We start from the raw sequence: 60,948 nt of genomic DNA on the forward strand, positions 1-60,948 counted from the left end.
GTGATGGACAGGGGGCGGACCGACGTCTACCGGGCCGTCAGCGGAGTGCTCCGGGAGAGGCGTAACATCTCGCCAGGAACTTGTTGTCGGTGGCTCCGATCGTCTAAGGTGCCATCCGGGAGGAGACCAGCGGGGCGTGTGGCCAATGGAAGGGCCTTTGCCGGGGCTGGGAACGACCGGAGCGGCGCACCGAAGAGCGGATCGGAGGGGTCGCCGTCGTGGAGCAGCAGCAGCCCGTGCATCCATCCGACGCGACGCAAGGATGTGTGTCTGGCGGATCAGCGTGGGGCATGCGCGGCGGCAGACTGCTGAGTGGATTGCCGTCACATCGTCAATCCCTCAGAGGAGTGGGATGGTGTGACGGTGTGGCACTGTCAGACGATGAGGGGGGGCCACACCGTGTTTTATTGTTTGTGCATTTGTGTATTTTATGTTTTAAAATTACTACCTGTGGTGCCACCTGGACAATAATTGAGAGGAATGCCCAACAGGCGTGGCTTAGCGTTCAAAAGGGAGCACCACAGGTAGTGAAATGAGGAGTGACGGAGGTGCCATGCGCTGGTGCGGCCCTGCGTAGAGCAATTGTGGTGCTTAACTGCTCTGAATAAACACAGAACCTCCTCACCTTGGCTCCTCTGCATCCTTTCTCGACGGGACCCCGCCACAAAGAGACATATCTCCTGCCCAGAGGCAAAGGAAACAGCCCTATCATCCACCAGGGTGAACTCCAACACTTGGCAGCTCAGCTGGGGGCTCAGGAGTAAGCCCTCGCCTGCCTGCCGCCTCTCACCATGAGTTATTCCAGAATGGTAGAGAGTCCAACTCCTCTCAAGAGGGGTTGAGAGGGGATGTTTCAAGTCCCAGAGTGGGGCTCCGGTGAAACCAATCTGTGTGACGTTATGGAATCTTGTCGGTCAATACTCGTAAAGAGGATTCTGAACCCCACTTTGTCCGGGTAGTCGCCAAGGACCTGTCTGTCGCAGGAGGCCCTACCTAAACCCTTCCATCATGTTAAGGTAACAGTTCAAGCAGAAGTGATAATGATGTTATCTTATAATTTTCAGGTTTTTTTTGCCTCTTTTAAAAAAAATCTTTATTTTCACTTTTATTACAGACTCAAAAGTTGTACACCAAAAGCCGAATGCAAAATATAAGACTACCGTAATTTCTGGACTATAAGCCGCTACTTTTTTCCTGCGCTTACAGCCCCGCAGCTTATTCAGTGACGCGGCTAATTTATGGATTTAATTGGCGGCCACCATTTACATATTTTCGGACTCAATGAATGGTTTGCATTCTCTATCTAACACCAAGCACAAGGCATTTATTTTTCAACACACCTCTAAGCAGCCAAACAGCATGGAATTAACTTCAGGTCTTAGACACTTCAGTCATGGTTCAACAAAACGAAACACGCATGCCCGGCCGCATCCCAGAATCCTTTGGTGCCATTAGACCCAACGTGCACGTGATCGCCACTACAATATGATGAAGCTTTCAAGTTAAAAGCAATCGTTAAAAGCAGTGTGAAAAAATCCACCATCACCAACGGGTTTGGAAAACCCGGTCAGCTGCTTGACGGAGAGAACAGCGCATGCTCCGGAGTGAATTTACCTCTGAGTCATAGTGACTCGGCTGGCTGCACGTAAATATGTGGGAATAACATCAGCCTTTATTTTGTCGGGACACAACTGGAAACACAAATCGACGTGATCGTTTTTTCGGTTTCTAAGGACTGAGCGGAATTTTGCTTTGAAAAGCTCACAGCCTCCGTGTGAGCTGGAGGCATCTTCTCCTGGTTGTTACGTGTAACACACGTGCACGTAACAACGCATCCTCCCCTCATACACAAAACGTACAGTATTAAGTCCGATTGCTCTGCACAGACACGATTTGCTCCGTCCACCGGCCCAATCGGGACGAAGTGCTCCTCCTTGAAGCCGCCCTGGCCAGAGGTGTCGGAGAAGATAGGAAGGGGAGACAAAGAGCCCGCTTGGCCTGCGCGGAGCAAAGAGGCGTCTGCGGAGCAACAGTGTTTGTTGTGGAAGGAAACTTCTGACGCACGCGCCGCACTGAGGCGCGCGTATCCCGCTGAGGCGCGCGTATCCCGCTGAGGCGCGCGCTTTTCAGTCGCCGCTGCTTTATTTTACCGGTGTGTTTTTTAACCAGTCCTGTTACTCCCATAACGCTGCCGCGACACAAGCGAAAGGAGAGCTGTTCCCGTTCACTCCTCCATGCACTGCTGATGCTTGCTCATTCTTAAACACCTACAATAGTATGGCGAGCCGGGCGTTGGCCCCGCCTTTAGCCCCTAAGACTCATGGGAAATGGGGAATCGCGGATGTAAATTTCCTCATCATAACAGGGATGTAATGTTGATTATATGTTTACTGTTTGTAATTTTATGTATGATACCTAGATTGTCAATAAGTAAAAAAAAACTAAAAAAATAAAAATAAAAAAAAACATAACTGAGGAACTTGTGAACAGAATAGAGGTCCATGGTGTTTGGCAAATGTAGATGTACTCTAATACATGAGCCTGAGGTAAAGCTGACTCCCATGGTGTGCAAATGAATCACGCTTACTCTGGGAGTCAGAACGTGATCTGTTAGGATGACAATGTCTCCTAATACATGCGGCTTTTACTCTGGCGCGGCTTGTGTTTGAACAAAAGTAGTTAAACACGTGAAAATGGCTGGGTGCGGCTTGTAATCGGGTGCGCTTTGTAGTCTGGAATTTATGGTAAATAACTAAGACTAAAAACAACAAAAATATAAAGAATATGTGCCACTGCAGATACAAACTCAAAGCTTATAGAAATCTGTTAGATTTGCTTTTGTTTAAAAGTTCAAGGCTTGGGTGGAAAAAAGTAAAGAGGATGTTTTCAAGCTGATACAATAAAAAAATGGCGGCTAAAAAAAATGAGAGGAGACATCAGGAAAGAAATAAAATTAATTTCAACAGGAAATAAAACCACACAATGAAAAACACAGAAACTGTGTAAGTATGTAGTATATGCTGAGTACTTTTAGGTACCTTGGCTCACAGTTGGAGGAAGACTCTCCACTCGGACGCTCTTGGCCGTCTCCAGTGGTCGAGCGGTCAGGCCGTGTTTGTGGAGCTTGGGGTGCTTCTCGCAGACAGACATGAACTTCTCTGCAGCTGTAAAAAACTCCAGATTACTCCTTTATCGTGAAACAGGCTGGAGATCCTCGTTACAGGAAATGACAGCAGTCATGCCTCCTAAAAGCTGCATCTAAGAGCTTTCAGGGAAGACTTCCTCCTAAAATGAGACAGAATATGCTAAAAGTCGACTCTGATCATCTTTGGATCTATTGCCAAAGCGTTCCCAGTGGACTTTTGATTGTGATTATGACGTTTTTAGACAAAATAAAAGAAATCTGGGTCGTTTTCTAGGACATAGTTTCTGTAGAAGGTCATTAGAATTGCACCTCAGTGTGTGAGGCTGTTGGCGAGGCGTAATTTCCCATCATCCATCTGTTTACACGCCCTCCCGCTAGCTTACAGCCCCTCACAACCCCAACCTAACATTACTGGTTCAACAAAAATGGCGAGCAATATAAGAGTTATCCAGCCAGATAGCAAGTTAGTGGCCCGCCCAGCGTATTTTCTACGTCACAAATATGAATTTTTTCAAACAGTATTTTTTCATCCTCTCCTGATTAGCAATTATTTTAATACTCAAATACTCAGAAATGCAATTTTAAGCTTAATTTTCCTCATAAATGTCCTCCATCATCAGAAAAATGCTACAAGTGTTAGAAAACACCAAAAACAGAATTTTCATGGAAGTGTGTCTTTAAGTTGGAACAAAAACCTTCATGGAAAGAGGCTAACTGCAGGATCTGAACACGCTTTTTGGATATTTCCTAGTCTTTGTGACTCTCTCTTCAGCTCTTTATAACTTCAGCTAACTTTCTCCTTTTTATTTTTTTTCTGGTCAGTTGACAGCAGCAAATACCAAATAAGAAAGACTGATTTTTCTAATCATCCTTGCAGCTTCTGCACCTAAAGGACTGGATGCAGAAATCCAGAGTTTGATTCAGAGCAGACATCGTCAGTTCCCACCGGCAGGGCTGCTGAAAGTGACCACAGCCACGTGGGACTCCCAGAGGATCTCCAGACTGAAGTCGTTCTCGTTCTCGCCAGAGATGTTCTCCACCAGCATCATCAGCAGATCTCTGGACAAGTCGTCTGAGATGTTCTCTAGAACCACAGCGGGGGGCGGACCGGCCTGAGAGTCTGAGGAGAAAAAATGAACATCCTAAAATTTAAAAAAAAAACAGGATCAAAACATTCTGAATGAAGGAAAAAGATTTTCTAAAGAACAATCTTTTGTGTTTTTGTTACTGAAGCAACCATTTACCTAAAGGCCGTGTCAAACAGCCACTTACTACATTTTCCATACTCTCCACGTATAAAATGTTGGTCTTTTGTAATTCATGCATGATTTAAGTCAAAAGTTTTTCCTTTCATTCGTCGATGTGCACAGAGGTCGTCTAGGGTTTCAGCTAACGCATCTTTACGTGAATTTGGTTTTGAGCTGGTTTGAGTTGTTGTTTGGTTGAGAATTGCACAGTTTATGCGTATTTTATATAGTTTATTTGGAATTATTACATAAATTGTGTACAGTTGTGTGTGATTCTTGTGAGATGCATACAGTATTAGACCTCGTTCTTTGGGTCATGATTCAGAGCTCATGACCATCTGTGAGTTTTGGAACAAAGATCGACCGGTAAATTCAGAGCTTTGCTTTCCGGCTCAGCTCTCTCTCCGCCAAGACAGATAACAGATAACGGCGGACGCCGCACCAATCCGCCTGTCAATCTCACGCCCCAATCTTCCCTCACTCGTGATCAATTTTTTCTTGTTTTTCCAATTTATTAAAAAAGTTTTTTTAGCAATACAAAGAGTTATGAAAATAACAGATACTAATCCTCCTTCTACATCGATGGCACTCATGTCACCAAGCACACAAAGTGACGGTGAGGCCGTGATTGAAACTTTAAGCCAGACTGATAGGTCGGCACATACCTGCTGCCAGAGAGCCTGGACAGGCGTGCAGAACCATAGTGCATGCATGTAACTGTCGGGTAGATTACTGTCACAGTGCTCACAAACGTCTGAGTTACTGAAACCCATCTTGAACATCCTCTGTCCAGTGTAGTAAATTCTGTGAAGAGTTTTGAAATGGATTAGCTGCAGATTTGGACTTTTTGTCAGTTTAAAGGTGTTTAGAAGGAGTTCTGACCAGAAGCTTTCATCTGTGCTGATGCTCAAATCTGCATCCCATTTTGTTGTTGGAAGTTAGATATTATTATCTAAATTACATAAAAGTTTGTATATTTTGGAGAGAGTTTTATTCATTGAAAAATTAATCAAAGAAGTAACTGCTTCTGGTAGCTTTAAATCGTTGTCTCTGTATTTAAACTTTTTAGTAATAATTGATTTAAGTTGCTGATATTCCAAGAACTTATTTATTCCATGTTTGTCTTGAAGTTCCTGGGGAGTTATGAATCTTCTATCAATAATTATGTGCTCTAGTTGTTTTACGCCCCTTGCTTGCCAAGCTGGGAAGTGGATCATTTTTTTAATTATAAGGATGTCCGGATTGTTCCAGATGGGTGTCATTTTGCAGGGTTGAATTGATGATTTTGATATTTTGAGAAATTCCCACCAGGCTCTTAAAGTGGCATTTATATTAATACTTTGTAAACAATCATGTTTTTTAACATATCTTTAGGTAATTAAGGACTCTGCAGTAGTTGATACGGGTTTCTGTCCTTCAACTTTCACCACTTTAGAACGAATATTTGATCCTGAACTTAAGAAAGAGACTCATCACTCTGCATCTCCTCTGATGGAAAAGAGGACCAACCTTCAATGTCTGGCTTTGCTGATCCATCTTCAGGTTCATCTTCAGACTCTGGACTCTTTAAATCTGATGATCCTCCTGACAAACAGGAAATCAGATTCACACATCTGTGTCTTGAACCCACAAACAAACATGTTTGGACAGTCTGAGGCTTTTGACATTTGTCAGGAACATGCAGCACAGAACTGAACTCTTTAAACAATGTTGTGTTTTATCATTTAACAAGACTTTAGATTATACAAAGCAGTTTGACCTTTTCTCTGTTTACTGCATAGAATTAGTTTCCTGCAGCTCAGCGGAGCAAATGTACGTCACAGATTCATTAAACTAAAGAAAATGTCTTTGTGGGCATTAAAATCAATAAAGTGTCTGAAAACACAAAGAAACGCAAACACTTTATAATAAGATTCCTTTGTTAACACAATAACAAGCATTATTCATGTCTTTATAAGATGCTGTTGTGATATTTACTGGCATTATAGATGTCTAACAAATGTTTTTAAAGTCTTAATAAGCTTTTATAACAGAATAACTAACATTATTCATGTGTAAGATGCTAGTAACACTCATTTGCATTATGGATGTCTTGCAAACACCTGAGAGAGTTCATGAAATGAGACTATTGTGTTCAAATGTCACATTAATCACCGCTTACAATCTTAAACAAATGTCTCAGACCTGAAGAAAAAAACTCACCTGGATTTGTCTGCTTGTTTGCTGAGTTCTGAGGAGAAGAAAAAAGAAAAGAATCGTTTTTGTAACTGAAGCTCTGAAAATAAAATATTATTTTTTCTGAACTGGAATCCTGCATCTGAACTGCAGGGATTCCAGTTCTTCCAGTCAAAGGAAAAATAAATGCAAAAAATGAAGACGACCGTCTCCGACCACCAACCTGAGGCTGATTTAAATGTGGTCACTGATGTTGAACAGAAACGGCTTACATCCCTGTTCTTAGAGAGAAACTCAGCCATCAGGACTGGTGAACAAATGAATCATCGTCTGGTTTCTGCTTTAGGAAAAACCTCATTAAAGCTGAATTCCATCATTTCAATGACAAATCAAAGTTACGCTACTCAACGGGCACATATTACAATATGGTGATTGATGTGGTGCCTCTCTGAATCGATATTCTGATTCAGAGAGAAGAAAATGTGGATTCTGAGTGAAAGAAAATGTTCAGCTGCAGGATGAGGAGAGGCATTTCTAAAGTTTAAGCTCTTAGTTTGATCAACAAACGCTGAAACCTTTTGCTTTGTTCTGTTCATTGCAATAAAAACGATCTGCAGATGAATGATTGACCGACGCTCTTTTTCATATCTCAGTGAGATTAAAGGAACGACTTCAGAGCTGCTTTATAAACCTGACTGGAAAAACCTTGACCCTACTCGATTCCCTGAGGAGGAGCAAGAACATTCTCAGAAGACACATTTACAGGTTGGAAAAGTGCAAAGAAGTGATTAACAGTAGAGCAGAGGGTAAGAAAAGGCATTAAAAGAAACTCTATTGGACAGTTTGACTCAAGTCCGCTGTCTTTAGAGACGAGGTTTCAAAAAAAGACATCGATTTGACGTGACAGTCTGGCTGCTGTGGTCCTTCCACTGCTAGTCGTCAGCACAAGGAAGTGGAGGCGTTAACCTCGTCTGACTGGTTAGACCGATGACGCTAACGAGTCTCCATGACTGAGTGTAGGAGGATCGAGACCTGGGGAGACGGAGCTCAACGCCACTTTGGCAATGGAACCGACAAAATGGGGCGCCGGCATCCGCCGCTCCTCGAGTTATTCCCGGTCATTTCTATGGGGAGCAAATAATCCCTGAACCCAAAATAAATGAATGCAAAAAAAAAAAACACGCCCGTCACACGCCCCACAGAGGTGATTAAAGAGGTGATTTAAGATTAAAATGTGGAAATACTTATGGGAACACGTCCTAAAAACTAAATGTAGGAACACTGGAAAAAATAAGAAATACAAAGTTGGAAATGCTAAATAATTATTGAAATAATGACCTGCACATGTGTTTATTTAAGGCAGTATTTTAAAGAAATAATTAAATGCAAATGTGTGTTCCTTTTAAAAGTTCTTGTTGATTTGATTTCTCCACCAAAGTTCGAAACATGTGAGTCAAAATTAAAAAAAGAACAACACCTCCAATATCTGAAAAATCGTCATTTTGCAACTGAAAAACCAAACTCTGTGAGTCGGCATGAATGTGAGGATGATGGTGGGTTTGGATCGCCTGCTTCTCACCTTTTCCAGGTGACTCGCTTCTGACGTCAGCTTTAACTTGACCATCTTCTCCCCCAGGAGGATTTGGTGGTCCTGCCTCAGCAGGACCTGCTCTCTCACTGCAAACAGAACCGCACAAAAGCCCCAAGTCTTAAAGTCACTCCAAACGTCTGTCTGATCTATTTCCAAAGTGTTCCCAGTAGTTTTTTTTAATTATTATTATAATTATTATTTTATATATTATTATTATTATAATGATGCTGTTTTTCGCCAAAATCTAAAAACCTGTGTTGTTTTCTAGGACATAGTTTCTGCAGAGCAGCAGGAGTTCGTTAGAAGTTCACCTCTGAGTTGGGGGCGGGACGGGACGGTTGGTGCAGAGTAAGCCTTCACTCATTTCCCATCATCCCTTTGTGTACACACTTTCCCACTAGCTTACAGCCCCTCCCACCTCCAACATAACATTAGCGGTGCAACAAAAATGGCGGGAATATCAGATCTATCCAATCGTCCGGTTTAGATTCAGATTCCAGGTCAGACCTGGAAAACAAAGACGTTCATGGATCTGTTTGTCTGCAGGTGGATGATCAGAAAGGGGAGGAGCAGGGAGGCTGCGGCCCGCTCATCGACCCACAACGTCACAACTACAATCTTTTGCATTTTTCATCTGCTCCTGATTCACATTGATTTGAATAGTCAGAAATCCCATAATAATATTTTCTTAATAAATGTCCTCCATCATTAAAAATGCTCCAAGAACACGTTTAAACACCCTAAACTCTGTTTTCATTGGAGTGGGTGTTTACTGTCTGACCCCTAAAGCTTCAGAGTCTTTGTGTCGCCATGGAACGGCCTCTCAGATCCCGTCAGACCAGGTTCAGGAATGAAACTCCAGAAACAGGACATGCTCCTCATTTAGGACGTTCATGGGAAAGAGACATATTCTGAGGGAACCGCTGGGATTGGAAGCAATTTTACTGACAGCTGTCATTCAAACAGACCTAAAGACCAGAATCAGAGGTTCTGGTTTCACCAGACTGGACCTCCGGCTCTCTGTGGTTCATTGTGTGAAGCGACTGGAACGACGAGCAGAACCTCCTAGTCTGAGACCAGGATTTCACAGATTCAGGTGAGGAAGGCGCCCAATCTAGCCACAGGGGTTGCAAGCCAGTTGCCTCTGTGCCGGTCCCAAGCCCGGATAAATAGAGAGGGTTGCGTCAGGAAGGGCATCCGGCGTAAAAATTGCCAAAATAACCATGCGAATCATCCACAACACTTTAGACATACCGGATCGGTCGAGGCCCGGGTTAACAACGACCGCCACAGATGCTGTTGACCTACAGGGTGTCGGTGGAAATTTGACTACTGTTGGTCGAAGAAAGAGGGGAGGCAGAAGGGTCCGTGGCCAGAGAGAGAAGGGAAAAGGCAGGAACATAGGTTTGAGAATAGGGACTCTTAACGTTGGCACAATGACAGGGAAAGGCAGAGAGCTGGCAGACATGATGGAGAGAAGGAAGGTAGATGTACTGTGTGTGCAGGAGACAAGGTGGAAGGGCAGCAAGGCACGTAGTATTGGAGGAGGATACAAACTTTTCTATCATGGTGTTGATAGGAAGAGAAACGGGGTAGGAGTGATTCTGAAGGGGGAGTTTGTAAACAGTGTTCTAGAGGTGAAAAGAGTCTCAGACAGGATGATGAGCCTAAAGTTAGAAATCGAAGGGGTGATGGTGAATGTAGTCAGTGGGTATGCGCCACAGGTTGGCTGTGAGTTAGAAGTGAAGGAGAGATTCTGGAGTGAGTTGGATGAGGTCATAGAGAGTTTTCCTAGAGGAGAGAGAGTTGTTATTGGAGCAGACTTTAATGGGCATGTTGGTGAGGGCAACAGAGGTGATGAGGAGGTGATGGGCAGGTTTGGTGTGAAGGAAAGGAATCTGGAGGGACAGATGGTGGTAGACTTTGCGAAGAGGATGGAAATGGCTGTAGTCAACACTTACTTCCAGAAGAGAGAGGAACATAGAGTGACATACAGAAGTGGAGGTAGGAGTACTCAGGTGGACTACATCCTGTGTAGACGAAGTCATTTGAGAGAGGTTATTGACTGCAAAGTGGTGGTAGGAGAGAGTGTAGCCAGACAGCACCGCATGGTGGTGTGTAAGATGACTCTGGAGGTCAGGAAGAAGAAGAGAGGGAAAACAGAAAAGAAGACCAAGTGGTGGAAGCTACAGAATGAAGAAACTTGTGAGGAATTTAGGCAGAAGTTGAGACAGGTCCTGGGTGGTCAGGATGAGCTTCCAGATGACTGGAAAACTACAGCAGAGATTATCAGGGAAACAGGTAGGAAGATGCTTGGTGTGTCATCTGGAAAGAGGAAAGACGGTAAAGACACTTGGTGGTGGAATGAGGAAATACAGGAATGCGTCCAGAGGAAGAGGTTGGCTAAAAGGAAGTGGGATGTAGAAAGGACTGAGGAAGGTAGACAGGAGTACAAGGAAGCGCAGCGTAAAGTGAAGAGAGAGGTGGCAAAGGCCAAACAGAAAGCTTACGATGAGCTATATGACAGGTTAGACACAAAGGAAGGAGAAAAGGACTTGTACAGGCTAGCCAGACAGAGAGACAGAGATGGGAAGGACGTGCAACAGATAAGGGTGATTAAGGACAGAGATGGAAAGGTGCTAACAACCCAGGAGAGTGTACAGAAAAGATGGAAGGAGTATTTTGAGGAGCTGATGAACGAGGAAAATGACAGGGAAAGAAGGGAGGAAGATGTGGTTGTTGTGGAGCAGGAAGTAGCAGAGATTGGAAAGGATGAGGTTAGGAAGGCTCTGAAAAGGATGAAGAGCGGAAAGGCCGTTGGTCCTGATGACCTACCTGTGGAGGTATGGAAGTGCTTAGGAGAGACAGCAGTGGAATTTCTAACAAGGTTGTTCAATAGGATTCTAGAGAGTGAGAAGATGCCTGAGGAATGGAGGAGAAGCGTTCTGGTCCCGATCTTTAAGAACAAGGGTGACACGCAGAACTGCAGCAACTATAGAGGAATAAAGTTGATGAGCCACACAATGAAGCTGTGGGAAAGAGTAGTGGAAGCCAGGCTTAGGAAGAAGGTGGAGATCTGTGAGCAGCAGTATGGTTTCATGCCCCGTAAGAGCACCACTGATGCCATTTTTGCTTTGAGAATGTTGATGGAAAAGTACAGAGAAGGTCAGAAGGAGCTGCATTGTGTGTTCGTAGATTTAGAGAAGGCGTATGACAGGGTGCCGAGGGAGGAGCTGTGGTACTGTATGAGGTCGTCTGGAGTGGCAGAGAAGTATGTCAGAGTAGTTCAGGACATGTATGAGAGAAGTATGACGGTGGTGAGATGTGCTGTAGGTCAGACAGAGGAGTTCAAGGTGGAGGTGGGACTACACCAAGGATCAGCTTTGAGTCCTTTTTTGTTTGCTATGCTGATGGACAGGCTGACAGACGAGGTAAGACAGGAATCTCCCTGGACAATGATGTTTGCGGATGACATTGTAATTTGCAGTGAGAGTAGAGAGCAGGTGGAGGAACAGCTAGAGAGGTGGAGGTTTGCTCTGGAAAGAAGAGGCATGAAGGTCAGTCGTAGTAAGACAGAATACATGTGTCTGAACGAGAGGGACCAAGGTAGAAGCGTTAGGTTACAGGGGGCTGAGGTGAAGAAGGTGCAGGAGTTTAAGTACTTGGGGTCAACAGTTCAGTGTCATGGGGAGTGTGGAAAAGAGGTGAAGAGGCGAGTGCAGGCAGGTTGGAGCGGGTGGAGGAAAGTGTCAGGAGTGTTGTGTGACAGAAGAGTGTCAGCAAGACTCAAAGGAAAGGTGTACAAGACAGTGGTGAGACCAGCTCTGCTCTATGGGTTAGAGACGGTAGCAGTGAGACAGAGACAAGAGACTGAGATGGAGGTAGCGGAGATGAAGATGTTGAGGTTCTCCTTAGGAGTGACCAGGTTAGACAGGATAAGGAACGAGTACATCAGAGGGACGGCTCATGTTGCCTGTGTTAGCGACAAAGTCAGAGAAGCCAGACTGAGATGGTTTGGACATGTTCAGAGGAGGGATAGTGGATATATTGGTAGAAGGATGTTGGAGATGGAGCTGCCTGGCAGGAGGGCAAGAGGACGGCCAAAGAGGAGATATATGGATGTCTTGACAGAGGACATGAAGTTGGCTAATGTTAGGGTAGAAGATGTTCATGATAGAGTGAGGTGGAAGAGGATGATTCGCTGTGGCGACCCCTGATGGGAAAAGCCGAAAGAGAAAGAAGAGGTGAGGAAGGCGCCCCTCCCACAGGTGGAGGAGCTGAAGGTAGGGATGAAGTCCAAAGTCTGAACTAGTCTGTTATGATGAACAGCGCTGAGTCACGGGACACACCCCCTCAATAAACAGATGGGACAGCTTCCTTTGGGTGGGGGCTGGAGATGGATGGATGTCAGCTGATCATTCTGCGCACCCCCTCCCCCGAAAAAGACTGTCCGAAATGTGTAAATATTTTGTGACAGCGTGACAAAAAAACTCCCCAAGTGTGTGCGTGACACAGTTTAAGCTCGCAAATGCGCAACCAGTTAAAAGAGGAGGAGCAGTGCCTGCTGGGAGGTCAGCTTACAGGTGTACGTTGGTTTTTATTGAGGGGGGGGGGGGGGTAGCAGAGTCACTGAAAAGTTTTCCTTGAAACAGAAAATCAGAACCGCATGAGTTCGGCTGAGGTTGCGGGTTCGAGCACTCACCCTCCCCGGAGCTGAAGTAGACTCTGGCGGCGTCGTCCTCCAGCTCCACCCGGCAGTCTCCTCCGCCAGACTTCTTCTTGCTCTGGAAGTAAACCTGCAGCTTCAGCTTGACGCTTTTCTGCTGGGACGGATCCCAGTCCCCCTCTACGACCACCGGCGGACCGTCAGCCATCCCGCCGAACCGAACCGGACAGACTGAGGCACAGCGGCGGGGCGGAGGTTTAAAGGCTGATCTGACTTTCACTTTCCTTTCACCCTAAAAGACTCGACAACGAAACTGATATAAGTTATTTCCACCATGACTAAAGGCAATGCTGGGAAAACATTGCTTCAAAACGGTTAAGAAATATATATATATATAAAACATTATATAAAAACACATAAACTCACAAACCGAGAGAAGCTCAAAAACGTAGATAAAACAAAATAAACGCAACCATCGCTTCCTGCAGATGTCGTTTTTGTCTCCATCTAGTGGCCACTAAGCGTAACTGCGCAGTCAATTCATTTAACTTAGAAACTAAACCAGAGCCACTGGAATCACGTTTTGACCAGATTCTCCTCTTTAAACCAATGAACACTGAATCAAAAGTGTTTCTTGCTCAAAAATATGGAATGACACAATTAACATAATATTAACACAATTAATATATTGAATCATACATTGAACCCCCAAATGGTGCCACAGCGCGGCTGTGTCTGCAGCTCACTGCTCCCCCAGGGGAGGGGTCAAATGCGGAGACCAAATTTCCCCATTGTGGGTTAAATAGTCAACCATTTTTTTTTTTAAATAAACATGACTTTGCTCTAAACCAATACAAATAATGTAAACTGAGATGAAATGAGAAGGAATAATATTAAAATTAACACTTGTAATCAGTTTTAGCTAAATTAAAAATGAAACTTTGGAAATAGAAAAGCCATAAATCTTTAAAAACACTAAGCCAAACACAAATGTTTACTGTGTTGTTTTCAGACTAAAATAGAAAACTATTTCCGTATTCAATTATTTATGTTTTTGGCGCCACCCTGTGGTATAAAGGTGGAACTGGATGTGAATATCTTCTGAAAAGGTAAAAAGTGAGTCCATCGTTTTTTTTTTTTTTTTTATTTAAGTGTAACATTGGGTTAAAAGGGACAGTGGTAACATCAAGTTTTGCATAAATCAAAGTTTAGATCGAAGATCGGACACATTTCAGTGTCAGATAAAAGTTCAGAATCTTGTTTCTTGTTTGGTGTGAGATGAGGCTGTTAGCAACAACACAACCTCCAGCAAACACACAATCAGATATGATCACAATTTGCTGTTAGAGTACAAAAGAAGTATATAAATAATTAGAAAAATCAATCTCCAAAAACCGAAATTCTGAAGATCTCTGTTTCCTGCCCTTTATTCTATATTATAATAAATAAATAAATACAAAGGTTTTCTTCTTGGTTTAAATGAAAACTTTCAAACTTCAGCTGAAAATCAGGATTCTGCAGACTGAACATTATCGTCTCATGGAGAAAAGTTTGTTAGTCAAACAATTAAGGAGAAAAGTTGTATAATAATTGGCCTTTTTATCTGATAAATAACAATTATTTAGGAAATGTGGTATTGATTATATCAGCACAGGTTTTAGTGTGAGTTTGAAGATAATCGCACACGTCTGTTGTGTTTACATGTTTATTGTTTTCATTGTTTAGAGTACAAAAGCAGACGATGACATCACTGTAACAATGACAGATGCAGAACAGGGAAAACCTTCAGGACCCTTGGGATGAAAGGCCCCGCCTCCTGTGAGGAAGCGTGTGCCTCTTCACAGACATGAAGCGTGTTGCTCTGCAGCACAGAAACGCAGCGAGCTGCAGACTCAGAGACACATGTGGTCTTCCTGCGGAGCATCAGACCTCACTGGGTTCTTTCTCCTTACCTGCAGACAAACACAAAGTCTTTCCAAACACGCTTCCTGGAGGTCTGGAGAACATTTCTGAACCAGATCCTGAGTTCACCTCATCTCTTTAAGCTTCCAACAGACATTTAGTTTGATTGTGATTTAATTGTGTACCGCAAAATGTTACGTACAGTCGGGTTTGGTTGGAGGAGGAGGAGGAGGAGGAGGAGTTGGTTGGAGGCAGGTGTAGGACACCTCCAGGTACCTGGTCTCCTCTTTACAGGGGTATTCCCCGAACACCAGCTCTGTGACGGGGACCCGGCAGGACCTCTTCCTGCTACAGCTGCAGGGAGGACAGGTCAAGACAAAACGCCTCACACGTCTGCTCTGCAAATACCCACAATCCTTCTGTCCAGGAACAAAACCTGCAACTTCAACGTGGTTTCCTCGTTCCAGACTTCTTCTGTCCGGCTTCACAATCTACAATCTCAGTTACTTAGACTCGTTTTTAACGTCTTTTCAGAATCAGAAGTACTTTCTTGATCCGACACGTGGGAAATGTGTGTGTGTTACCGCTCACCTAAATACAGGAAAGGTAAAAATACAAGAACTATTTCCAATGTTCATCACAATACCACAACCTCTAGAATTTACTGATCTTTTTTCCCTTTTGGTTTTGTTTTAATTGATCCTGATGTTTTAAGGGTAAGGGGGGGGGGGGGGCATGTGAGCTTACGTTTGTTTTTGTGTGGTTGCTAATAAAGTTTAATAAGGGTTTATTTGATGTTTCGCTCTGGCTGACTGTGAAAATGATGGATGTAATGTCATTAAAACTGCCTCAAAATGAGACTTTTAATCATAAAAAGGAAGTGATAAACACTGAAGGATTAATTATCACTAATAATTATTCACTGATGAACCTTTTTGGGCGTTTTTTTGTGGGGACTGGCGTTCTTTTCTACGTCCACCAATAGACGAGGAGAAGAAGACCAGATTGAAGTTCTGAGTTTATCCCTGAAGAGGCAGTTCAGTGTTTGCTGGGAGGTTGTGGGTTTGAATCCTTTAAAGGTGGGGTCTGGTGCCTCCCTCCCTATCAAGGCTTGTGCAGCCTCTTAGCAAAGAGTAGTACACTAAAAGTTTACTTTATGAAGTATAAGTATAGCAAGTATACTACATACCATGTATGTGTGGTGAAGGACATATACCAACTGAATACTTCTTATATACTATATTGATAGTACATAAAAAGTAAACTTCAAGCATGCTGCCTCACTTCTACTACGGACTAAGTATCCTTGTAGTACACTCAAAGCGAGTACTTTCTGCTGCAGTACTACAGTCCTTACAGGTCCTCCACCACCATCTCGGCCCACGGGAAGGAGCAGAAGGCGTCGGGTCCGTCGTCCGGGTGTTTTTTCCCCTCGCCGCATCTCGTCCCCACCCCCACCTTGTACAGGATGTGGTTCAGGTGTATCTGGCTGCCGCCATCTGCGGGAGAGTCAGAAGGCGGGGATGTCATGTGACGACCTGATGCCTCAGGATGACTCCACCCCTCCACCCAAGTCAGCTGCAACCTCTGAGCCAAGCAGCAGCTGAAATGAGAATCCACTGCAGCATCATGACCATTATGGTTTGGATCACCACCTCGCTCTGGACAAACACACACTAAAAGGCGGGGCCAACAAGCCAGAGGGTCGTTGGGACACGCCCACTAGTGTGGTTGTAGAGTTTGTAGTTTAGCAATGCGGCTGTGTTGAAAAACACACATTAAAATCGTTCCCTCTGTTTCAGAGTCTGTTTGTGTAGAAACGCCCCTGGTGGTTCTGGGAGGTACTGCACCCGACTCCAGATTCTTTTTCTTTTTTCAACCAAAGGTGTGACGTCACAAAAAGTATTTCTGCTGCAGGTAACATCACCTGAAAGGCTCCACCCTCTGTCCACCTGTAAGCCTGACCCCCAAACGCCCCGCCCCAGCTTCATTTGTCACTCATTTATGATGGGGAGGGGGGGGGGGTCTGTTTCTTACCACAGGACATGTGAGCAGTTTCATTGAGACACGCGTACACAACCTCGGCCTCTGTTTGGAGACACAAACACACAACATGATGCTGATGATGAAAGAACAACACAATGAAACCACAGAAAAACATCAAAAATAGTTTAAAAGGTTTAAAATCTTTTTATTTAATTATAGATCTGACATTTTCCAGTGTTGGACTGAAGATAAACTCACGTCTGTCACTGACAGCTGAACAGCTTCCTCTGCTTTTTTTCTGGTTTCTACTTTATTCTAGAGTCCGTTAGACAGCAGGGAGGCAGATCCTCCCAAAACAATGTTACTACACTTAAAACATCACATTCTAATGTTTTTACAACCTATTTCTTTGACTTTCCATCAGTTATAACATCCATTCTTTTTCCAAACACCCTGAGTCCATTTTTGGATCATAGGGCTGCTGGAGCCTATCCCAGCTGTACTGTTGGGCACACGCACACACACACACACACACCCACACACACACACCCACACACACACACACACACACACACAAACACACACACACCACACACACAGCTAGGGACATTTTGGAATCAACCTACGACGCCTGTTTTCTTTTTGGATTGTAGGAGGAAGCCTGAGAAAAATCCACGCGTGCACGAAAAGAAGATGCAAAATACACACAGAAAGGTCCCAGCCGGGATTCAAACCTGACTTTGCAGAAAGAGTGCTGACCACTACGCCACCTGCTCAGTTCTAATATGTTAAAAAATGAAATGATGTTTAGTTTAAAATGCATACTGTTTGTGTTGTTTTGAATCTCACATTTCTCTGCATTTATAAAACCAATTATTTCACTTTTAGTAATATTTGAAATCCTCTAAGGAAAGTTTGAAATCCTTCGACTCTGCTATAATTTGATCCTCGCCACATGAGCGTCAGGACGCCGGCTGACGGCAGGTTTCTGACCTGATGGCGTGTTTCACAGCAGGAAAAGAGACGTTTGTCTCCAAACAAAATATAAACATGAAGAAACAAAATTCTGAACACTTGTACTGTTTAAAAAAGTGTAATCTAGTGTAAATCATTATTATTACTGTTTATGGTATTTTTAAGAAATAAAATAAAAACACAGGCGGTAACACGACCAGGATCAAATTAAAAGATAGTATTTTATGGAATCTAACACTTCTCACAGACGAACATTTAACATTATTTGTTCAGAAACTCTGTTGAGACTTTTTCTGATGTTATTCTGCGATACTTTTCTATGAAGAACAAGGAGAAGAAGCGTTCAGCAGCCCAGAGACGTGCAGCGTCTGCTGCTGCAGCGTCTGCTGCTGCCGCGTCTGCTCCAAACTCACCTGCAACTCCAGCGAGACATCCGGCTGCAGCCAGCACTGAAACACAAGAGAGCAGCCGTCACAGGAGGGAGCAGCTCTGCAGAGGAGCAGGGGTCAAAGAACCGGGCATGCAGCTCAGAACCGGACATGCAGCTCAGAACCGGACATGCAGCTCAGAACCGGACGCTCCTTTCTGACGTGACGCTGCTGAATGATGCCACCATGACGATACTCACAGCCGAAGGCGACCAGCCTCAGAGGGACCATGCTGCCGTCTGTCAGCCTCCACCTCTGTCCTCCACCTGCAGAATCGGACACTGAGCGCGGCGGCTGCACGTCCACCTACTTATGAGGGCGTGCAGACATGCAGACGCCTGTCCCGCCGTTGCAGGCATGCAGGGCCTCCCCTCCCAGATGTGAGGAGGGTTTACGGGCCTGCAGAGGCGTCCATAAATCCACAGGTTCCAGGACCTTCATGGCTTCCAGCTCCAGCTGCTCCTCGTTCCCCTCCTCATTAAGGAGGCCGGAGCCTGATGGAAAAACATGTGGAGGAGCGGCGGGGGGGCAGAACAGGGTTTACAGAGTCAGGACTCCTGAGGACTTCATTACAGACGTGTGCATGTGGCTGCAGGGGGCTGCAGAATGCACATCATGTGAGACTGAGAGGCAGGGATTCATAGCAGGAACTGAACCAGCAACCACATCTTTACCACTCTGTGGTGTGAGCAGCAGAGTCTGTACTGAGGTTTGTTCTGGAAGCTGAAACCCGGAAAAGCGGCAGAACTTTGATCCACTGCGGCAGTTTTTCACCGTCTCTGCCTCTGACGTCTGTTGTTGTTGAAAGTGGATTCTGATGAAGGGAAAGCTTTTCCACCAGAGTTTGGACCCGGTTCTGTCTCATCATGCACTGAATATGGACCCGACCTCCAGACGGACCACCTGAAAGTTGGTGCGACCTTTGGGCCGACTGTGACTTGAGTGTGTGTGAGATAATGAAGTGAGGTGGGAAGTACATTTACCTGAATACTCCTGGTAAACGTTGTACTTCCAAGAGTTGGTTGACTGTAGATCTCTGCCTGCCTACAGCAGTGGTTTTTGGTTTGGAGTTTAGTTTGTTTTTTGATAAAGATCCTGACCATAGATCACATTTCTAATATTCTTCTGCTACACTGATGTAACAGAAGAACATCAGTGGGTTACGGAGGATTCCAGGGGGATTAAATACGGAATCAATTAAACAATTTCTAGCTTTATTCAAACCAAATAAAAACTTATTAAAGTTATTAAACTCAATTATTTCAATTTGGTTTTAAGCTGCTTCAAGGCTGATATGAAACTGATTCAAGGTTAATTCAGTGTAGATTAATAACCATTTAGGGCAGATTTAAAACTGATTCCATTGTGAATCAAAACAGATTCAAGGTCATTTAAAGTCTGATTCTGACCTGACTGGAAACTGATTTAAAGCTCATTCAAGGCACTCTACAAAAACAGGAATCATCACACAGAATGACTCTAATGCTTCTATTTAGTCCAGATTATTCCAACAAAAACATATTTTCTTCTTTTATTTCTTATTAGTCAACAGTAACTGGAAATGTTCAAACGTCTGTGAGAACTTTGTTGTGTTTTATAAACTGAAGTTTTTCTCTGCAGTAGTCAGAAAGTCAGGATGTCGGCTCATGTTTGCTCTGTTATTTTTAACCTCAGTTACATTTGTACTGGTTCTTAATTCATTGAATGACTTGCATTCATGTCCAATTGGGTGATCTTCTATTGATGTCGTACCCACACAGGAGGAAAGTTTGGATTTTCCTCCCTGAGAAAAGAGGCAAACACAAAATCAGACTTCTATTTAGTCCCGTTCAGTCCCGTTAGTTCAGAACGACAAAGCTGAGTTCAGACCTGAACTTCTGTGATCATGAATTCATAAACAGAGGAAGTTTCTCATTAAAAACTCTGTCACTTCGTCCTCGTTATGTTTTGGCCTCAGAGGAACCTCGTCATGACAGAAAATGACTGCAGCTCCTCTTGTTGCTGTGATGTAAAGGTCACAGGTGTCACTCAAACATGGGCCACTTCTGTGAAGCTCCACGGTTTTATCAGCTTGTTTACAGACGGTCCAATATAACACAGTTCCCCCAGAACCAGGAAACCTGCACTATGGTTCCACTTCCATAACGGTTTGGCAGCAGCATGGGAACTGTGCTTTTCTGCCAGGAAGGAGAAGAAACTACGGCAATCACAGATAATTATGAACCAGCAGCTCCTGTACAGTGCGAGGAGCTGATGTCCCAGCATGCATCAGCTGCCCGCTGCAGAACCCCCCTCAGGGTCCAAAATACCAGAGTCCATCTCTGCAGGCCCGAACACGGCAGAGCGGAACCCTTTCATCTCAGACTCTGGCTTCAGTCTGTCTGTTGGAGGAGAACCTCCTGCTGAACGTTGGCTGTTTACTTTGGAGCACAATTTCCTTCACCATCCCATAATTTACTTTTACACCCGGTAAGCGGGGGGGTTGTTTAATGATTGAACTGATTTCACCTTCTTCTAAGGTGTTGGCCTCAACTTCAGGATGTTGTTTTTAAGCAGCTCCTGGAACGTCTGCTGTGCCGAGGAGCCGCAGCCCGTAAAAGGGTTGAAAACGGTTCAGGAGGAGGTTCAACAGGTGGTTCTACAGGAGATCCTACAGGAGGTGCAACAGGAGGTTCTAAAGGAGGTCCTACAGGAGGTCCAACAGGAGGGTCCTACAGGAGGTCCTACAGGAGGTGCAACAGGAGGTTCTAAAGGAGGTCCTACAGGAGGTCCTACAGGAGATCCCACAGGATGTCCTACAGGAGGTCCAACAGGAGGTCCCACAGGAGGCCCAACAGGAGGCCCAACAGGAGGTCCAACAGGAGGCCCTACAGGAGGTCCTACAGGAGATCCAACAGGAGGTCCAACAGGAGGTCCCACAGGAGGTCCCACAGGAGGTCCTACAGGAGGTCCAACAGGAGGTCCAACAGGAGGTCCCACAGGAGGTCCCACAGGAGGTCCCACAGGGGGTCCCACAGGAGGTCCCACAGGAGGCCCAACAGGAGGCCCAACAGGAGGTCCAACAGGAGGCCCTACAGGAGGTCCTACAGGAGGTCCCACAGGAGGTCCCACAGGAGGTCCAACAGGAGGTCCAACAGGAGGTCCCACAGGAGGTCCTACAGGAGGCCCTACAGGAGGTGCAACAGGAGGTTCTAAAGGAGGTCCTACAGGAGGTCCTACAGGAGATCCAACAGGAGGTCCAACAGGAGGTTCTAAAGGAGGTCCTACAGGAGGTCCTACAGGAGGCCCTACAGGAGGTGCAACAGGAGGTTCTAAAGGAGGTCCTACAGGAGGTCCCACAGGAGGTCCAACAGGAGGTCCAACAGGAGGTCCCACAGGAGGTCCCACAGGAGGTCCCACAGGGGGTCCCACAGGAGGTCCCACAGGAGGCCCAACAGGAGGCCCAACAAGAGGTGCAACAGGAGGTTCTAAAGGAGGTCCTACAGGAGGTCCTACAGGAGATCCAACAGGAGGTCCAACAGGAGGTTCTAAAGGAGGTCCAACAGGAGGTCCTACAGGAGGTCCTACAGGAGGCCCTACAGGAGGTGCAACAGGAGGTTCTAAAGGAGGTCCTACAGGAGGTCCTACAGGAGATCCAACAGGAGGTCCAACAGGAGGTTCTAAAGGAGGTCCAACAGGAGGTCCTACAGGAGGTCCTACAGGAGGCCCTACAGGAGGTGCAACAGGAGGTTCTAAAGGAGGTCCTACAGGAGGTCCTACAGGAGGTCCAACAGGAGGCCCTACAGGAGGTGCAACAGGAGGTTCTAAAGGAGGTCCTACAGGAGGTCCTACAGGAGATCCAACAGGAGGTCCAACAGGAGGTTCTAAAGGAGGTCCAACAGGAGGTCCTACAGGAGATCCCACAGGAGGTCCTACAGGAGGTCCAACAGGAGGTCCAGCAGGAGGTCCCACAGGAGGTCCCACAGGAGGTCCCACAGGGGGTCCCACAGGAGGTCCCACAGGAGGCCCAACAGGAGGCCCAACAGGAGGTCCAACAGGAGGCCCTACAGGAGGTCCTACAGGAGGTCCAACAGGAGGTCCCACAGGAGGTCCCACAGGAGGTCCCACAGGAGGTCATACAGGAGGTCCCACAGGAGGCCCAACAGGAGGTCCCACAGGGGGTCCCACAGGAGGTCCCACAGGAGGTCCCACAGGAGGCCCAACAGGAGGCCCTACAGGAGCTCCAACAGGAGGTCCTACAGGAGGTCCTACAGGAGGTCCAACAGGAGGTCCAACAGGAGGTCCAACAGGAGGTCCCACAGGAGGTCCTACAGGAGGCCCAACAGGAGGCCCTACAGGAGGTCCAACAGGAGGTCCTACAGGAGGTCCTACAGGAGGTCCCACAGGAGGTCCCACAGGAGGTCCCACAGGAGGACCTACAGGAGGCCCAACAGGAGGTTCTAAAGGAGGTCCAACAGGAGGTCCTACAGGAGGTCCTACAGGAGATCCCACAGGAGGTCCTACAGGAGGTCCAACAGGAGGTCCAACAGGAGGTCCCACAGGAGGTCCCACAGGGGGTCCCACAGGAGGTCCCGCAGGAGGCCCTACAGGAGGTCCTACAGGAGGTCCAACAGGAGGTCCCACAGGAGGTCCCACAGGAGGTCCCACAGGAGGTCATACAGGAGGTCCCACAGGAGGCCCAACAGGAGGTCCCACAGGGGGTCCCACAGGAGGTCCCACAGGAGGTCCCACAGGAGGCCCAACAGGAGGCCCTACAGGAGGTCCAACAGGAGGTCCTACAGGAGGTCCTACAGGAGGTCCAACAGGAGGTCCAACAGGAGGTCCAACAGGAGGTCCCACAGGAGGTCCTACAGGAGGCCCAACAGGAGGCCCTACAGGAGGTCCAACAGGAGGTCCTACAGGAGGTCCTACAGGAGGTCCCACAGGAGGTCCCACAGGAGGTCCCACAGGAGGTCCCACAGGAGGTCCTACAGGAGGCCCAACAGGAGGTCCTACAGGAGGTCCAACAGGAGGTCCTACAGGAGGTCCTACAGGAGGTCCTACAGGAGGTCCAACAGGAGGTCCTACAGGAGGTCCTACAGGAGGTCCCACAGGGGGTCCCACAGGGGGTCCCACAGGGGGTCCCACAGGAGGTCCCGCAGGAGGCCCAACAGGAGGTCCTACAGGAGGTCCAACAGGAGGTCCAACAGGAGGTTCTAAAGGAGGTCCCACAGGAGGTCCAACAGGAGGTCTTACAGGAGGTCCAACAGGAGGTCCAACAGGAGGTCCAACAGGAGGTCCTACAGGAGGTCCTACAGGAGGTCCAACAGGAGGTCCAACAGGAGGCCCAACAGGAGGTCCCACAGGAGGTCCCACAGGAGGTCCCACAGGAGGTCCCACAGGAGGTCCCACAGGGGGTCCCACAGGAGGTCCCACAGGAGGCCCAACAGGAGGTCCTACAGGAGGTCCAACAGGAGGTCCTACAGGAGGTCCAACAGGAGGTCCAACAGGAGGTCCAACAGGAGGTCCTACAGGAGGTCCTACAGGAGGCCCAACAGGAGGTCCCACAGGAGGTCCCACAGGAGGTCCCACAGGGGGTCCCACAGGAGGTCCCACAGGAGGTCCAACAGGAGGTCCAACAGGAGGTCCAACAGGAGGTCCTACAGGAGGTCCTACAGGAGGTCCAACAGGAGGTCCAACAGGAGGTCCTACAGGAGGTCCTACAGGAGGTCCAACAGGAGGTCCTACAGGAGGTCCAACAGGAGGTCCAACAGGAGGTCCTACAGGAGGTCCAACAGGAGGTCCCACAGGAGGTCCCACAGGGGGTCCCACAGGAGGTCCCACAGGAGGTCCAACAGGAGATCCAACAGGAGGTCCAACAGGAGGTCCAACAGGAGATCCAACAGGAGGTCCCACAGGAGGTCCCACAGGGGGTCCCACAGGAGGTCCCACAGGGGGTCCCACAGGAGGTCCAACAGGAGGTCCTACAGGAGGTCCAACAGGAGGTCCTACAGGAGGTCCTACAGGAGGTCCAACAGGAGGTCCTACAGGAGGTCCTACAGGAGGTCCAACAGGAGGTCCTACAGGAGGTCCTACAGGAGGTCCCACAGGGGGTCCCACAGGGGGTCCCACAGGAGGTCCAACAGGAGGTCCTACAGGAGGTTCAACAGGAGGTCCTACAGGAGGTCCCACAGGAGGTCCCGCAGGAGGTCCCACAGGAGGTCCAACAGGAGGTCCAACAGGAGATCCAACAGGAGGTCCAACAGGAGGTCCAACAGGAGATCCAACATGAGGTCCCACAGGAGGTCCCACAGGGGGTCCCACAGGAGGTCCCACAGGGGGTCCCACAGGGGGTCCCACAGGAGGTCCAACAGGAGGTCCTACAGGAGGTCCAACAGGAGGTCCTACAGGAGGTCCTACAGGAGGTCCAACAGGAGGTCCTACAGGAGGTCCTACAGGAGGTCCAACAGGAGGTCCTACAGGAGGTCCTACAGGAGGTCCCACAGGGGGTCCCACAGGGGGTCCCACAGGAGGTCCAACAGGAGGTCCTACAGGAGGTCCAACAGGAGGTCCTACAGGAGGTCCCACAGGAGGTCCTACAGGAGGCCCAACAGGAGGCCCTACAGGAGGTCCAACAGGAGGTCCTACAGGAGGTCCTACAGGAGGTCCCACAGGAGGTCCCACAGGAGGTCCCACAGGAGGTCCTACAGGAGGCCCAACAGGAGGTTCTAAAGGAGGTCCAACAGGAGGTCCTACAGGAGGTCCCACAGGGGGTCCCACAGGGGGTCCCGCAGGAGGTCCTACAGGAGGTCCAACAGGAGGTCCAACAGGAGCACACGTGTAACGTGTTTGTAAACAAGAACTTGTTCTGAAACGGCGGCTGCAGCATTTAGTCTCTGCAGCTTTGGTGTTGCTGTCAGGAGTTTCTCATTCGTTTTTACGTAAAGCTACATTTTCAAGAAGGAAAGAAACATTAGCGCAGATCCCGACGATGCTGATTCATAACAGCTTTACGTGGATTGACTTGTCTATAGATTATACTTTTTATTTTTTTATGTGGTTGTTAACTGTCTGAAGAAAGAGAAGCATATATTAAAGTGTGCTGGGAAAACAGTCACCGATTTAAGAGGAGCAGTTAAGGCTCCACGGGGGAACCGCCGTCAACCGCCTCTCCGTAGTATACCGCAGTAAATTTGTTGCTTGAGCGTAAAAAACAACATTTTTGACGCCAGAAACGCCGTTTTTTACGCCACTTTTCCCTGCAATTTATGACACTTTTCACTTGCCATGGCTGGACGCCTGTCCAAAGCTGTGTTCATAAGCTTGACCCCTCAGCCGCGTGTGGGAGGAGCTACCACCAAATGTTTTCAGCCTGATGGAGGGGTTTGTGTGTCTGTGATTCCACTCCATCAAAGACACGCAGGATGTTCAGAGCGGTGACGTGAGCTGAAGGTTGTGGTCGGTGAGGCACTGACGCTCTCAGAGCCACATTTACAAACCTGTAACCACAGACACTGATCCTATTATTGATTAATATAGTTATATATGTCTCAATAAACATGTCCTGGTCAGCATTGGTCATTAATTATGACTTCATGTTTTGAATAAAAGTCCACAATGAGATCAAATCTGTCAAAACATACATAAAATACTGGCTAATCCTCTAGAATAAACTTTATTGGTAACAGTTCAATAACGTTCATAGAAGATGGAAGACGTCCGTCGAAAACATGTCAGGTATGTGAAGAAGAACACAGCTGTGTCTGATAACAGAAGAACATAGGAAGTCAGTTTATTAGTAACAAATGAGGAACAAACACGAGCTCAAGAGCGCCCTCTCTGTTGAGACAGGGATACTGCGTAACTCAGTGACCATAGTTGGGGTTACTAAGGGTTGCCCAGAGGTGGGCAGAGTATTCAAACATTTTACTCAAGTAAAAGTATTGCTACTTTAGCAAAATATTACTCAAGTTAGAGTAGAGAGTAGGCATCCAAATGTAAACTTGAGTAAGAGTAATAAAGTACTTGGATTAAACACAAGTAGTGAGTAATTAATGAGTAACATCCCATTTGTGTCATAGAAATAGATAGATGGTCATTCAAAAATAACGCAGTAAGAAAACGTTTAATGAGGCTGGAAATAAGAACATCCATTTCGAGCAGCAAGACGCCCAGTTTACCGCAGTGAAAGTCAAGTTTTTTTCTCAGAGATGTACTCAAGTAAAAGTAAAAAGTATGTCGTATTCTGACTGCTGAAATAAAATTTTAAAAGTTCTGAATGTTACGTTGTTTAATCTTAAACAAGAAAATGACTGTATAAAAAAGTTTATTTATTGTTCACAAAATTTAAGTTACTTGACAAATATGTCCCATTTTGTTTGCTGTCTTTTCTTTTCTGGTTGTGTGTTTCTGTTGTCAGCTTTGTGAGTCATAGTCTCACCTGGTTTATCCACATCTGCTCTAACATTCATGCTCATCCTCTTGGTCCTTTTGTTCTCTCTGTCTTTCAGTTTTTTAAAATTAAAGTTCCTGACTATGATAAATGCACAGAAAAACTTACTTCAAATTAAATATTTACTCTGCTTTACATCGTTTATTTTACTTTCAGGAATTAAAAATAAAAAGGTCAAAAATAAAAGAATTGAAAAAAACGTTACAAATAGAGGAAATCGAGGGATTGAAACAAATTTTAAAATTATAATAAAATCTATTAAAGAAAATAAATGTGTCAAATAAAATGATATATTTGTGTTTATTCTATTTATTTAGAGGCTCGATGCTGTTCCAGTGTTGTCCACCAGAGGGCAGCAACTCACACAGAAACTATGACTAATCTATAAATAAGTTTAATTTAAGAGGATAATTTATAATTAAAAATCAACAAAAATGACTCAAATGTTTCTTCCCCCGTCAGGTTTTTTTTAGTAAAAACAAAACTTAAACCTGCTAATCGAGTCTAGCTTTCGTTGTCGAGTCTTTAGGGTGAAAGGAAAGTGAAAGTCAGGATCAGCCTTTAAACCTCCGCCCCGCCGCTGTGCCTCAGTCTGTTCGGTTCGGTTCGGCGGGATGGCTGACGGTCCGCCGGTGGTCGTGGAGGGGGACTGGGATCCGTCCCAGCAGAAAAGCGTCAAGCTGAAGCTGCAGGTTTACTTCCAGAGCAAGAAGAAGTCTGGCGGAGGAGACTGCCGGGTGGAGCTGGAGGACGACGCCGCCAGAGTCTACTTCAGCTCCGGGGAGGGTGAGTGCTCGAACCCGCAACCTCAGCCGAACTCATGCGGGTTCCAGTGACAGCAGGAGGACTGTCAGAGACAGAGCTGATGGTTGGAGGATTGGACAAATGTGGTTTGTTTGTATTTACTGCCTGTTGTTCGTCTGGAACAAACAAGTCTGTCACGTGACAATCGATCAGGCCATTAACACGGGTTAATGATCACCATTAACCCGGGTTTATTATCCTACCTATGGTGAGAGCTCCCAGCATGCACCGCTCTTCATCACCTGATAGTTGAGTCACATCAGTGACTCACTGCTGGCTGAAGGCTCACAGCAAAATCAGCTACACTTCCAATGTCTCCACTGAATTCAAACTACAGCTGTTGAATTATTGATTACAGACAAGTTTGCATTTATTTAATCACAATAATCTCATTTTTTATTCTTTAACTTGTCCTGTTCAGCAGCTGAGCAAACAGATGAGAGCTGAAGGCCTCTTGAGTACAGTAGTGACCCAGGAGGTCTATATTTGAATAAACCCCTTTTGGATTTCAGACCAAACTTTATTTATGTTGATTTTTTTTGTTAGACTGAAAGAAAAAGAAGAAGCGATGTTAGAGACGGGGGCTCAGGGTACAAAAGAAGAGGGGAGAAAGGGGGGGGGGGGGTAACGGAGGTTGGAGGATTATTCTGGTTATTCTGGGATGATTTTTCATCATCTCATCATCTTTACTGTCAGATGTAAATGTTAGTCAAAAGGGGCGGGGCCTGTCCACAGACACTCAAATGTTTCAAACAAACCTGTTGGCTCCAGAAATGTTCACACAAACATGTCAGCAGGAACACAACACAACTACATTTGAGAGTAAAAAAATCACTTTGATGTAAAAGTAAAGGTTGGAGGTCTGTTACATGAGGAAAATTTCACTTTTGTAGTTTTTAGTGATCTTTTTCTGCACCACAATGTCGCAAATTTAAATGAAAATATCTCAAAATGAGGCTTTTGACGGTAATTTTTGGCTAAAATAATTACTTTAATAATTAAAAATAGATGAATTAGATTAATTAAAGGTCACGATTAATTAATAGCACAAAAAAATGAATGGCGTGACAAGTTAATACTACACTTATGAGAGTGTTCAATATTTCACACCAGGCCAGAGTTGAAGCAACACTTAAGCTGAATTTGAACACAGTGTTGATTTTTCACATCATTAGTGTGGAGCATCAAAAATGAACAGTAATAGTCTACATTATAACACAGAATAAAGTTTAAATCATCAATAATTTATGTTCCCCTTCATACAAGTCTTTCATGATTTCAGTCAGAAAAATATTGATATTAGACCTGCACCATAAATCACAAATTATCGCGATATCAAGCTGCGGGATAAGCATATCACAAAAAATGGCAAAAATGGCAATAAATGGTAACCTTAAATGTGCTAAAACAATCTTCCTCATATCGTGCAGCCCTAATATCTGTAATAAATGAATGAAACATTACAGGAACGAAGAAAAATCCTAAAGCTTCCCAGACCATTACTCTGCCACCTCCGTGTTTGAGTCTGGCTGTGGGGTTTTCACTGTCATACACATGATCTGTCTGTTTGACCTGGGGGGGGGGGGACCTTTGGCGATGACTCGCTGCTCTCACTGATCAACGAAAGGCGCAGCTGTTTTGGAACGTTCCTGTTGCAAAAGAGAGAACACAGCAGAGAAAACCTGTCTTGCTTTCTGTTCTGATCAGCTGCTGGTTTTCATCTCTTCATCCCTGAAAGTCCGCCCTCCAGCCCCCGAAACCTGAAAGTTCCTCAGTGCTGGAATCTGTCCTCGTGTCAGATGAAGTGTGACCACACAGAGATGTTTCTACGCGGAGCTGAACTCTACCTTCTTGTTTGTTTGCAGTGAGGGAGGAGGTCCTCAAGAGGAAGAACCATGAAATCGTCTTGGAGAAGGAAACCATCAAGTTGAAGCTGAGCTCAGATCCCAGTCATCAGCTGATGGTAACGTCTCTGACTTCACTTTCCCTCCTCTGGAGTTCGGGTTAGGGGAAGAGAATTTAGAATCCCCCTCTATGCTAGATACTGTAAAAGGTTGACGGTCTTGGCTTTGTAAATTAGTTGTCTCAAGCACGAAACTCACCTTTGACCTGGTTAAGGTAGGGATATAGTTACCGGTCAAGGACTGGAACTAGAAACGGAACTAAGATGAGTTTGAAAACCAAAGTGTCCTAAAATGCAGTTGTATGGATGTTTGCCATCCTATTCAGAGGACAGACACATCATCAGCAGTCAACCTGAGTGTTTCAGCCATTCAAATGGAATAAAACTTTATTGATCACACAAAGGTGCAATCACCACATGTCTGTTAGGCGCAGCAGCTAGATAAATAAAAAACCACGCCTTCAAGCGCACCCTTGCAGGTTGATCCTTCCTCAGGGTGTGTCCTATAGGGTTAGGGTTGGGTTTGTGGCCAAACAGCATAGTGATCCCTCTGCTCTGTCTGCTGCAGCTTTATTGTTCAACTGTTTCTGACAGTTTCACACAAAAATGCAGAGAATAATTTTATTGTTGAAGCTGAGAAATCTACCTGGCAGCACCGGTGCTTCAGGTTCAAGACATTCCTAAAAGCTCCTGAAGCATCAAAACTGTGTAACATGCGCCCCCTAGTGGTCATGAAATGTGTTGAATGCAACAAAAAACTTTCAGCAATCAACCTCAGAGCTTCAGTAACTTCTCTTTTTTATTTTTTTATTTATTAAAATAAAATATAAATAGATTACATAAAAAGAGAGAAATGTCTCTTTTGTTTGCTGAGTTTTATTGGTTTGCTGAGTTATTATTGTAAAGTAATAACTGAGGCTCTGATGTATTTTTTTTTAGGTAAAACAGGATAATTGAACTTTGATTGATAATAGAGGAAACAAACAGACTGTTTTTTGAAAATCGACTTTAAAAAAAGACATTTTCATGTTCAGATTTGAACAACACCAACAAATGAGTAGCAATGATTTGCTTCATTAAGTTCATTCTTTTTACATTTAACCTAAAGCAAAGCTCAGAGATAAAACCATCAGGAAGAAGAAACGCGTTTGTTTTTAGGCGGACGCCATCGCTGACCATCCTCAGATCAAATAATGTCCTACAGGATTAGCAGGTCAAACCACACAGTTTAAAACTACATTTAAAAAAAAAGTTTCTTACCAAACCTGAACTAAAACTCACAAAGTCCTTCCTTATAAATATATTAAGTATGCGAGTTCCCAGAATAATTAATTCAGTTTTAGATTTTACACACAGCTATTTAATGAACATTTTCTTTCATTCTAATTCACATTTTTATGTAAATCTAGTTCATTTTATATTTACTATTCAAATAAAAGCAGGTTATGTAAATAAAATTTAAAGCATCATTTTTTTAACCATAAATATTGATCCCTTTTTGATAATAAATGATGGTTTCCATAAAAAAGCCTTCAGAGGATTAAAATAGTGCATCTGGAGGTAAACCAGCTGGATTTTCCTCTCATTTGTCCTGGTTTGTGGAACCAGCAGCTCAGAAAAGGTTTTTACTTTCTTTGCTTCTTCAAGTGATGTTTCTCCGTCTGACTTTAGTTTCTGTTTTTGCATTTATGTCTCAGAATCTTGTCTTCATGTCATTAAACCTTTTTCTGTGCTTTTCTCCTCAGGGATCCACAAGCATTCAGGAGGATTCAGGTAATCTTTTTCTTTTTCCTTAAAGCACACAAACCCCTGCTTGCTTTTTTCTGGGTCATTTTTGTGAAGTTTCAGACTTTTATGTCTGTGAAACACAGGAAAGCAAACATTCAGAAACATTTAACAGGTTTGATGTTTCAAAAGAGGCTTCAGTGGTTGAGGGGAGACTAGAATCAAATCTTCCAGGTTCATTTGGAGAATCTGAATGGGGGGAGTAGAATGGGAGGGGTTAGAAGTTCATCTCATCCGCCGTAAAGAGGCGGCGCTGAGGCCGGTAAAAGCTGCCGAGGACTCGTGTTTTCGGTTGGGCGTCCTGCACAAGTGTCCAGTTGTGGTGCTACTTTTCACCTCAAAGTTGTTCCCCTCAGCAGTGTTCAGCTTTTAATAAAGCAATGGCATGGCTGTAAGTAAATCCAAATCCTCCACTACGTTTGTGTTTTTGTGGTTACTATGGCAACATCTCTCATTGAAGTTTTCCCATAAGTTGATGGCTTTGCTGGTTCATCAAGTGTTTCAAACATCTTTGCTGCTGAACCCGATGAAGCATTTAATATGCTTATCTTGACCTTTTATCTAAATGTCAGGACCAAAAACGTGTTTATTGAAACAAAGTATATTCAAGTTTTTAATGTACTTTTTCTTTTCTTTATTCCAGCAGGTTCAAATAGTTCGGAACCAAAAGAGAAACCCGGAGGTGGAGCTTCATGCAGAAGCCAAACATGTGGAGCTTCTGTTGCAAAAGTCTCCTCCAGTTTGGAACAACCAGCTGACAAAAGTAAGGGATTACGCCAACGAGGCGTTCACTGTCAGAAATGATCTAATATTAGTCTAGAAATGCCTGATAATGGACATCTGGAAGGATGTAATGCCGCTGATATCATGGTCACTTACAAAATAAAGACATATTATATCAAATAGTCCTAATTTAATAATGTTATTTTTTAGGTTTAAATAGTTATAGTTACCTCCAATGGCAAACTATTGGAGGGATGGTGTGATGGGTTGTCGTGGCAACGGCTACAGAAACTGCAGCTCGTTCTGCTGCAGCTGGAATAAGAGAACAAACCAGTATAAATGCTAAAAGTCATGAAAACAGAAGCAAAGCATCATTTTAGGGTGGTGTCAAACAGCCACTGTGTACATTTTGCTCATTTTCCACGTATGGAATGTCGGTCTTTTGTGATTAATGCGTGATACACGTCCAAATTGTTTCTCGCGTTCGTCATTCGTCGATGTATTCAGATGTCTGTCGGGTCTTTGCATGAATTTGCTTTTAAACTGTTCAATATTTTTGGTCAGTAGAGAATTACGCTGTTTTTCTGTATTTTACGTAGTTTATACTCAATGAAATCGTACATAATTGTGTGTGATTTTTGTGAGATGTGTACAGAAATGTGTGTCTTTCCACGATCGTTCCACGTTTGTCTAACAGACTTTTCACGCATGAACCACCGATGTATAACTGTTATATCACGAATACGGCGCACATTTTACGTCCAAATTACATAATTGATGCACGAATCACTAATGAATTACGGATAAACAGCAGTGGCGGACTTACTATTGGGCAAAGGTAGGTGATCACCTGGGGCCCCCAACTCTCTAGGGGCCCCTTGCTGAACACCATAAAAACATCTCAAATACATTTTATGTCGATCATTTTTTAACTCTGTCATGAAAACAAAAACAAATGAATGAGCTGACATTAGATTCCTCATGTAAAAGGGTTTGGTCCTCCCCCGTCCTTCTGCAGCAATGGTTTATTCCAGTCAACAGCAGAGACTAGCAGGTTAGCGAGCAGAGGCAGCATCGCCAGAATGGACGGGTGGTTTCCAGCTCAATAGGGGGGGGGGGTTGAAGTGGCTTTAGGTGGATGGACATGATTAGGACGGGTTTGGAGGCTCTGGAGCTTTCTGGTTGTAATTTCATCATTTCAGTAATCATTTTTGGACATTACAATGTAACACTCATTGGTTGTAATTAAAAGAGCTTTGATTATTTCACCACAATCAAGTTCACACATGGATTTGGAATTATTCAACCACCTGTTGATCCTTAACTCCCCGTATCTTCATATCCTGAAATCCGAGTTTCTTTCTGCATTTTCTTGAATATTGGTGACAAAGATTTTCTCTACTGTCTCGCTCTTGTGATAAACTATGAAATACCTTTTGTCCACTTATGTACCAAGCTTCTGTTGTTCCGGTTAGAGGGCAACAATATGGAACATTCAGGCTACGTGACCGGAACTTCTTTTCTAGCAGCCAATCAGAATCAAGTAATTACCTGGACCATAGTAACACAATAATGATCTGACAAATAAAGTTCTGGAGAACCTGAAGAAGGAATAAAGGTTGCTTCCATTCTCATTGGTAATAAAGGGGAATGTAACCACAGTGTTTGTCCTAGACTCAGAGCTGGATCCAAGCCCAGCTGTGGTTCTGGAGAACGTCTCTGCTGGAATGTCCAAAGATGTGCTGATGATGCTGGTGGAGAACATTTCTGGTGTGGAGGAAGAGGACTTCAGTCTGGAGATCCACTTGGAGTCTAACAGCGCTGTGGTCACCTTCAACAACCCAACAGGTACGGATGATGAAGAGGAGATGATGATGCTATTGGTGCTACTATAATGCTTTCATTAGGTCTTAGTCCTAATCTGGATTATTTTATAGATGCAGAGAAGTTCCTGTCTGTGAGTCAGGACAACAAAAAGCTGCAGAAGCATGGACTGACCGCTCGACTACCAGAGCCAGCCAAGAGCGTCCGAGTAGAGATTCCATCAGCCTCGGAGCTGGATCCAAGCCCAGCTGTGGTTCTGGAGAACGTCTCTGCTGGAACGTCCAAAGATGTGCTGATGATGCTGGTGGAGAACATTTCTGGTGTGGAGGAAAAAGACTTCAGTCTGGAGATCCTCTGGGAGTCCAGCAGAGCCGTGGTCATCTTCAACAACCCTACAGGTAGAAAGGTTTGCAGTCGACCGGCCTGGAGATGTTTAGACCAAGAGCAGAAAAAGGACATGTAGCCATCAAACTGGCAGCTTTCTGAACTGTGTCCATAAATGTTTTGAACTGGGAGGATTTTATTGGGGGTGGTTTTATGGTCGTCATCGACATAGAGGTTGTGTCATCAGACTTATCTTCTGGGTTTGTGGGGGAAGAAAGCTCTGAGCTGTCAGCTGATCTCCAGCTGGTTATTTATGGTAGATCAGATGGAATCACAAATGCTGGAAAAACTGACTCTAACTGTACCTTTAGTTCCTGTAGAACTATTAGTCTTTTGGATTAATTATGATCCATTCTTACATGAAAGATTCTTCAAAAATATGAATGATTTTCTCCTAAATTGGCGGCTCATTATCAGGCTCCTGGACAGATGTCGGTAGTTGTCCAAATTCCTGAAAGCTATTTTAGGGTGGAGGGTCAGTTGGGATCCCTTCTAGTGGGTTCATGGTTCTGATATTGGGAGGCATTTGATCCAAATAAAGATGCATTTCCATTAGGAATTGATTTATAGACATTTGTTTTTGGCTGACTTTACTCCTCTTGCTCCTCTTTGAGCGTATCACTGCTGGGATGAGAATCAGCATTTCCTTCATGTGTTTAAGATAAAACATTTGTTTTAAAGTTGTTTAATACACAACAAAATGACTTAGTATAGTATTATTTCAAAAAGATGATTAAATAAAAAATTGACTTCAAAATGTAAATTACCGGAAGTTAAAGCATATTTTACTATGTGTGATTTTAATTTCATCTTAAATTATTGAGAAACTAAGATTTGATTATTCATTGAACTAAATGACTGTTTTAAATGACTCAGTTTTTATGTGCCATTTTGGTTTTCAACAGTTTTTTATGTTGCTCCAAGAATGATTGAATCATTTTAAGCATTTTGTGACTTTTGGTTATTGTTTTTCGTTTGTTCTCATGTGTTTTGGGGTTTTAGTTTCTCTTTTCTTATTTTTCCTATTAATGTAATTTTCTGGTCAGTCAAAGCCAATTTCAAGTTTAAAGGAATGGTCTGTATTATTTTACAGATGCAGAGAAGTTCCTTTCTGCGAGTCAAAGGAAGCAAAAGCTGCAGAAACATGGACTGACTGCTCAACCACTGGAGGCAGCAAAGAGCGTCCGAGTGGAGAGTCTTCCTCCATCTGTGGGCTCTGGTAAATCAGCAAGTTCACTTATTCTCACATCTTAGTTCTTCTTTTCTTCATCAAGCAAAGTACTGGGTCCGACCAAAAACGGGGCTTCAGAAGCCATTCTGTTATTATGCCCCCTTTTAATTCTACCCTGCATAGAGACTTTGAATTCCCCTTTACTTTTCTTTGGTATGACCCAGAAGTCAGGAGTGGTGGTAGACCTAAAATGTGTGAGAAAGGGCTACATGGCACAAACCTAAATTCCAATAGTGGGGACCTTGTCATTTGAGGGTAGGGTTGGGCGATGTCCCTTAAATTGGCTGTTGACGATGTTTGCTGTCAACCATCGGGATGGACGATGACATCGTTCGTTATATAATTGCTATTCGTTATTTTGCTTTTTCATTTTATTTCCCAACTAATGACTCATCCGCGATGATCCAGTATAAACTGAGGGAAGTGACTTTAACAAAAAAAGTAACAAACAAAATAGAAAAGAAGTAGTCCGCTCCCGCACTTAACTAGTGAAGTGGACCGGCGGAGCGCGGACTTCCAGCTTTGTGTTTGAGGGGAAGGGGGGGGGGGGGGGTGCTTTGCTACATGAGCGCTATGTGTGGGAGATTTAAGACTGCGATCCGTCCCGCAGCTCTAGGGGTACAAGCAACCGAACTCAGAACCGAGTCTAAAAGTGTGTCTCTGAGCACAGCTCGGATCGTCAGCACACACAGCGGTTTGAGCTTCAAAGCAGAAATGTCGCTCAGTCCTTAGAAAACATTCAAACAATCACGTGGATTGGTGTTTCCAGTCGTGTCCCGACTAAATAAAGGCTGATGTTATTCTTACATGTTTACGTGCAGCCAGCAAGCAGCACCACCCAAAGCTAATGTTGTTAGCCCATGTTAGCATACTGCTAATCCTGGCTTCGTTCAGAAAAAGCTCTGACCACACGGATTAAAATTCAAATGATGAGCGAACAGGTGCTTCATAATAACCGTAACATTATTAAAAGCACGTTTAGAAGATCGTCTCGTATTTTACCGAGCTGACGTGTCAATGTATATAGCCGCTCGGCGCTGTTTAAGATTGTTTTGTATTGAATTGTTACATTCAATAAAGTTTGAAAAAAAAAAGCCGCTCGGCGGAAGTTATATCCCCTTCCGGTTTTCAAACCCTACTGCGCATGTGCGAATGATTTATTCCGACGGAAAGTGTGACCTTAGTGAACGTTTTTATATTCTGAAAACATTTTTCTGGGCCCATGAACACGGTTGGATTCTAATCCGACCATTGATCCCATCAAGATATTTTGCACATGTAACCGCGGCTTATGGTGTCGACTCGCAACGTGGCGGGGGCGTGGCATCACGATGGTGTCTCTCCATCGGGATGTCAGTCACCCATCACGATGGAATCATCCATCGGCACAACCCTATGTGAGGGGGAGGCTCGAGAGCCGGTAGGACCCAGACGCAGAGACGGGAGGCCAACGGGTTCAGGACTAGAGGGTTTAATGTCCAACAAACAAAAAGCGCTGCAGAGCAGGATGACAAAAACAAAACAAAAACTCACTGTGGCGTGGCGAGGGACATGAAACGAGGACGCTAGACAGGAATGACGTAAAACACACGACCAGAAGTTAATGGACCAGCACAGGAGGAAGGCAGAGACAAGACTTATATACAGACAGGGCAGACAAGACACAGGTGAACACGATCAGGGCAGATGGGGACCAAAGGAAGTAAAACTCAAGAAACATGACAAGACAGGAAACCTTTCAAAATAAAAAAGGGAAACATAACCAAACAAGACAGAACATAACTAGAATGAAAAATAAGACACAACGAACTCATACCATGACAGTACCCCGGAGGACAAACCTAGACGGGCAAACGAGTTCAGGGAGTCCGGAGGACGGCCAGGGGTCCGTGCCGCCCGGCGAGGCAGGTCCGGAGGACGGCCGGGGGGCCGAGCGGCCCGGCGAGGCAGGTCCGGAGGACGGCCGGGGGGCCGAGCGGCCCGGCGAGGCAGGTCTGGAGGACTGCCGGGGGGGCGTGGAGTCGGCGGGCCCGTCTGGCGTGGGGTCGTCTGGCGTGGGGTCGGGCATGGAGTCGGGCATGGAGTCGGCCGGCGGGTCGGGCGTGGAGCCGAGCTCTGGCGGGTCGGGCAAGGAGCCGAGCTCTGGCGGGTCGGGCAAGGAGCCGAGCTCTGGCGGGTCGGGCGTGGAGCGCATGGAAGCGGGGACCGGTCGGGGTGCAGCCAGCACCCCCCTGGGAGCCGGGACGGGTCGGGGTGAAGGCGGCACCCTCCTGGGAGCCGGGACGGGTCGGGGTGAAGGCGGCACCCTCCTGGGAGCCGGGACGGGTCGGGGTGAAGGCGGCACCCTCCTGGGAGCCGGGACGGGTCGGGGTGAAGGCGGCACCCTCCTGGGAGCCGGGACGGGTCGGGGTGAAGGCGGCACCCTCCTGGGAGCCGGGACGGGTCGGGGGGCGTCCATGACCACCACAGGACGAGGTTGTGGTGCGTCCGGGACCACCACTGGACGAGGTTGTGGTGCGTCCGGGACCACCACTGGACGAGGACGGGGACGGTGGCCGCGACGACGACCCCCCCTCAGGGCAAGATGGCTCCCAGTAAAGTCCAGGGGGCTCCCACTCCAGGCATACGAGGAGAACTGGGCCTGGTCGAAGACCCAATAAGACCTCGTACGCTCGGCTTCCTGGCAGTAGGCCTCTAGCAGCCGCATGTCCCGCTCTGCTGGGTCCAGAAAATTTGGCTGGTCCATTCTGTCATGTGAGGGGGAGGCTCGAGAGCCGGTAGGACCCAGACGCAGAGACGGGAGGCCAACGGGTTCAGGACTAGAGGGCTTAATGTCCAACAAACAAAAGGCGCTGCAGATCAGGATGACAAAAACAAAACAAAAACTCACTGTGGCGTGGCGAGGGACATGAGACGAGGACGCTAGACAGGAATGACGTAAAACACACGACCAGAAGTTAATGAACCAGCACAGGAGGAAGGCAGAGACAAGACTTATATACAGACAGGGCAGACAAGACACAGGTGAACACGATCAGGGCAGATGGGGACAAAAGGAAGTAAAACTCAAGTAACATGACAAGACAGGAAACCTTTCAAAATAAAACTGGAAACAAAACCAAACAAGACAGAACAAGAACTAAAACGAAAAAATAAGACACAACAAACTCAAACCATGACAGACCTGACCAGCATGAACTGACAATCATAGAGTTAAAGACCCACTCTGATGAAAATGGTGTTTTTAACGTGTTCTTGTGGATTTTTTTCTCAAGGTGGACATACTGTATAGATAGAAAATAAAGATAAAAATTGCATTTCTGAGTATTTATTTTTTCAATTTGTTATCAATCCAGAGCAAACGAAAAAATGCTGTTGAAGAAACTTGTAGTTGATGCGTAAAAGCTACAAGCGGGCCACAAGCTCCCTCCTTTGCCCCATTCTGATCATCCACCTGCAGACAGACAGATCCATGAACGTCTTTGTTTTCCTGGTCTGAGCTGGAATCTGGATCTAAACTGGATGTATTCAAATTGTCTATTCCTTTCCATCAACAGTAATCAAAACAGGAAGTGCCATCTCTTGATTGACACATGTCTTCATCAACCCTCACCCTTTTGAGTACAGAATGTGACCCTTTCATGTAAGAGTTCACAACCATCGAATCGATTCTGAGAAAATGGCAAGACGAAAAAAAAATAATTAGGAAAAAAGAATGCTACAAAATGACTGAAATCGGAGTATAATTGGATGGCAGCTCAATTTCAATTTTGGCGTTCATGAAATTGTTTCCAAAGACTTAAGCCTTAGTCACGTGCACCCGGATGGCGGGTTCTTTGTAAGGATAATTTGTCAGAAAAATGTAAGTTACACAGACTTTTGTCGTACAGTGATGCTGTCTATATGCAGAACTCCAGTCAGAGTAAGGTGAGAGTACTGGCTCCTTACTGACTGTACACAAATGCCGCATACATGGGTTGTGCACGTGATATGTAAGTTCCCGTTGAACGCCACACAATGTCCATACAGGCCATGTACCAATTATCTAATTTTCTCCTTCGTAACAGTCAGGCTGCAGTAGGGAGTGAGTACTTATCCCTTGATCAGCTTTAATGGACCCCTTGTGCCGTGTGCAGGGTTTGGGGTTAAAAGACAAACGAAAAACCTGAATGTCACACCTGTGTCTCACCTACCTCACCTTCATTTAGCCTTGCCTGTTGTTTAAGTGTTCACTATGACCTGTCACCTGGAGCATGTCCGTAGAAAAACGTTTTTGCCTCATGGGCCTACTGAGCGGTCTATGACCGTGAAATTTCCCGCAGGCCACCTGCGTCCCCTGTACCGGTTTACCCACTTTTCGCCTGCAGACAGCCTGAATCGATTCGTAGGGGCAATTGTGACTAAAGGGTTGGCAGCAACATGTGACACTAATGACAATTCATCTTAGCATTAAAAACAATTCTTTAATTTTATTCTTTAAAGTTCCCTGAAATTGAAAAATCTTGTGTAATGGTGTCTACTTGTGTAGCGCTTTCCTACCTTCGTCAAAGGCCCAAGGGTCTTCACCGTCACATCCCTTTCACACATTCACATGCTGATGGCACCAACCTATAGCCAGCAGAGGGGGAGTTCAGTGTCTTGTCCAAGGACACTTTGACACATGGCGGGCCAAAGCAAGAATCGTGCCTGCAATACTTCAGAGGTCAACTGCCCTACCACATCTGCCCCAACCGTTAAACCAACAGGAATGAAATATTTTCAGGAAGCTTACATGCTCCTTTGACTTTTTTGGTCTAATGAGGTGTTTCTGACTTTTATCTAGACATGCTGGAGCTTTGGTTTGAGAAGAACTGGGTTTCGCCAAACAACATCATCATGATCCCAGAAGAACAAGCTGCTATCGTGTCTTTCCATGACCCCAAAGGTTTTTTTCTTGTTTGTTTCCTAATAACTTAACCACCAACAACTATATCGACCAAGGAATGTGTAAAATCTTCTGTGTCTATGTGTGTATGCATGACATACATGTCTGGATGGTCTAATGATAAACAGGCTACATGTACAGCTAGAAGCTCAGCTCTAGCCTCTGTTGATTAACAAACACCTCCGATGAGCTACATTATGAGTTGATGCTAAATAAAGATTTTATAACACAATTTTTACAAGTAATTTATAGTCATTCCAAGACTAAATACATTTTTAGTTAAAAACTGAATTAAGTAGCAGATATTAAGATTAGCATGCTACATACAGGATATTAGAAATGGCATGCTACTGCTGCTGCTGAGTTATCCTTTTGTGTTTAGAGGTATAAATGTAGAGTAAGGCTCCAGGCTGAACCATTGCTGACCCGTTCCTCTCCTTCATTTTGTCTCTTTGCAGTTGTTCAAAGTATTTGCAGAACAGTAAACCACATGCTACGGTCCATCCCTGTCAACGTGTACTCTTACTATGAATCTCTTGGAAGTGCCCTGTACGGCAAAGACCGGCCAACCTGGGAAATGCCCAAGCCCTTGACAGAAAGTGTCCACCCTGTGATCTGGAAGTTCCTCCACATGAAGAATCTGTTGAAAAGCATCAGTGATCAGATGAGCCCTCACTTCTGCAGTGTGAAGATAGATGACCCTGAAGCACAACTCAGCCCTCTGCAGAGCTTTTTATGGCAGAAAGGTCTAACTGCTACAGATGTAGAGAACTGGACACAGAACGCCCAACAGGCCTTCCACCGTTTAATGTCTGAGTACTCTGCCTTTGAGTGTGTGATGAGTACAAAAGCTTGGAAAGTTGCAGAGATGGACATCAGTTCAGTAACAAAGGAGGTTGCTGCTGTTGACTTTGATACTTCAAGAGAAGTTTTGTCTGTTGCCGGTCGAGCTGATGACATGCAGAAAATCAGAGCTCCTGTGGAGAACATTGTGCTTAAAGCAATGAGTCTCATTGAACGGCAGGAAAAAGGCATCACAGAGGACATGCAGTTGTCCCCTGCATGGTTCTTCATCCTGAAGCAGGAAGGGCTGCAGAAAGCTGCCATGGACATCTCACCAGAGCTGCTCCTCTCATACAATGAAGGAACCGAGAAGTTAACCATGAAAGGACTCTTTGAAGAAGTTTTGAAAATGAAGTCATGGACCTCAGAGAAGTACATGAAAATGCCTAAAAAAACAGTATTTATTCCACCAGCAATTCTAGAGTATCTCAAGACCATGAATCCCATGGAAATGTCAAAGTACTTGTTTACTTCTCATGGCATAAGTGCAGTATACTGCATTGACACCAAAGGGATTGTCCTGATGGGGACTTCTGACAAAGTCCTTGCCGATGCAGAGGAGAAGATTAAGGCAGAACTGCTTGTTCAGTCTCTTCATGTGAAAGATAAGGAAGTTCTGAAGCTTAAAACCTGGGAAGACCTGAACAAAAACCTGCTTGATGGCTTCAACAGCTCAAGCAAGAAAACAGTCACAATTCAGCTCGACCAAGAAAGACAACTCAGGGTCTCTGTGGCTGGCTTTATGAACCCTGTCAAAGAGGTGAGCAGTGCTTTGAGGAAGTTCATTGAAGACAACTCAAGAGTTAATGAAGACATCCGTTTCCGTTCCAGTGCTGCTGTTGGGTTCATGGAAAAGAAAAAAAGATGGAGTTGGCTTAGCATTGCCAAAGAAAACAATGTGTTTGTCAAATTTGATTCAGAAAGGTCAAGAATGACCTTCAGTGGGGCTAATATCAATGTCCAGAAAACAAAAACCGCTATCCTGGAACTGGTTAATGCTCTCTGCACTGACACCTTAACTGTGGACAAGCCTGGTGCCAAAAAGTTCTTCCAGTCTCAGGGAAGCATGTTCTTGTCCACAATAATGACAGAGTTGAACTGTGTTGTGCTGCTTCAGTCTGAGATTCCAGAGGAAGAGGAGGAAGAGAGCTTTGGTGAAGAAAACAGTCTTTGTTACTGTAGAGTTCAGACCAACTCTGGTCTTCAGCTTTCCGTCAGCAGAGGAGATATCTGCAGTTTTAGTGTTGACGCCGTGGTCAATGCAGCCAATGAAGACCTGCAACACTTTGGTGGCCTGGCGTTGGCGCTGCTTAAGGCTGCAGGCCCACAGCTCCAAAAGCTCAGTGACGATTACGTGGCTAAAAACGGAAAAGTAAGGCCAGGCGACGCCGTCGTAACAGATGCATGCAACCTCTCCTGCAAGTACGTCATCCATGCAGTCGGTCCACGGTTCTCTGACTATGACAAGAAGAACTCTGTGTCCCGACTGAAGTCTGCAGTTAAGGAAAGTCTGAGGGAAGCAGAGAGGGTCAACTGTTCCTCCATCGCACTTCCAGCAATCAGCTCAGGCGTGTTTGGTTTTCCTGTTCAGCTCTGCGCTGACACCATAGCCCAGGCCGTGAGGGAGTTTTGTGACAGTCCGCAAGGTCCACGGACCTTGACCGAGATTCACCTGGTTGACAACAAAGAAGACACCATCAAAGTCATGGCCACGGCTGTTAGCAAGGAGTTCAGTGACCTCGGACCGGTCATGACAATCCCCCAGCAGAAGAGCAACAAGGGCCCCAAGCCTTCAGGGTAATGAAAAAGACAAATAGTTTCTGTTTAACAAATTACAACATCTAAATTTGACAAGCTCTACTTTACCATATGCTTTTTTTCTGCAATCTGTTTGCTTTCTTGCAATGTAACCACAAGTGGGCTCTCCCCCTTTTTTCTGTGCCCTTACCCCCTGTCTCCAACATACCTCCCTTCTTATCTATCTAGTCCAACAAAAAAAGAAAAGAAAAAGGAGACAAATGTAGTCAATTTAAACCTTGTGCTATCCTAGGCACTTTAACATTGGGAGTTGGGTCATCTAGACCCACTAGACAGTGCTCTGAACCTTTTTTCTTCAATGATTTGTGAACTTTACTGGTGTCCATGGATTACATGAAATCTTTCCACCTTTATCCACCTTTGTCATGGTAGGGAAAACACGTCAATGGTCGTCTTGACCCTTGACCTTGATAGCACACGGGTTAAATAAAGTTTAGCCTAAATTACAAAAGGGGTTTACACAAATATACACCTACTGTGTCAGAAGATCCAGAACCCCCTGTTAGACGGTAAAATCTGTCCAACACAAAAGGCCTTCAGCTCCGATCTGTGTTCTCAGCTGTTGGAGAGGACGAGTAAAAAAGAAAAAAGATTTCCTTTCATCACAGGCTTTGTTGACTCCTCTCCAAATGTGGCGTTCATGTTTGTGTCTTGGTCTCATCTCTCCAGAGGTTTGGAGGCGTGACTCTGTGCTGTTTGGCGATTTGTAAACGAGCTATTTTGTGGCAGTCATCAGTTTTTACATTTCCCATGGCCCCTTTGAAAATTTGTATTATACCACCCCTCAGCAAAGTTGGCATACTAAAAAATAGTGCTCCAGTCCCACTAAATATCCCTCATGTTTCCTGTTTCCTGTCTCCTGTTTCTATGTCTAAGACTGGTGGGCTAAGGGCGGCCGTGGTGCAGCGGTAGGGCGGTCGACCCATGATCGTAATATTGCAGGTTCAATTCCCGCCTTGCACGCCCATGTGTCGAAGTGTCCTTGGGCAAGACACTGAACCCCACCTTGCCTCTGGTGGGAGGATGGTGCCAGTGTTTGGCAGCGGAGCCGCCATCAGTGTGTGAATGTGTGTGTGGATGGGTGAATGGGACTGTGACTGTAAAGCGCTTTGGGCCTTCGTAAGAAGGTAGAAAGCGCTATATAAGTATACACCATTTACTGTTTTTTTAGGATGTTTTATATAAATGACGTAACTGTTGATGTTCACTCATCCTGAACTGTTTTGTAACTCCCAGTGGATATGCACGGGGTCGAGGGAGAGGTCGAGGTCACAATCAGGGATACAAAGGCAGACAACCTGGTGGTAGAGGAGGAAGAGGAGGAGGAGTGGGGCCTTTTGAAAGTCATGCTGAGAAGAAGGGAGGTCAGAGCTCCCGTGAACAGCGTAAGCAAGAACAATATGGAGGGTAAGACTCATCATCTCTTTACAAACTTGAAAGCTGCAACTCTGTTTGTTTTGTCCTCTGAGGAACAAAACCCAAAAATTGAAGGACACAGATGTGCTGAACAGAGTGATGGTATCTTTGTTCTTTGGTGGTTGCAGGGCGAGGAGGATGGAGGAGCCGAGCATTACTTTGGTTCAAGGAAACATCGAGGACCAGAACGTGAGTACAGACTTGAAACGATGACGTTGTTCTGGCCAAAGACAACCGAAAACAGTTTTTGGTACTGCAATTACAATTAAACACATAGGATAAATGAAATACAAAAAATAATATATAATAATACTAAATAATTGTATGTAATGTATAATAAAATTATACATAATAAATGTGTATTAATATATAATAACAATATATAATAGGATGTAATCTATAATAAAATTATATATAATCAATGTATATAAATATATAATAATAAAATGTATTAGCATATAATATATAACAAATAAAATTCTAAATAGGAAAGTTAATTTAAAACAAGTAAATATTAATAAATAGATGTGTAAGGTTATCTAAAAGCTGATTAAATAATGTTGGGTCTAAAAGGCCAGCAGATGGATTAGATCGCGTGTGGAGTTGTAATATGATGTGTTGTTTCTCTACAGACTGACGTCATCGTCAACACCATCGCAGATAACTTGAACCTAACTCAGGGAGCCGTGTCCAAGGCCATCTTGCGGGCAGCCGGTGACAAACTGCAGACCGCCATCCGCGCCAAAGCCGGAGTGTCTTCTGTGCCGTTTGGGACGGTTGTCATCACGGACGGCTTCAGACTCAACTGTCAGAAAGTGTTTCATGCCGTCTGTCCTGTTTGGGACAACAGGCACGGCCAGGCAGAGAAGGTGAAGGGAAGACCTCCCATTTCTCACATTTATGTCCAAAACATTTCCCAGAGTGCCACAAAATCCATAGAATTACAGAATAACAAAACACACAGAGTTCTGTCACAAAAACATGATGGGAATGTGTTTTTTATAGTCTTTGGAGGATCCCCAGTTCATCTGTGCTTCATAAAAAGAATTTAGGACGAATTTAAGGAACTGAGAAGCACATATTTATTTTAAATACGATGTATAAAAAATCCAACCCTGGTATGGTTAGTAAACCAATGCAAGCAGTACATCCTACCACCCACAGGTTGGGGTAATCGTGGCATCTACCCTGAATTATGGACACCTAAAGTTTCCAGATGTCATTTCAGTTGCAGTTTTATTAACTCCTGTGATGTTACAGTGTTCTCCTACAAGCAATTCTCGGTGATCCTACTAGTTTATTCTTCTGACCCGTACCATCCTTTGTGTCTTTTGCTTCTGTCAGGATTTTGTTTCCATCATCAAGTTCTGTCTGGAAGAAGCAGAGAAGCTTCACATGGCATCGCTGACCTTCCCCGCCATTGGGACTGGGAACCTGGGCTACCCAAGAGCCTTGGTCGCCAACATCCTGCGGAGGGAGATCCAGTCGTTTGGCCTTAAGAGTCAGCCCCACTTTCTGAGGAGGGTGGTCATAGTTGTGCACCCCAGCGACAGTAAAACTGTGGAGGTCAGTGTTGAGTTTGTGGGTTGGATTCAAGACTCGTAGATGTAAAATGCTTAATGAAATGGTTGCTTTGGTCATCTTCACTGCTCAAAGCACCCCTAAGACTGCAGTGGCAGGGAGTAAAGTAAATGCAACCAGTCCTAAGGGGGCACTTCAGCTACAGGTGGACCCCACGCCATGATACCATTAAGGCTAGAGACCTGAAGTAAAGGAGACAGTGGATGATCAAACTCCTGGTTCAGGGAGAACAGCAATAGTTGGTAAAGATTGCACAGTTGATCAACATGAGATTAGCTCAGCATTAAGTTGCATTAAGTTGCATGATGTCCATCTTCTGTTAAATTGTTTTGTAACCACGTGGATAAAAACACCCCAAGTTTTGCTTATGAAAGGGGAGATAAGTGGCAGCGTTTCCACAGAGGGAACAGTAGACCTGCAGCTCTGCTTCTGGTGTTCGGAGAAGAAGGGAGTCAACAGTACGCTTTGGAGTTTAATAGTTAATGCACCCGTTTTTGGGTGAATGTGGTTTTTGGACTGTCTGAACCTGTGGATGGTCGTAAAGAGGATCCTAAGGGGAGTGCAGGTGTGTCTCACGGTTCCCTTTAGGCTCGTACTGCCACCTCAAGGGACATCATGAAAATGGAATATACCATTGTTGTTCGTGGGGTAAGTGTATCGTGAAGTATTCACAGGGCTACTGTAATTTACACCCACTTCTGCCACACAGGTGATGCTGTTGGATGGTGCTTTTACTCCACACTCCAGTCCTTAGTTAGGTGCGTGTACTGGCTTGTACTTACCGTACACAAATGCTGCATGCACGGTGTGTGCACGTGATACATATGTTCCTGTAGGATGTTCACACAAACTACACTCAGGCTGCATGCAAGGGGTGTGCAAGGAGAACACATCTGTCACATTAACCAATGTCCTCCTTGTGCAATGCACAGGGTTGAAAAATGTTTAAACCCGTACAACGTGCCAGCGTCTCACCTACTTCAGCCTTATTTACTCTTGGGTGTTGCTTTTGTACATTAGGCCTAAAAATGACTGTTATTTATCTTTATTGCTTAATTGCATGACCCACAATCCTTTGCAATGAAAATTAAATTCACATAAATCTTTATTTTCCTTCAGTGTTTCTCTCAGGAGTTTTCTGTTCCAACGGATTCAGGGAACGTCCTGCAGGAATTTGCAGCTGCAGCTTCACCGCTCGGCCAATCAGAGGAGTTCTGTGGTAAGAAGATGATCCATCAGACGTCAATCAAAAACTCCCATTGGATGATTTGAAGCACATTTGCACTACAAGGCACATCCAGCAACTTTAAGTCCAGGCTGTTTAGAATCCAGGAACTGCAGCCATCAGTTTTTAAACTATGATACTTTCTCATCGTCACCTTGTGCTGCTCTATTAGTTTCCCTGTTTGGTTTATAGCTTTGGATCAAACAACACAATAGCTCCAGCTCCCTCTTAGAAGCAACTTTATAGACTTTTTTAGGCTAGAAAGAGAAACTAAACAGCAGTATTAAACGTTTAGGACATCAATCCTTTTCCAGTCTGAATACACCCTAGTGGACTCTGGTCTGGTACCAGGAGCCGCTCTCCGACCCGCCTTTGGAGGTGGTCTCGGTTTGTCTCCAATCAGGCTAGGCTTCAGTTCGCTCTGACTTTCCTCCGTCTGAAGACAATCCGGAACAACTGGACCAAACCCCCACTGTAGCTGGGAATTATGGGATGTAAACAGAGTTGGAAGGAAGCAAACATGACGATGAGACACAGCGACTCATTACATGTGGTCTGATGAACGCAGGCTTATCCAAACAACTTTTAATATGATCCACATTAATTCTGACTGTTTTCCCAACAATCTATCTGTCATAAACACTCATCAGCGTACCTTCTTAGCCGACGTCTCCTCAGTAACCGTCGTTACGCAAAATATAAAGTCTGAATCAGTGAATTTTCCTGACAAGGACTGCAAAGTTCAGGACTTACATAATTTCTGCCCCTTGTCGCTTTGCCCCGCCCTCGTAATTCCTGGCCAATGGCTGAAGAGATCTTTAGTCACATGGTTTTGTTTACAAGCTTTGGAGAAATCTCCGGTTGAAGGAGGCTGAATACAGACCAAATGAAAAGCTCAGGACTCGATCCGGATCAAATCCTTGTTCCAGTCTGAATACATCCTTAGTCAGTTCATAATTCTGATGAATTATTTAAATCTTTTTGTTCAAATGAATCTTTCAGAAGATTCAAGTTAACCACAGTTTGACACTCTTGTATTGTGTTTATGAAATAGTTTTGGAACCAGAATTTGAAGCAGGACAGGGGCCGGAATATGGATTTGGATCAGGATCTGGATCAGGATCTGGATCAGGCTCTGGATCAGGATCTGGATCATCGTCCTTCAGCGTGGTCTCCTCCCCCTCCCTCGGCGTGTACCACATGCAGCTGGGCCAGCTCACCTTGGAGGTGTCCTCAGGCGACATCACCAAGGAGTCCTGTGATGCCATCGTCAACTCTACCAATTCGACCTTTGACCTCAACACAGGTGCATTTTATGGGATCATGGAAACATAAAATGGGATTGGTCAGCATCCGTCATGTGGTGGTTATGCATATCCGGTGATGGTCAGAGGGGCTGTAGGCGCGAACTGGCAGCCACGCCTCTGTCAGTCTGCCCCAGGGCAGCTGAAGCTACAACAGTAGCTACCATCACCAAGTATGAATGAGGAGTGAATGAATAATGGACACACTGTAAGCGCTTTGAGCGTCTGGAAAAGCGCAGCTAAATCTAATCCATTATTATTATTATGCATTACACAGTAAAATAACTCTATTTTATCCTGAGTTTTTTTATTCTGGTCTTCACCTGGTTCGTACCAGAGCTCATTTTCATCTTGCTCCTCTTTATTTAGCCATGTGAAAGCTCAGCTGAATCTGGAGTGGACCAAACCAGACTTCTGTGGTCCGCTTAACCCTTGTGCTATCCCAGGCACTTTAACGTTGGGAGTTGGGTCATCTAGACCCACTAGACAGTGCTCTGAACCTTTTTTCTTCAATGATTTGTGATCTTCACTGGTGTCCATGGATTACATGAAATCTTTCCACCTTTATCCACCTTTGTCATGGTAGGGAGAACACGTCAATGGAAGGGGGGGTGGGGTCATTTTGACCCCATAAGATAGCACAAGGGAAAAGAACGAGGTTCTCTGTTTAGCTGCAAGGAACCTTAGGTGACCTGCAGGTGAACCAAAGAAAGTAAAAGATGCAAAGCTCCATGCAGGCGGTGTGGGAAAGCCCAGCCTTCAGCAACAGTCTGGAGAAGCCCAGGGGCCTCATTTCTAAACGTTGCGTACGCACAAAAGAAGGCGTACGCCACCTTCTACGCAATAGTTGAGATTTATAAAAAGCAAACTTGAGGGGAAAATGTGCGGTCCTTCACGCTCTGACCCAGGCGGACGCACAAAAACGGGTGAAATGAGAAACGGCGACACCGTCTGCAGATAGAAGAAACACGTGAAAGTGAAAATGACAATACTGCCTCTCAGAAATAACATGAAGACTTCACAAAGCAAGTCTTACAATTAACAGCTACACAAACACCCGTTTCATCGATCAGCAGTGAAACAAACAAAAAAGATCAAACGAAAATTACAACAGAAATTCAAATGAACACATATTTAAAAAAGAAAAGTGAAATATGTTCTGCAATATTGGCATGTTGTGCAATTCATCCTCATAAATAATATAGTTAACAGAACGAAATAATGTACAAAACTGATATTCTCGTCAATGTGTCCGTCTGGCGGAGCAGATATAGGTGCAATCAGACAGACAGATGGATAGATAGAGAGAGATGTATTAATTGTCCACTGGGGAAAGTTGTTTTCATAGTAAAACATTTCTTCATAAGCTACAGAATTATGGTATTCATGCATATGCCTTTAGTTTGTTTTATTTTTGATAAAACAATGTATGGCGTATGTCTCGACCATTCAGAAAGCAACAAGAAATTACATTTGCGCTGAACAATTTCCCATTTCCACGTGGATTATTCCCGACATCCGTAGCTTGTCAGATGTAATTAAATGGAGGGAAATAAAATGCCCATCACAATGCGTAATGACGCACAATGGCTGATCTTGCACTCTTAGAAGATGTGGCAAATGGAAGAATTCGGAGTGAACGCATCTTTAGACAGCAAGAAGACTTCCTGGCAAACGAGGACGAGTGGCTTATGAGCCGGTTCAGACTTCCTCCAGCCGTCCTGTTGGAGCTCTGCGGGCTTTTGGGCAGAGGAGCACTCGGAGGAACCACGCGTGTCACCCGGTGCATGCATCTGGCGCTCCCCCCCCCCCACGGTCCGAGGTTGTGAGGCTACAGCATTTACGGCGTCTGCCCCTGTTTGCCGCTCACGTGCCTTTTTGGCATTAGTAAGGCCACACTGTGCCCTCCAAACAACACTTTTCTCCTCTTTTCCACCTCGCCAACGATAACTTCTACTTCACATTGAGTGAAGTTACATTTTTTTGATTTCCTCTCGGTGTTTGCCATGATTTCGCTATCAATGAATATTCATTTGCATTTAGAATTGGTTGTGATTTATCAAGGGAAAGATGCGTAGGATGTGCGTGCGCACAGTTTTATAAATCCGAATATTTCTGTGCGTACGCACGTCCTATGTTTCATCCGTACGCCACTTCTGACGCAAATCCTACGCAAAGTTTTATAAATGAGGCCCCAGATCTCTACAGGATTGTGGGTAAACCAAGGCAGGTCCTTATTCACACTATGTGGATATGGTCAAGACGGTTACGGTTCTTTCATTCACTCAGGAGAGCGCTGGTGTAAAACTAACCGAACCAGTGCAGGGGGGGTGGGGTGGGGGTGGGGGTGGGGGGGGTCATTAATCAGCATCCTTGCTCTGAACAGCTGAGTCTGTAGAACTGTGAAAGCAGCCGAAATGAACTTCTGACACCCAAAGAGCCTCTTTGTGTTATTATTATTACCTAGATTTTGTGCATTTTCCACGTATGAAATTTTGGTCTTTGGTGATCCATGTTTAATCTACGTCATCCATGAGTGTTTTTTGTGTTCATCGATGTGCTCAGATGTCTGGTGAGGGTTTCAGCCGACGGCTCTTTACGTGAATTCAGTTTTAAGCTGTTCAGCAGTTTTGGTTGGTTGAGCATTATACCGTTTATGTGTATTTTACATAGTTTATACACAATTACTATGTAAATCATAAACAATTGTCTGTGATTTTTGTGAGATGTGTACGCAAATGTGTGTCTTTCCACGACCGTTCCATGTTTGTCTAACAGACTTCTCACATCCATGAGCCACCGATGTATAACTTTTATATATACGGTGAATAAATAACATTCAAATCACATAATTAAGGCACGAATCACAAAAGAATTGCAGATAAACATCACAATAATCACGGTTTACGTTCTACGTTGGCTTACGTGTTCTTTGTGTGGTTTATTATTATTATTATTATTCCTACTTCTTTCATGGTTTTAACGTGTTTTCTTCTTGATACATCTGTCAAAAATTTCATGTAAAGACCACAACACTTGTCACTTTTTTCATGTATGTTCACTTATAACCAATTTTTATCCGTGCAACATGCTCAAAATGTATGTAGTGGCTGTGTGTCATGGCCTTTATGGTGTGTTATTACCGTTAAACTACATGTTCGGCTTCCCTTCTCCCCATTTTCAGGAGTTTCTAAGGCGATCTTAAGCAGCGCTGGACCCACCGTTCAGAGGGAGTGTGCACAGATCGGTGTGTATCTGCACCCAAACATGAATGTTCATGCATTTCCACACAGCTGAATGCTGCTCCTCTGTTTTAGAACACATAAAGGTTTACAAAAAAATTCAACATGAGGACTTTGAAAAAACAGAAAGTCCACAAAAATCTTATGATTTTTCTTTAGAATTTTAGGATTTTCTAAAGCATTTTGTTTTCAAGTTTTCAAATAAGAGACAGAAGTAGAAAATGTATTGCTTCAAATATCCAAATATGCTTTAGAGCAACAATAAACGTGTAAGTTTATGTTGACACAAAGGGGAATGCTGCACTGTTTTGCATTTGTGTAGTATTATTGGTTTGCTTAACATTGACCCTCGTGTCTTCATTAGAGTTCCATTTTAGTCCTAATTATGTTATTTGTAAAGAAATGTGATGCTGCACCTTTGTGAGGACAGCTGCTTCCTCTCTGCAGTGGCTTCTCCGGGTTACCAGCCTGGTGGGATGATCATGACCGGAGCTGGTCTGCTGCCCTGCAGACACATCGTCCACATCACCATCCAGAACAACGTCAGCCACATTAAAAACATGGTTTTTAAAGTGCTCAAGCTCTGCGAGAAGAATAAGTTCACGTCTGTCGCCTTTCCAGCTTTGGGAACAGGTACGTGCGAACACGTGCACACACACACATGCAAACCATGTATGTGTGCAGACATGAGCTGTCTGCACACATACATGCTCATGCAAACGATGCACATACAAACCAGGACATTGCGTCTTCTCTCAAATTCCAGCCTGTTTTCAATGTCAATTCTAAAAAAGCTACACAATAATGCAAGAGCTGGGCTTGTGTTGGTCTGTCGCATTTTTTCTGCTTTTCTTTACCGTATTAAAGGGTCTTTATTATGCAGAATCAGCTGACCTGATCACGAATTGAAAGCACCTGCTGATGTGTGAACATGCGTTTGGTGATTGGTGTTCAGACTGAAACAAGTCTCCAGTTAATGTTACACATGAAGGAATTTGAACCAACAACATAATCATGAAAAACTTAAAGTATTTTGGTTCCAGAAAATAAACTGACAATGAATCGATACCACAATGATCAGACAGATTAGAAACATGACAGTCTTTTTGTTTAAACTCAGCGTGTGTGTGTCTGCTGACTCGTGCTCATCCATCACCATAACCCCCTCCACCACCCGTTCTCATCCACCTCTTAGGTCTTGGAGGAAGCCATCCGTCAGCTGTGGCCAACGCCATGGTTGATGCCGTGGTGGACTTTGTGAGGAAGAAAACCCCCCAGTTTGTTCAGAGAGTGAAGATCCTGATCTTCCAGACGGAAATGATTACAGACTTTCACAACAGCATGAAGAAGAGACAAGGAGAGGAGGTGCAGGAGAAGAGCCTCTATGGGAAGGTCAAAGGTCAGTCCACGTGTCTGTTTTCTTTCTGGAACAGCAACCAGTCTGTTTAGAACTCAATGTTTAAACGTAGCTATAAGACTTTATCTTATGATGAGAAACACTTTTTATGAGGGCTGTAACGATTCATTTCAACAACGATCCGATCCTCTGCCCTAAAGTGGATCCAGATCCTCTTCATCCAAACTTCCAGCAGTGAGACTCAGACAGAAATTCCTGCTACTGAACAGTTTTCCAGATTCTTGGATTTCTTCCAGATCATCAAGTTTAATGAAATCTGTGTCCAAACAAACCAGTAAACTAGAATGAATGTCAAATCCATTCACATGTTAGTTTCCTAAAGTTCACCACTGTTGTTTTTCCAAAGGGAACATTCTTAGAACATTCTAGACACTGGATGGTCACATGACTTTGCTAAATACAGATTTATTGGATTTTGACATGATTTTAAAACGGTTTAGGTGGATTTGATGAATAACTTGCCTTGAACAAATCTATCTGGTTAATTCGTAGGGATAGAAATCAATTCGTCAATAAATGGTTACATCCCTACTTTTTACACAGCTAGTGGATGAAAAACAATAAACACAGATGTAACTTTCATCAAAGATTCTGACATTGAAAATAACTGAAGGCATTTTTTGCCTTAAAATTATTACAGGAAAAACTTCAGAGGGAAAATAATATAAAGATATAATCAATTAGTGTTGATTTTTTATTTATAAAGATGAATTCATATGAATAATACCAGTAAAACCATTTAAAAACCCCAATTTGTGGTAATTTGTGGAATATTAGATTTTCTTTGGTAAAATAAGAGCTGCTGCTCTTTATTAAAAATCTGAATAAAGTAGATTTCAAACCAGGTCTGTTAACAGAACTGAGGAGCTGGAACAGTCCAGCTGTGGTAGAATCAGTTATAATATTCACATGAGTTCACACTTTTGTAGAAATAACATCAATTTTGAAGAAAAATGTCTCTAAAGTCATAACAAACTCCAAGACTCTTTCAGTGATTGTTAAACCTTCTTTCAGACACCATCACTTCATTTTTTGGGGGCGAACCGGAGCGTCCCGCTGACGTCCGTCTGCAGAAGGAGGAGTTCGAACCCGCGGTGTTTCAGCTGTGTGCCGAGAACCAACAGGTCTTTGGAGTTTTATTTCTCACTCTGGACGCCATTTTTCTACCTGCTGTTTTATTCTGAGTTAGTTTGACCGCTTAAAACGACGAAACATTGTCGTACTTTAACAGCTATAAGGGAAATAGGAATAACATTAATAAGGAAGGAAGGTGAGGCAGTGCAAAGTGTCAGAAAAAAGAAAAGGTTTGCTTCCACAGAAAAGAAAAACAACAAAACTCTTGATTTATAAAATCATAACCCAGATTCTGTGTGAGTGAATAACTTTTGTAATAAAGCAAAGCTGCTCAGTTTAATGAAGGTTTCATTTTTTCTGGTGAGCTTTGTTATTTTTGATATAATTTTTAATTCCAGACTACAGAATGATGTGTAAAGTCATGAAGTCTGTCAAAAATCTTCTAACTTGACTCCTTTTCAGTGTCATGTGTGTTTTTCTGCTGAAATGCTTCTCTTTGGTTGTTTCTGAAGTGCGTCTCTTTGTGCCGCAGACTGTAGATGAGGCGAAAAAGAAGATCAACCAGCTGATCGTGGCCGAGCAGGCGAGGAGAACCATCACTGACCCGTACATACGTCAGCTGTCTCAGGCCCACATGGACGAGCTGAACCAACTTCAGAGAAGACTGACGGTGAGAATCAGCCTGGAAAGAGGCCAAGAAGAGGACGAAACCAAGATCCATCTGGAGGGTTTGACCCGGGACGTCGCAAGCGCTGAGGGAGAAATCAGGTCAGCAACCAGCAACCTGCTTCCTGTTCACTAATGACAGTTCGGATGAAGAATTTGTTTTGTTTGTTTATCTGCAGAGACATCATTCGGAAAGTTGAGAGGAGCGAGGCATTGAAGACCAAAGCCACCCTGGTGAGCGGGCTGGTGGAGTGGCAGTACCGGGACCAAAAGGGGAACATGGTTCCCTTCGACATGTACATGAACCTGAGACTGGAGGAAGCTCTGGAGAAGAAACAACCCGTGAAGATCAAAATCAACGACAAAGACTTTGATGCTGATCCAGAAAAAAGGAAAGCGGTTTTAGTTAATGGGATGACGAATGTGGAGCTGCTCAGGAAAAACCTGAAAGGTGAGGAAATCCAGAAAACCTTCACAACACAACAAGACTTTGTCAGAAGGTTAGAGGAAAACCACCACAGTCCTAATCCTCCACCAGCTCAAAGATTCAAGGATGATCTGTTAAAAGAAATATTAGTAACACCCTTGTGCTATCCTAAGCACTTTAACATTGGGAGTTGGGTCATCTAGACCCACTAGACAGTGCTCTGAACCTTTTTTCTTCAATGATTTGTGATCTTCACTGGTGTCCATGGATTACATGAAATCTTTCCACCTTTATCCACCTTTGTCATGGTAGGGAGAACACGTCAATGGAAGGGGGGGGGTGAACTAAAAAAGCACAAGGGTTAAAAGGATTTCTGTGCCATAAAAAACAGCAAACGATTGTTTGACCGTCCCCTGGAAATGCTATGAAGTCAGTCACTAAGATTAAAAGACTTTGAAATACTAGTTTATTGCAATTTGAGTCTAACACCCTAAAAACAGGAAACACTTTACCTTTAAATAATTCTATAGTCATGAAGCTCAGATCATCATGTCAGCTTCTGCTATGTGTTCACTCCAAATCCACAAACTATGCTTGAGGTTTTCTATGATCAATTCAAATAGCTGTTGTGTTTTTTCAGAGCCTGAAAATCCTCTGCCTCCACACTGGGACGACATGAAGGATGAAATCATGAAGCTGGTTCCTGTGGCTGCGGGGTCGCAGGAGCACGCCGCCGTGATGGCCAACGTTACACCGAGCGGCTTCTCCATTACCGTCATCTCTGTACGCACTCCTGACTGGTCTATAGTGACAGACGTTTGTTTCTGGTTATTGTTAGAGTCTGAATTATGAAGACAGAAACCCACAATGTTGATGATCCTGACACACACCAGGGGCAGGAAGGCAGTTTGGTTCATGAAAAACTGAAACGTTTTGAAAAGCAGAAGCCAAAGCAAACAGGGATTCTGCACTTTAGAGGAGAATCCAGTGTGTAGATGATCTTATCCTGGAAGCAAAAGCTCCATTTAAGCTCTTTGAAAATACATCTAAGGCTGATTTTATCCGGAGTACAGTGTTCACTCGTTCCTCGCTCCACAAATATCCTGCAGTAGGTGAAATCTGCAAATTTTAGATGTTTCAAGGCTGTAAAAATCCTCACTACAGACTTTCTACACTTTTCTCATGACAGACATGAACATTTTCACAAAGCAGGAAAAATGTGCACTTAAAAAATGATTGACAGGTGAAGTGAGATAGAGCGAGGGAGCACTGGATTCTAGTGTTGAGCTCGTAAACTTGGATCCAAACTCTGGGGAGATTTAGATGTGAATGTGGGGCTTTCTGCCTGCATGTCAACAAAGAATGACTTAAAAAGTAGATTATGACACTAACCCGGTTAGGGTTAGTATCATAATCTACTTGTTTGAGGTTATCAAACATGTTATTCAGACAACAACATCATGGAGAACATGTTTCACTCCTTTCTAAGGCTGCATAGCCGTTGATGTGTTAGTAGTTATTTATTTAGCCAGCAGAGGGCGCTCTGCCGCAGTGCCACTGAAAACGTTTTTAATTATGTTTCTTTAATTTGTAGATTTAAATATTTGTATTTTCTACATTTTATATCACATCTATGGAGCTCTAGGAGCAGTAAGATTTAATTTTGAAGAGTTTTTGATGTTTAGATTACCTGAGTTCAGCTAAAGGTTGTAAGAGGCACAAAGTCAGCACGACAGACGGCAATAAGAGAACAATTAAGAAGATTTTTTGTGTTAGTTCACCGGTTGGTTCATTAGCAGGCCAAAGTGTCCTACGGATGTTGATGCGGTGTCAAGTTTAAAGAAAGGAACACCACATTAAACAGCAGAACAAGGAACTCGAATGGCTCTCGTCTGTGTGAAAAAATGACCAAGCCGGCACAGGCTGTTAATTGAAAAGGACAGAACAGTTTTTTAAAGACGTTCAAGTCTATAGAAAGAAAATAGTCTCATCCCATTTGGGTGTGCATAATTCTTGATTTGTCACTCATAGAATCCATTTTGTGCGTAACTTTATGTACTTTGAATTGTATTTTCAAGTTACAAAAATACAAAAAAATAAATATAAATGAACATACGAACAATTTTAAATAACAGCAGCTTGAAACTCTTTACAAAGTATACAAAACAACGTTTAGATGTCAGACTCTTTTCACGTCTCCAAGATTTGTGTGTAAATGATGCGTTTAAATGCTCCCAGAATGCTGGGTCATCGCATTTTCCCACCTTCTTAAAGAGATTTGTACGGAGCCCCCCAGGGTGCCTGTGGTTAAAAATAAAAATCTGATAAACCATGCACACGGTTTATCAGATTTTTAGCCCCAGATTTCTCAGCCCCTCCCTTGTCAGCGCCATCGTGTAGCTCTTGCTTGCCCCATCCGGGCGCAGGGCTGCTCCTTTCTGCACGTTTCTGTCCGTACAAGTCCTTTAATGTCCTGAAGTCATGGCTTAGACTTGTCTTCTCTTCTTGAAACCAATCATCTTCTTGAATCTGGGACATTCTGGTTGTGTAGACATCAGGGTCAGGATGACCTGCTGGGTCATCAGTGTTGCTTCATCTGTTCCTGTAAGTGTGATGTCTGTCTGTGTTTCAGATCGATCGGGTCCAGAATTCCTGTCTGTGGCAGAGTTTCCAGCTCTTGAAGAAGCAGATGGAGCTGAAGAACAAGCACAACAACAATGAAAAGGTTCTGTTCCACGGCACGTCTGCTGACTCCACCGACCAGATCAACACCAAGGGATTCAACCGCAGCTACGCAGGACGAAACGGTAACCAAGGCCAAACACGCCTCTCTGAAGGGACAGCAGGGGTCCTCCGTCCTCTCATGTGGTCGCCAGAAACCACGGAACGCCACTTTTTATGTCAAATTCAAAAGGAATAAAAACGTAGAATCAGACAAAACTTCCTCAAAGAACCTTTGAGTGAAAGGTTTGTTTGTCGTCTGACTTTGATCTCTGTTTTTGAAAGAGTAGTGAGAGCAGAGTCCAGTCGTCCGCTGACTGTCCTGCTCAAATTCCCGTAAACTTGTGATCTAACACGTTTAGAACCCATCCTGTTCTGTCCCATTCTCCAGAGGTTAGGAAACGTGGTTTCTCAGTGCACAGCATGAAACTCAGTCAGTTTAGGAGAATGAAACGTCTCTCTTGAGCTGAAGATGGAGCAGATCCTGTGATGCCGTCCAGGTTGGGGGTCAGGGAACAGGACCCCAGCTAAAGGGAGTCTTCGGTTCTGTCAAAACCAGAGAACCAACAGCAGAACTCTCTCAGCTGGAGAACCGCTGTACTTCTTCTATTTCTGTCTGCATGGCTGTCAGCGACCATGAGTTAAAGATGTGTTTGACATTTATCTGGAGGCAGGTTAGATTTGAAAGCTTTGACGTTTGTCTTTATGTTTGTGAAAAACTAATGTAGCATCACGATCAGCTGTTTCATGCAGCAAACCAAGTCACACACGATCACTCCACAGATTTCTCCTCAAACTCCAGAAATATGCAACTCTCCTCTTTGAGCTCCAAAACCCCTTTTTCCAAACCCAACCAGCAGACATGAGAGGTACAGCAAAGCCACCACTTTCCTGCAGGAGCAGCTTGAACCGGCGGTGCTGCAGTCCTTCTGTCTGTGTGACGTTCACAGCTTTTCCTCCTGAATTCACCAACGATGGAGCTGCAGCTCCGACTCACAGGCCTGATGAATGTCTCAAACTGTCCAGAGATGTTGGAAAAATGATTTATAAACACCAACTCAGGAGTTTAGAAGCTGCTAAACAGATCGTGTTGTGCTTTAGTCAAACTAATTGAATCCACAATGCATCATTTCACAGCTACAAGGCCAGTGTCTTCAAAGTGCGCCATCTGCTGGGAAACAGCAGCGACTGTAGTTGAGTCAAATCCAAGCATGAGGCATCAGTTCAGAGGTCTGCAGCCGTAACCCTCCAGCTATGCAGACAAACCAAACGTCTTCAGCCTTTCTCTGGTGGTCGTGGAGTTTCCTTTTTTGACACCTGCAAAGGCTAAGAGGCAGAAAGTGTTGTAGCAAACATTTAAAACAATTCAAATATTTCCTTTTGTTTCAGGCTTTGAGCACAGATGATAGTTGTGCTACATGAATGTGAAACAAACATCTTATCTCTGATTTATTCTCTGACCTTTGTGCAGGTGCGATGTTCGGGAACGGCTCCTACTTCGCCGTGGATCCCGCCTATTCGGCTCAGAACTACGCCCAACCCGACAACCAGGGGCACAAACGCATGTACCAGGCCCGGGTTCTGGTCGGGGATTTCACCCAGGGAAGTTCTGGCATGATTATCCCTCCCTCCAAATCTGGGCAGTCAGCTGACCTGTACGACAGCGTGACGGATAACATAAACTCCCCAACCATGTTTGTGGTGTTCAATGACACCCAGGCGTACCCAGAATACCTCATCACCTTCACATGAGCCTCCTGAGCTGTTCAGCACCCCAAGTACCAGAAAAACGCTTCCAGTTCTGTAAACCATCTTCACCGTTTGGTTTTGGGCTCAGAGGGATTTGGGTTTAAGTGACTATTTTAGAGAAAAAGAGATTTGATCAGTTCAGGTTCAGATCATTGAGCCTTCAAGTGTGTTGGAAGAAAGAAAGAGCAGATGGAGATAATTCAGAGTCTTTGAATGTTTAAGTTTTAGTTTTTTCTTCTGTTCACTGTTCAACAATGATGAGAGGAAGGAAGCTGATCTATATTCTACTGTTCTATCAATCTGTCCACGTTAATAAAGACACTGATTGGACCTGAACTCTTTTGACTGTTTTTTCCGTCACATTCATAATTATATATTCATAATTTCACTCTTTATTCAGCCATAAATTATGCTTTGAATTTTCTATGTTTGAAATATTTGTTAAGTTTGTTATACATTTGTGAGGCACAATATACAGCGGAGAAATAAGTATTGAACACGTCAACATTTCTCTCAAAAAACATATTTCTAATAGAGCTATTGACACGAAATTTTCACCAGATGTCAGCATCAACCCAAGTAATGCACACATAGAAAGAAATCCAATAAATGATGTTATGTGTAATAAAGTGAAATGGCACAGGGAATAAGTATTGAACACATGAAGAAAAGGAGGGGTAAAAAGCTCTGGCAAGCCAAGAAAGCAGCTGGAGTATTCAGAAGGTTAACCTGCCCCCTATTAGTACAAAGTAATATCAGCTGGTATAGTCCTGATTGATGCCTTTTAAAAAGGTTTCTCAGCAGCAAGGTGTTAGACAAGAAGCATTGCATGATGGGTGAAAGCAAAGAGCTGTCCAAAGACCTATGCAACCTTATTGTTGCAAAACACACTGAAGGCATTGGTTACAGGCGCATTTCTAAACTTCTGAAAGTTCCAGTGAGTACCATTGGGGCCATCATCCGGAAGTGGAAAGAACACGGCATTACCATAAACCTGCCATGGCCAGGTGCTCCTCCCAAGATTTACAGACACAGGAGTCAGAACAATCATCAGAAGGGTTCTCCAACAGCCCAGGACCACTCGTGGAGAGCTTCAGAGAGACCTGGAATCAGCAGGAACCGTTGTTTCAACTGCCATGGCCTCCATGCACGCACACCACGCAAGACTCCATTTTTGAAGAAGAAGCATGTTGAAGCTCGTTTGGAGTTTGCCACACAACATTTGGATAAACCCATGACATTCTGGGAGAAGATACTCTGGTCAGATGAGACCAAAACTGAACTCTTCGGATGTCATAAGACACATGTTTGGAGGAAAAATGGCACCGCACATCACCCCCA

The 60,948-nt window shown here is 44.5% G+C and overlaps 3 protein-coding genes across 4 annotated transcripts in view; 1 reads left to right on the plus strand and 2 right to left on the minus strand.

Moving 5' to 3' along the window:
- The window catches only part of LOC101170439 (protein mono-ADP-ribosyltransferase PARP14), a 38,571-nt gene extending 25,449 nt beyond the window's left edge, over positions 1-13,122 (minus strand). The window contains exons 1-6 of the mRNA XM_023958843.2: positions 12,861-13,122; positions 8,147-8,244; positions 6,595-6,622; positions 5,902-5,976; positions 4,092-4,265; positions 3,039-3,164 (exon numbers count right to left, since the gene is read on the minus strand). Coding sequence (XP_023814611.1) covers positions 3,039-3,164; positions 4,092-4,265; positions 5,902-5,976; positions 6,595-6,622; positions 8,147-8,244; positions 12,861-13,032 — 673 coding nt within the window. The 5' untranslated portion in view covers positions 13,033-13,122. The remainder of the gene's footprint in view (positions 1-3,038; positions 3,165-4,091; positions 4,266-5,901; positions 5,977-6,594; positions 6,623-8,146; positions 8,245-12,860) is intronic.
- A 1,393-nt stretch (positions 13,123-14,515) lies between these two features.
- Positions 14,516-18,441, minus strand: LOC101156258 (L-rhamnose-binding lectin CSL1-like). The gene is made up of 6 exons (XM_004072828.5): positions 18,316-18,441; positions 18,101-18,136; positions 16,764-16,814; positions 16,084-16,225; positions 14,929-15,080; positions 14,516-14,776 (listed from the first exon to the last, which is right to left on the minus strand). The coding sequence occupies exons 1-6, from the start codon at positions 18,344-18,346 to the stop codon at positions 14,748-14,750; spliced, it is 441 nt and encodes a 146-aa protein (XP_004072876.1). The 5' UTR covers positions 18,347-18,441; the 3' UTR covers positions 14,516-14,747.
- An 8,634-nt stretch (positions 18,442-27,075) lies between these two features.
- LOC101170686 (protein mono-ADP-ribosyltransferase PARP14) lies at positions 27,076-59,943 on the plus strand. Of its 2 annotated transcripts, none has more exons than XM_023958839.2 (24): positions 27,076-27,332; positions 29,216-29,313; positions 30,999-31,026; positions 31,682-31,801; positions 33,436-33,609; positions 33,699-33,983; positions 35,063-35,188; positions 40,023-40,124; positions 40,583-42,764; positions 44,022-44,192; positions 44,330-44,390; positions 44,834-45,070; positions 45,546-45,767; positions 46,902-47,001; positions 48,062-48,313; positions 51,496-51,558; positions 52,001-52,186; positions 52,749-52,952; positions 53,985-54,094; positions 54,577-54,812; positions 54,890-55,161; positions 55,778-55,920; positions 57,770-57,944; positions 59,330-59,943. In XM_023958839.2, the coding sequence occupies exons 1-24, from the start codon at positions 27,161-27,163 to the stop codon at positions 59,608-59,610; spliced, it is 6,000 nt and encodes a 1,999-aa protein (XP_023814607.1). In that variant the 5' UTR covers positions 27,076-27,160; the 3' UTR covers positions 59,611-59,943. The 2 variants fall into 2 exon arrangements, with proteins under 2 accessions (XP_023814607.1, XP_023814608.1); XM_023958840.2 differs by having other exon boundaries at positions 31,685-31,801.
- Positions 59,944-60,948: the final 1,005 nt, after the last annotated feature.

Source organism: Oryzias latipes, chromosome 9, assembly GCF_053564925.1.
Source record: "Oryzias latipes strain Hd-rR chromosome 9, Olatipes_Hd-rR_3.1".
NCBI classification, from domain to species: domain Eukaryota; kingdom Metazoa; phylum Chordata; class Actinopteri; order Beloniformes; family Adrianichthyidae; genus Oryzias; species Oryzias latipes.

Coding starts and splice junctions, on each gene's coding strand:
- LOC101170686 (XM_023958839.2), top strand. CDS start 27,161: ATGGCTGACGGTCCGCCGGTGGTCGTGGAGGGGGACTGGGATCCGTCC. Junction 54,813..54,889: donor AGCGCTGAGGGAGAAATCAG/GTCAGCAACCAG, acceptor GTTTATCTGCAG/AGACATCATTCGGAAAGTTG. Junction 57,945..59,329: donor CAGCTACGCAGGACGAAACG/GTAACCAAGGCC, acceptor ACCTTTGTGCAG/GTGCGATGTTCGGGAACGGC.
- LOC101156258 (XM_004072828.5), bottom strand. CDS start 18,346: ATGGTCCCTCTGAGGCTGGTCGCCTTCGGCT. Junction 18,137..18,315: donor GAGGCTGGTCGCCTTCGGCT/GTGAGTATCGTC, acceptor CTTGTGTTTCAG/TGCTGGCTGCAGCCGGATGT. Junction 16,226..16,763: donor AACTGCTCACATGTCCTGTG/GTAAGAAACAGA, acceptor ACTCTCCCGCAG/ATGGCGGCAGCCAGATACAC.